This window comes from Panthera onca, chromosome B4 (genome assembly GCF_046562875.1).
Source record: "Panthera onca isolate mPanOnc1 chromosome B4, mPanOnc1 haplotype 2, whole genome shotgun sequence".
NCBI lineage: Eukaryota > Metazoa > Chordata > Mammalia > Carnivora > Felidae > Panthera > Panthera onca.
This window is the reverse complement of record NC_138345.1, coordinates 21,676,122-21,748,210: the sequence shown is the minus strand read 5'-3', so window position 1 is coordinate 21,748,210 and position 72,089 is coordinate 21,676,122. Positions and strand designations below refer to the sequence as shown.

At 42.4% G+C, this 72,089-nt stretch overlaps 1 long non-coding RNA gene across 1 annotated transcript; it reads right to left on the bottom strand.

The window, feature by feature from the left end:
* Nucleotides 1–15,736: 15,736 nt before the first annotated feature.
* On the bottom strand, nucleotides 15,737–69,458 carry LOC132695018 (uncharacterized). Its single transcript, XR_009617627.3, has 4 exons — nucleotides 69,210–69,458; nucleotides 52,811–52,922; nucleotides 51,095–51,183; nucleotides 15,737–18,646 (listed from the first exon to the last, which is right to left on the bottom strand). It is a non-coding gene; the product is annotated as an uncharacterized LOC132695018 (long non-coding RNA).
* Nucleotides 69,459–72,089: the final 2,631 nt, after the last annotated feature.

Below are 72,089 nucleotides of genomic sequence, written 5' to 3'. Positions count from 1 at the left end.
GGCAGCAAATCACAAATAATTTAAGTGAAAGTCCAGCCTGGTTGTGGGATTAGCTCCCCATCTGTTCTTGCTAGGTGAACACCTCGGCCAAGAACAATGCAGCCGGAATGGTGTCCTCCCTACCCCATCTCGTTGTCTCTCCCCGCTGGTGTATCTTCGACTCACATTCTTTAATCAAGTGCTCCTCACTGGGGAGTACTGGTCTGGTGGCTTTCTGACACTGCCATTGATATGTCATTGCAAAGAGTGCCGTCTCATTATCAGCAACTGCTCCAAGTTTGCTCTTAGAGCACCATGTTTTGTCTTGAGATTCTTGATATCACTAATGGCTGTTGCACAAACCTGGGCAATGTACCAATTGCAGAGGCTGTGGCTTTTCTTAGGACTTTCCGACAGAAGAGAAGTGCAGTGTCACACTTACGAGACTCTGGTCTCAGATAAATCATATAATCTCTCAGAGTCTCGGGAATGTGGGGTCTGTGACTGTGACTGGCACCCAATAAACACCCATGGAATCATAGCTGTTACTATTGTTTCAGCAGAAAGTCCTCTCATGGAGAAGTGGGAATAAGTTCATGGAAATCTAAGGGCTTAGTTAAAAAATAAATATTGCCCAGATAAATTCCTGCCTGCAGAATAAATATTTCCTATTACCCTAAACCCTTTTTCTTAATGGTTTTCTGAATCACCCTAAATATCTTCCTGTGCAAAGAAATGATTTGCCTTCAAGACTGGGGCTCCATGGGTTATATAAGAATATATGTTATTGGGGCACCTGGGTGGCTCAGTCGGTTGAGCGTCCGATTTCAGCTCAGGTCATGATCTCCCGGTTCGTGGGTTCGGGCCCCGTGTCGGACTCCGTGCTGACAGCTCAGAGCCCGGAGCACCTGCTTCGGATTCTGTGTCTCCCTCTCTCTGCCCCTCCCCCGCTCACACTCTGTCTCTCTCACTCTCACAAAAATAAGTAAACATTAAAAAAAAACACTTTTCTTAAGAATATATGTTATTTACTATCTGTTTACCATACGAACAGCAGGCATATGCAAATTCACACATAATTAATTAGCAATTATGTCTTCAGTAGCACTCATCACCTGGAAGGTTCTAGGTGGTTCTGTGTTGCCAGGCCACTGACAAATCACCTCAGTTCCTCCAAGTAGGCTGTATGAATCCACAGCACCTTACTGATGAAAGCCCAGCAGGCCAATCAAAGGGAGGTTGCCATTTGTGCCAGCTGGCAGCAGAGAGCAAGTTCAAGAGCACCCGGGGCCTTACTAAGAGACCTGTTTCAAAACACTGACAAATCTGCATTTGGTAGGGAAAGTGAAGAAAACTACCTGTCATTAACAACAACAACAACAAAAAGGGTTGTGTAAGCGCATTGGGGGAAATGGAGAATTAAGAATGCTGTGAAAGAAAGTGCCTTTTTCTGAAGCATAAAATTGGTACTAGACGCAAGGAGTGGCGAGGGAACCAGGGGAGCGTTTCAAATGAGCATGGGTCAAGGAGTCTTGAGTACATCACTCATTGGCAAGAAATCTCTTGTCAGTATACACGCAATAAAAGGCGCTCATCTGGAGGAAAGTTGATGGCAAACTTTATAAAGGAGATATTAAGTTCATACCACCTGGACACACTGCCCAGTCTCAGCATCACTAAAATAACACGTACATCCAGTTACTAGACACCCCTGATACGATGTGATGGAAGGACTCTGCACCACCTGAGAAGGAATCCCGTCCACAAAACGCAACCTGAGGAATCCGATCAATTTTCTAGACCTAGAGTTCGGCTGCAGGAAATGCAGAGGAGAGAAGAACGAGTTCGTTGACATGATGAGGAGGCAACTGGCCAAGTTCAGAATGTATGACGCTCTGAGAATAAATGACAGCTTCTCTAACAAACAAATGGCATAAATAAGGGGAGGGAGGGGAGGGGTGGTTGTAAGACTGAAAAGACCTACATATTAATGAAATGCTGTGTGTGGACCTTGTGTAGAGCCCGATTTAAAAAAATAAGAATAAGCCGACTGTAAGAAGACATTTTTGAGTTCGAATAGTGAATTCAGAAATTCACATACCGTCTGGGTTTAAATGCAGTTAAGGAAATTATTGTTAGTGTTATTATCTGTGATAATGACAAAGTAGTTATTTTTCTTTCTTAAAAACAGAAGGGGAAACATTGATAGTTAGAAATACATACTAAAGCGTTAGATATACAATAACACAATATCTGGGGTTCGCTTTAACCTACTGCAGCAAAAACAAAAAAAAGCGGGGTGGGGGGTGGTGGAAGGATTGAAGCTTAATTAGCAAAATATTGATAGTAGCCGAAGTTAGGTACAGGTTTGTTTATTATATTAAACTCTCCACCTTTGTCTGAAAATTTCTGTATAAAAACCGTAAAAACTGTTTACTTTCCCAATGATCTGCATATTATAAATGTACTTACAGCTTTTAAAATTCTGTTTATTTACAACAAACTAGGAATCATATTCAAGTGTCTCAGTCAGTTTGCACTGCTATCATAAAGGCGCTATAAACTGGGGGGCTTTGGAACAAACATTCAATTCTCACAGTTCTAGAGGGTAGGAAGTCCAAGATCACAGTGTTGGCAGATTTAGTATCTGGAGAGAGCCCGCTTCCTGGTTCACAGATGACACCTTTTCACTGTAACCTCACACAGTGGAAGGGATAAGCTGGCTCTCTTGGACCACCTTTATAAGTAACCTCATGACCTAAGCACCTCCCTCAGGCCCCGCCTCGTAATATCATCACCTTGGGGGTAGGTTTCAACATATGAGTGAAGGGGGGTAGACAAATATTCAGTACAGAGCAAGCTGAAGAGTAGAAATTTCCCCTCATTGTGGGATCCAATAGTCTAACTTTGGAGCTAGGAAAGTCATCAAGATCTGGTAAGTTTCTTGGGCATAACTGATATTCGAATAAATTTTCAGCATCTCATGAAAAGAATACACATAATCAGTCTCCCTTGAAATGTCAGAGTGAACCTTTATAATCTCCTTGTGATAAATGTACTCTTTGTGTCCTAGAGACTTTACTAGAAGATGGAGTGGCCCTGGCAAAAATTGACGGGTTTTGTTACCAACATGCTGATAAATTGGAAGCACTGATTTAATCAAATACCGAATGGGGCGGGGGGGGGGGGGGAATAAAAGCACTATACCTTTGAAAAGGAGATATTTCCAACACTCTCTGTCCCGCTATTATCCCTGACTACCAATGAAAATTCAGGCTCAGCTGTAGCCTTCAGCTTACTATGTTAAATGGTTCAAGGATCAGGAAGTCTAAGGACAACGAGCAGTCTCTACCAAAAGATAGGGATACCTGGGTCGACTGGGTAAGGCACAGGAAGAGAAAAAAAAGATTAGACATGTTTCTAAATGACCACTTTACAGTGAGGACATGAAGCAGTCGAGTCCGGGATTTTAAGAGGATGTTAGGAGGCATGTCTCTGACAAGGAGCATCACTTTATGAGGTCAACTAAAAAGCGTGTCCCAGCTTGACATATACAAATGGAGGCTATCTCAGACAAATGCAAGATGGCGTTGACATTTCCAAACAGAGTCAATGGACAAGGGATAAGAAATAAGCATTCATGCCCTCTAGCTGCTGTGAATACACACAGTGGTGTCGCTGTTAGGAGCAATGAATGTAAATGCTCCCAAGGTCATTTTTAGTAACCTTAGGTCTCCTGTTGCCTGACTCTCAGTCCAGTGGAAGAAGCCCTACCAAAGGGCTCCACTTAGGGACGGTACTAATGACCTCATTTCCGGCTTATCATAAGGCAATATGAAGACCTTCTATTAACTGGAAGCTCACAGTTGGTAGACCTTAAATTTCAGTACGAAGAAAGGAGAAGCCACCATCCACAGCCCAAGCCACATCAAGAAATCCAAGTTAGGGGGTGCCCGGGGGGCTCAGTCAGTGAAGCGTCCGACTTCAGCCAAGGTCATGATCTCCACTGTTCTTGAGTTCGAGCCCCGTGTCAGGCTCTGTGCTGACAGCTCAGAGCCTGGAGCCTGTTTCAGATTCTGTGTCTCCCTCTCTCTCTGCCCCTCCCCTGCTCATGCCCTGTCTCTTTCTCTCTCTCAAAAATAAACATTAGAAAAAAAATATTTTAAAGAGAAAGTCTTGCTTGCTCTTGATAGCAACCTGTCCTTACTTCTTATGGCATACGCCAGTCACCCCAGTTTTTGCCTTCTGTTGCCAAACGACCCCATAGAAAGCACTGGGCCACAGTCATCATCTCTTGTTATGAAGCATCTCCTGAGTATTTACTATATTCAAGCACGATCTTCAGTTTAGGGAGGTTTAGGACTCGAAGAAGGATACAGTAAATGCTGTGCCACGTGAGAAATCGTCAGTTCCTGTCCCCATAAATCTGCAAAGCATCATATCTTATCACATTGTAACAGTATACGCTTTGCATTTAAATAGTCACCCTACAATGATACATTCCAAAGCCACGTCTTCATTAAACTGATGTGGACAGTCACTGGTGACATCTGTCACTTGGAATTTTTCCCTTAATAAAATTGATTGTGCACAAGTAACAAAGGGTTATTGCTTCAGGACATCTGGCATATGGAATGGCCCCTTGCGAAGCCCTGAATGTTAAACTGTTTTCATTAAAATGAGACCCTACCTGAGCTAAATACAAGTTTTGCTAGAGTGAAAGACTTTTTCCGCCAGCTAAACAAAGTCGGCTATACACAGCTCATGTGGCACAAATGTTTCCTGGGAGAATGAACAAATTATGCCTCTGAAGAGTAGCTGAATATTTATTCTGACACAGCTTCCACGGGACAAGCAGCAGCCCCATTTGAAGTAAATTCCTTAGTCTGTTCCAATAAGAAAAATTGTGTTGGAACTCTGTTCCCCGCTCTAAAGAGGGCAAATCCATTTACAGCTGGAGAAAAGTCTCTGGGATGGATCTAATCTATTCGCTTTGTGGGTTTTGATGCTGCTGTGTAAGCCAATGATATTTCAAGTTGGTGCTGGCTTGGACACAGTCGAGAGAGTTCTTTGGAGTGTTTTTTCTTCAACAGCTCAATCATGACTGCAGAAACACGATCAGTATCAGCGATGCAGAGTAGCAACTCATCTTGACAGCAGTGAACTAATGAACATCCATCATTAGATTGTTCGAACATCTTTCGCAATTGAATATCCGACTTTAAAAGAAATTGTCGGACAGTCTTCGGCATCTCCATAGCATTCATCTGGAGCGATCTGTAGTGTTTATCTGTAGTTTGGATCATACGGCAGCTTAATGGACTCCAGGGATACCAACAAATTGTTCACTATTTCACTGGGCACTGAAGGGTAGCTGTCACTATTCTTTTTTCTTGTCATAACCGTTGCGGCCATTATGACAGCCCTGCACACGATTTATTTTGTGGCATAATTTTCTGTGCGGGAAAAATAATAATGCTTCACCACCTCCATCTCCTGTGCCACTGAAAATATGATGAGATTAAAGACAGACTCCTGCTTTTACATGAAAAATAATGATTACTGGCCTGTCAATTTGTAGAGCAAATCATGATTCAATTCCATATAACAGTGGACACCTACAAAGATGTATTGAAATGAAATCGTTGTGTGATCATTCATTCCATCCTTCCAAAATGAGCATTCAATCAACTTTAAAAACACACAACAGACCTATTCATCAGATGTTTAATGAATAAGTTTTAAATAACACGGGATCATAGAAAACATCTTTGAAATATTTGAATCCACGCTTTGTGTCTTTAAAAACAAACCCATTAGAGGGGGAAAAAAATGCACTTCATCATATCGTTTATAGACTACAGAGCTTTAACTTCCCAGTAATAATTTATAAGGCAGTGAAATGAAAATATGCAAATTTCCAAGAAGCATTCAACAGAGCAGGCTTTTCCTACTTAGAAAAGTTTACTTTCTTTCACCCTCCCAATTCAGGGCGTCAACGCTGAGCACCGCAGACATCCCGTGTTACGGAGCGCTCTGCGGGTTACAGCTCTGGATGCAGGCAAACGCACAAACTGGAAGGACAGATGGGGGAGCAGCATGCAAAGACCAGGAGAGCCCCCTCCTAAATGAGACCAGGCTAGAATCAGAGACGGGAAGATCATTCTTCCGCTGACCTATGGTTACCAAGCGCATCGTGACCATTACGTTGTGAAGGAGCCCAAAGGCCAAGTGGCAGACGGCAGGGAGTTGCTATACATTTTACAACCTGATCTGCTCCGCTTTCCACACATGAGAGTTTAGAGTTCTAAAGCTCCCTTTTCATGCGATGAGCACGAAAGGGCACTTCCCCAGACCTCCAGAAACCACTCATTCATTTCTTCACTTTTTTTTCCCCTTCAGCTCTTCCTAGCACTGCGTTAGGCACTTACGATGGATTAGGGAACAGACAAGGGTCCTGACGAGTCCCACCCCGGGCCAAAACCCTACGTGTGATCTTTCAGGCCTGACGATAGCTAATTATAAGACAGTAGCCCGGCAGTCGTCCCAGGGGAAAAGCTGCCCTCCCCACACCAGCGTTGGTCCACAGCCCATGTGAGGCTCTCTGGAGGAAGCTGCACTCCAGGACTCACCTCCCCAGCTGGTCACGCTCTTACACATGCCTCTGTGTTCTGGGCCTCGTGCCTCCAGTTGGAGACGCTGTCCAGGCACCTCTGCCGAGACCCCCTTATGGCGGGGAGGGTCCTGGAAGAGCTCTTCCTCCATTCTGACTCGTCCTCAGTACTTTTCGACTCCCGGCGCTTCTCCTTCTCCTACTCCCATTTCCCCTTCCACAAAATGGTGGGAGACCATGGCTCCATGCTGCCTCAACAGTGTGCTGATCCACCTGATCTAACCCAGCTCTATTTATGAATAAATGGAATAGTGGGGAGGCCAGCACCTGTTTGCTCTTTGTGGCATTTTCCTGACGGTATTGCAGTAAGTGACTAAAGGCTTAAGCGTTTGGCTTATTGTCTTCATTGGCCATTTTGACACTGGGCAGCCTTCTACCTAGTCCTTGCACTCATAAAGCTTACATTCTAGATTACTCTCTGATTTGGGTTAAAAACTCAATGGCTTTTGGGATGCCTGGCTGGCTCAGTCAGAGGAGCAGGTGACCCTTGATCTCTGGGTTGTGGGTTCGAGCCCCACGGTGGGTGTAGAGATTATGCAAATAAATAAATAAACAAACAAACAAACAAATAAACTTAAAAACTCAATGACTTTCAAAGGTAAATGTTGGAAGAAAGGCAGCACATTAATTCATTTTCAATAATTAGCAACTTAACTCAAATTTTTACTTTAAGACTAGTTGTTAGGGAAGGTACAAGACATAAAATGCTGCCCAAGGTTATAGGTTTGGGTAAGCATGACCTTGATAGCTGTCTTAGTTGCTTTGGTCCATTGTAACAAAATACCATGGGCTGGGTGGCTTAAACAACAGACATTTATTTCTCACAGCTCCGGAGGCTGGAAGTCCAAGGTCGAGGTGCCAACAGATTGAATTCCTGATAAGGACCTGCTTCCTGGATTGTAGATAGCCACCTTCTTTATGTGACTTCACATGACAGGGAGACAGAGCTCTGGTCTCTCTCTATCTCTTCTTATAAGGACATTACTGCCTTCATGAGAGTCCCACCTTCATGCCCTTATCTAAACCAAATTGGCTCCCAAAAGCCAGCCTCAAAATACCATCACACTGAAGTTTAGGGCTTCAACATATGGATTTGGGGGTAATACAAGCATTCAGTCCATTCAGTAACCATGGGACATTGTTATAGGTACCATATTTTGTTGTTATTACTTTAGAGAGAGAAAGAGTGCATGTGCCAGTGGGAGGGAGAGAGAGAGAGAGAGAGAGAGAGAGAGAGAGAGGGAGAGAGGATATCTCAAACAGGCTCCACATTCATCACAGAGCAGACGCGGGGCTCTGTTCCACAACTCTGGGATCATGACCTGAGCTGAAATCAAGAGTTGGACACTCAACCAACTAAGCCACCAAGGCTCCCCCGTACCATATTTTTGAGAGTGATGGGGCACATTAAAAATGGAGTTAGCTGGGCATTTGTTTTGTTTTGTTTTTTGTCTTATTCCCTTTGGTTTTATTTTGTTTACCCAACATTTTTCCTTTCATTTCTCCATTGTGGGTACCAGAGGTAGACAAATTCAAGGTTAAGGGCACAGGCATCTAGAATGCCAAGTCTACTCAAAACTTCTGACACCAACTGCAATGAGGATGCCAAACTTCAAAGTCTGAGGGAACAGTTCCCACAAAGAAGGGAAGACCACCCTCACTTCAGACCAGCTGGCTACAAATGTAGGGTCTCTCATGACCACCTTCAGTTTACTAGCAGTATGGTTTTATTATAGCAAAATGATACAAATTAGAACCAGAGATGCAGAAGGTGAAGTGTGGGAGGGTTCTAAATATGAAACTTCTATCATGTTCAGGGATGCATTACACTCCAGCATCAAAATGTTACAGCGGATAAAGAATATTGTCAACCAGGGAAACTCACCCTCGCTTTGGTCTCCAGGATTTACAATGGGATTTCATTACTTAGGCATGACTGATTGAATCATTGCTCACATGGTTGAATTCGATTTCCAACCCCCACACATCCCCTGATGTTAAGCTGATATCTCATGATTTAAAGCCACAACTTTCTCATCAAATGGTTGATCTTCCTGGCTTGGCCATGCCCTTGCCTTGAATCACCTCATTACTATAAACCATCGGATGTGGTCCAAGGAGCCCACCATGGGTAACAAAGACATTCCCATCACTTTGGAAATTCTAAGGGTTTAGAGATCACATCGCAAGGGCCACAACAAAGGCCAGATCTCTCTTTGGGTAAAATTAGCTCATTATTCTACAGTGGGATTGCCAACCACCCGACTCACATTGGTCAACTAGAACATCCCATCCTCTGACAACACTCAGTGATTGGTTCAGGGTGGAGCACAGCTCAGGCTGGATTTGTTAGAAATTGCGTATGGGTGTATGAGAGGTAGAGACAGACAGACAGAGACCTGACAATATCATTTGAGTCTCTGAATTTCGCCACATGGGAAATCTTCTAGACTTCAGTTACAAGAGCTGATAGATTTCTTCTTTTTATTTTATTTATTTATGTATGTATATATGTATGTATGTATTGGCTTAAGCTACTTCAAGTCAGGTTTCTGTCATTTACAGTCGAAAGAGTCTTGTCTAATTCCTGAAGGATTTTTGTGAGTGCTGAAATGGAGACAAAGAATGGATACAGACCACCTGTATCTCTTTTGTGAAGCAGCCCATGATCATTCTTACTGTCTAATTTTCTACAAGTACCACATGGCTTGTTTTCACTTGAAGTTAACCAAGGAATTCAAATTGATCTATACCCCACAAAAAAGTTATGACAATTGACTGATGGACAATTCAATTATTTTTAAAATAATACAAAGTACTATCTCTAACCACAAAGGAATAGTGTGATCAAGTTTAATCCCTCCCACTCCCTACAACCACTCACTATAATCAACAGGAATAATCCTATCACTAAGTTTTATTGATAAGAACATTTAAGAAGCTGAATGAAAGGCTATTCTCATTCAGAACCAGCTTTTAGAATTGTAGTTCTAAATCTTAGTGAGGCACCACCCCGTGTTATAAATGTGGGTGATGCATGAGGATATATATGGATATTAAAAACTTTAGTGGTGGGGCGCCTGGGCGGCTCAGTCGGTTAAACATCCGACTTCGGCTCAGGTCACGATCTCGCGGTCCGTGAGTTCAAGCCCCGCATCGGGCTCTGGGCTGATGGCTCGGAGCCTGGAGCCTGCTTCCGATTCTGTGTCTCCCTCTCTCTCTGCCCCTCCCCCGTTCATGCTCTGTCTCTCTCCGTCTCAAAAATAAATAAACTTAAAAAAAAAAATTAAAAAAAAAAAAAACTTTAGTGGTAAAGTACCCAAATTACAAAGTATTTAATTTTTAAATAAACTATTACCATTTCCTATTTTCTTTATCCTAACACACTCAGACTCACATGCATTCTGGTCAGATTTCTCAAGTGAGAGAGAAGTGCATGTTATCACAGGCGGGGAGCTGGGATTCAGTACAAGCCACAGTCGGTCTTAACCAACGCCTCAGCCCACGGGGTATTTTCTTTATATAAACATCTTCTGTCACAGGTAGTAACTCAGAACAAGAACCATCAGGAACCAGTTATGTAAGGAAAACAAATCTGAATATACTCATAGTCTTGACATGAAGTCTTCTTTGTAAATGCCAGAATGGCAGAAACTATCTCCTATTTGTTCTTACTGTGTTTCTGCAAAGATGGGATTTGAGACAAGCACACGAAGCGTGGAAGCAGAGGGAAAGATTTAAAATGTGTTCTTCAATAATCTGATGATCCTCATATTTTTCATTACTTCTGAGCCACACATGCATCATTATTGTCACTGAACCATACATGAAATTTCTCTACAGCTAAATCTTTCTATCTGGGACGGTTAGATTTCTTAAATGGAATGAATAAAATCTAACAAGTTTTATAATTGCCTAACATTCAATTATTCTTACCGAAAGCAGCACCGTGTATGCGCGAAACCCGCCGTGGTTTTGCATGAACATTATCATGCAAAAGGTTTCAGAGTTAATACGTCAAAGCTCTAAGCTTCCGTTGACAGGCTTCTGAAACGTTATGCTTCTTTGCCCAACAAAAAGAAACTTTCAAAGTCTTCTGACTCCGTGTTAAAACATTTTCCATTCAGACTTAAAGGTCCTATTGTGTGTAATTTTATCGAAATTTCCCAACAGATAGCTACAGTCTACGAGGCACCTCCCACGGCCCCAGATATACCACCTCCCAGCCCATTCTGCTACTGCGATGACCAACCAACCCTCATTCCACACATGCCAGGTCCGGGCAACGGCCGCTCCAAGTTTCTGGCTCCTCCTAGAACCCCTGCACTTGGACGAAGCTCCACACGCTGCAGAGGCCAGAGGATGCTCCCCAGAATTAATTTCCCACCACGTCCTGTGCTTTCAAGAACTGGCCCCAGAAAGAGGTTTGGAGGAGAAGTCAGTGACAGTCTGGTCTGAAAGCTATGGCCCATGATGGGCCACAGGGAGATTCTAGGGAGTTCCACCAAGTGAAAGAAAGGAAGATGTCATTTTGTAGGTGACACGTGTTGCTGGTTGGGTGACTTACCACAGCATCCGGGCCTGCGATTGTCCCTACTTTCTCAATTCGCCTTCAGTTTTTGTGAATCCTGGTCCGTGCGTATGTGTTGAGCTCGATGACAAAGAGCTTCACGAAGGTCAAAGGAAACAAGAACAGATGGAGGCTTCCGTCCATCCTCATGGGCTTTCAACCTGCTCACGATCGTCTCTTCCAGACCACCTGCCCCATGGACTTCAAGCTCCAGCATCAGATACGGAGATGGCTTTCTGGGACTGTCGAACCAGCCCCTACAATGGCATAAGCCAATTCCTGTGACAAATCCATATGTAAAGTCTCCTATGGGTTGTGCCTTCTCTGGTTAACTGTAACTGATATACCCGGGGTAACCCTCAGTAATGGAAAACAGGTGATGGGGGAAAAGCAGGCAAATGATTTCCTCCACTTTCCTCCACTTTTCCCGCAGAATACTCCAAGGCATAGTGCTTTGCTACAGCCCATCCAGGGAAGTCTGTGTGGACTTCCTAGGAAACGTAGCAAGCATGGATAGAGTCCAGTCTTCTCAGTAGGTCTAATAAGATCCTTCCTGATCTGGTCCCTGCTGAGCTCACCAGCCATTATCATCTTCATGTGATATTATGGCCCTAATGAAATTCTTTCAGTGACTTGAAGGTCTCTAGTATTCTCTACCCTGTGGGCCTTCACACAGGAAGTTTCGTTTACCAAGAGTACGTTCTCGTCTCTGCCCTTCCCAGCCCCATCCTTCAGTTCTCAAATTTGGCATCCCTTTCTCCCAGAAACCCTCTGGAGTCCCTTAGACTAGGGACGACGAGATCCATAACTCCCTGCTCTTTTCCTTCTGTAACACATGTCACACATGACTATAATTGCTTGTTTAGTTATTTCCCCCACCAGACTGTATAACTTGTTTGTCTTCGCTTACTGCCGTATGCCTAATGCAAAATACAAGGCCTGGCACATAGGAGACACTCCATAAACAATTGAGAGATGAATGACCATCATTTAAAAAAGACAGCATGGCTCCCAGGCAGGGTTAATTTCACCATGATATGATTAAATGTATCGATATGTCTAAATAAAGAATGTATAAATCATTAAAGGAGCGGGTCAGTTAGGAAACATAGAATAAGGTGAGTCACTGAGGTAAGTGCTAGAATGCCTATCCAAGCATATCCAGAGATGGAGGGGAGTAAGCTAATGGACTTCAGATATTGTGGTCCCATTAGTAAGAACATCCCTTTTATGAAATGGATACATTCAACTCTTTTAGCCGGATGCTATTAACTCCCCATTTTCTAGCTTCATACTCATGTAGCAATTTTGTAATTATCATTTGACTTCCCACGTCAGTCTGTCCACTAGGAGAAGGACATGTCGTTTCCGAGAATTTCAGATCTCCGTGACAGTGATTTCTCATCGTGAATTCATGAATTGCCTTCAGGTCATGGTGTGATCTGATTGTGAACGGAGTTAGACGGGGCCCCATCCCCTCTTTTCTCAGTGGACATTTCAACTCCCCTTTCTTCACTTCTCAGGATTTGGGGGCCAACACTTCTAGAAACGAGGTCCTGGAGGCCCGCAACACGAAGTAAAAGTAGTTACGATCGGGGCAGGGGTCATGCCCTGTAACTGTCAATTCTTTCCAGCCCTCAGGGGACTCCTGGCTAGTTCAAGATTTCTTTGTCAAGGAACCACGGCAAATCAACAGGCAGTTTTTGTAACATTTTGTTTTCTGGCACATGGAGAGAGCTGTCATAAAATTTACTCACCAACCTGAGTGATTTCTAAGTTGCACAGACCAAAAGAACACAAAAGTGAAAGATTTTTTAAAAACAATTTTTTTTAAAGTGACCATGTGAAGGTCACTGGAAATATAGGTTTTTGGATCTGCTACTCCAGAACAATGTTTTAGATTCATTTGAAATCACAGAAAATGAGACTTCATATCAAAATAAAATAGATGGTCTTCCTTGTTGCTGAAATAAAAAAAAGAAGCAGAAAATTCTACGAACCCTGATTCCCATAATCACTATGCATAATAAAAGATAGTTTGACAAGCAAAATACAGTTTATTAGGTTTCTGTATATTTGAGGGAAAGCCCAATGGTTTAAATTTCAATTTTTGTAAAATAAATGAAATTAGCAGCATCAGTTTAGTAAAAGGACGAATGCAAGTAACCCATGTAAAAAGTGTACAATTCACACAGAAACCTCATAGAAATGTATGCATTACACCTCACATACACTCTTCAGCAGCATGTAAAAATGTCAGCAATTAATGCTCTGTTTCACCCAGAAAGGTACAACTCCTCATTTAGATCTTTGTCCTTTAAAACCAAAAAGGACATGAGATAATTGGAAACCGTCTTGGAACCATGCTACTTATGAATCTGTCTGTGAGTGGCTGTTGGTCTATGGCCTTGTTTCTGTTCTTATATCAGAGAAGGGGGTCCAGTTAAATTAATGCAAAGTACAAGCATGTTTAGCATCAGACTATACTTTTCATTTCTCCAATGACTTGAGCAAAAACATGAGTTTCCTTTAATTAAAGCGTGCACAGGGAATGCTAATGAAAATTCTGCTAAGGTTCCAACACCTTTTGAAAACAAACCTAATCACACACCGAAGAGAACACAGGAAAGAGAGAGAGAAGAAAGAAAAAAAGAAGAAAAAAAATTAAAACTCATCAAAAAGAAAAGCTAAACTAACTTTCATCAATCCCTTGACATTTGGCACCCTGAAAATTATAGCTTAGCATTTCAAGAGGAGGAGAAAATGGGATGAAGATATTTTACTTGCTAATGAAAACATATTCCTGCATTACAGGAATCTGAAAAGGCAAATAAAATGTATCAGCAGTTAATCATTATGTGACGTAGAAGCTCATTCTTTAATGTAAGAGGTGGAAAACACAAGATTGCCAACTCTTACCGTTCGTGTTCCACATTTATTAAGTTGTTGTTGTGTTTTTTTAACCTCCTGATTCTCGGGCTTCCTTAGGTGAAACCCGAGACCACAGCTCCTTTTGTTAGCGGGCTGGAACCGTTCTCTGACAAATACATCTGCACCCACCTGCCAACTTTGTTGGCCTGAATGTAGAATGAGTGACCTGGCCCACGGAAGTCTTGGAGGATGTTAATGTTAGAAGGGGCTATATTATAAAAAAAATAGACCAGAGAGAGCACTCAGAGGGTGCCCATTGGCCTCCAGCTGGGGTGAAATTTCAGATCCAGTGTTTCCTCCATTCTTCATGATGGATCACAGAAATGATACTAGGTCAAGGTCAAGATCCCTGGATTTTAGGTCGGCCTTTGCTCTTCACCACATGTGTGATTTGAGGCAAATCTAGGTGGCTTTGGTGGGCCAATTTCCAAACCTTTAAAACGGGATAAACGTGAGGTCTCTAGGTTCACTTCCACGTCTATATTAATCTTACCCTGTAGTAATTCTCCAGCTGAAAACAATCATCTATTCCCTCTTTTGGTTATCTCTCTTTTAATGAAAGTAAAATAGGATATGTATAATAAAAGAAGCTTATGGTTTTATTGTTCTTCATCAATGACTCATTCTCTTTGGATGGCCCTTGCCACACCTTGAAGAAGATTTCATTTTCAGACTATACATCTGAATCTGATTAGACCTTGGGACACCACCCTCGGGAAGTCCTCCCTAGGAGGTCTACTTAGAATGCTTAGTTCTGGGCTGAGGTAGGGACCCTGGACTCAAGCCTCAAGTTCATACTTGAAGTTCACTTAGACTTGAAATGCCAGGGAAACCCTTGAATGTCACCATTCTCTACAGGTGATTTAGGACTTCTTATCTAAGGTCACCTTTCCCTAAACTGAAATCTCCACACATGCCTGTGCTGTGGCCAGTGAACAAGCTTTCAAAGAAAGGTACATGGGGCTGCCTGGGTGGCTCAGTCAGTTAAGCATCCGACTTCAGCTCAGGTCATGATCTCACAGTTCATGGGTTTGAGGTCCACGTCGGGCTCTGTGCTGACAGCTCAGAGCTTGGAGCCTGCTTCGTATTCAGTGTCTCTCTCTCTCTCTCTGCCCTTCCCCCAATGCATGCTCTCTCTCTCTCAAAAATAAATAAACATTAAAAAATTTTTTCAAAGAGAAGTACATGTTCTTAGTCTTCCTGAATGGGGTCTCCAAAGGGACTAAAAATGCCCCATTGAAGTCATATGATTTTTGTCTTTCTCTGACTCACTAATTTCATTTAGCATAATACCCTCCAGTTCCATCCACATAGTTGCAAATGGCAAGATTTCATTCTTTTTGATTGCCGAGTAATACTCCATTGTGTATGTATATACATGTGTATATATACATATATATATATATATATATATATGTATATATACACACACCATGCCTGAGGACTTTAAGAGACAAAACAGACGAACAAAAAGGAAGGGAAACAAAAATAATATAAAAACAGGGAGGGGGACAAAGCATAAGAGACTCCTAAACAAGGAGAACAAACAGAGGGTTACTGGAGGGGGTGTGGGAGGGGGGATGGGCTAAATGGGTAAGGGGCATTAAGGAATCTACTCCTGAAATCATTGTTGCACTATATGCTAACTAATTTGGATGTAAATTTAAAACAATAAAATTAAAAAAAAAAAAGAATTAAAGATCTGGGAAAAACTTTAAAAAAAATGCCCCATGTATATGAAGAGACACATGGTGTCTTTATCATATAGCTCAAAAGAGTAATTGTCAAACAAGAAATATTATCAAATGGTTTCTATTATGAGCTGAATTGTCTCCCGCAACCAGGTTCATATGTTGAAATGCTAACCACAAGTACCACAGAATATGACCGTCTTTGGAGATAAGATCTTTAAAGAGGTAATTAAGTTAAATGAGGTCACTAGAGCAGATCCTAATCCAATCTGACTGGTGTCCTTATAAGAAGAGGAAGTTTGGATCCAATTACAGAGGGAAGGACCAGGTGAAGACACAGGGAGAAGATGGCCACCCGCAAGCCCAGGAAAGAGATCTCAGGTTAAAACCCACCCTGCTAACACCTTGATCTCAGACTTTAAGACTGCAGGACTGCAAGAAAAGTAACTTCTGGGGCACCTGGGTGGCTTCGTCAGTTGAGTGTCTGACTTCAGCTCAGGTCATGATCTCAGGGTTCACAGGTTCAAGCCCCACGTCGGGCTCCGTGCTGACAACTCAGAGTCTGGAGCCTACTTCGGACTCTGTGTCTCCCTCTCCCTCTCTGCCCCTCCCCCACTCATGCTCATTCTATTTCTCTCAAAAATAAATAAACATTAAAAAACTTTTTAAATTAATTTCTGTGTCTAAGCCACCTAAGCTATGGCAACCCTAACAAACAAATATAGTTTCCCCTTTTGTCTTATTATTAGTCCTCTTTGTTATAAAAGTGACACATATCCAGTGGACCAGAAGTTCCGCGAGGGCGCACCGTGTCTGCTTTATTCACTGCCGAATCCATGGTGCCCACCATAGTGCCCAATATGCTGCAGATGCCCAAAAAGTATTTGTTGACTGATTACAGACAAATTTAAAATGGCAAGCAAGTATTAATAAAAAATACAAATAATAGGGAATCCATTAATTGAAAACCATTATTTTCACAGCGTATCATTTCTCTCCACCATCAAGTATTTGCTCTGTATCTCTTGGAGATACCGACTGAAACTTAATTTTTAACTACTTCTTAATTACTCCTTTCTAACTACTACTCATTGTTAACGACCGTTGGGTATTTAAATTGCTTCCATTTTTGTCATAAATACCATGAAGGATATCCTCGTAAACATAGGATTGTGTCCTGTTTCCTCAAAATAGATTTCTAGAAGTGAAGTGCTTAAGTCAGGCGTATACACCCCATTAAGGTTTTAACATAGATGTCAAGTTTTTATTACTTAGGGCTTTACCAGTTTATACTCCGCTATCAGTCTGTTGGGTTTCTAGCTTCCAATAATGATTATAATTTGAATATTAACTGAGCATTTACTATGTGTCAGATGATGCACTAAGCACTTTATAAGCGTGATTTTACATAAATCTCCCAAACCCCCTTGGAGGTGGTTACTAATATTATCTGCATCTTACAGATGAGGACAAGAGTCTTAGAGAACATAAATGACATGCCCAAGTTCCCTTTGCTAGTAAGAGGAAGAGCCTAGAAGCATAAACCAGTCTGTCTGATTCTAGTAACTCCCCGGTACCCTTTGCCAACACAGGGTATTGTTGTTTGTTTTCTCTTTGCAAACCTGATAGATAAACATAGAGGGCTGTCATTTGAATTTCAGGCTTATGAATTCGTTTGAGCCCATTTTTCCATGTTTCTTGGCCATTTTCTTAACATTGCCATGTTCTTCCCGAGTGAATTGTCGTCTCCGTTCCTCGCTTGCTCTGCTACTGAGAGCGACACCATGATTATTAAGCCTGGGAGCTGCCATGAACTCACTGGTACTCATGCAGATCCCCCGAAACCTCATCTGGCACAGATCTGGAACAGGTACTTCAGCTTATAGGCATTGCGGCCAAATTTTCGGGATGGTCTCCTCATCCCGGGAGCCACACGCGTTTGGAGACAACCCACCCGGCCGCTGCTTTTATGAAGCCCTTTTCCTTTGCAACGTTGTCAGGTATTGCAACGGAATGGTGTCCTGATTCTTTTCGTACTAAATCCACCTGCATCGCTCTTGACCGGTCCCGACGCCTTTCCCTCCAATTGTGGAAAGAAAGAAAAAAGGAGGGAGAAAAGGCACAACCACCACTTCCTCGGGCTCACCTGTAGCTTCGTGTGATCGCCGCAGCAGGCAGCCCAGCCCTGAGCCCAGGGCACCCAGCAAGGACTCATCCGTGGGGCTGGCGGTGGTGACAGGGAGGAGACAGAGGAGGACTGTTTTTATCCTGTGAACCAGTGTTCCCCGAGCAGAAACATTTACCTGGGAGATAGGTTCAGTGTGTGGGATGGATAATTATATGTCGAGGAGCTTAATTTAGGACAAGAGAAGGCACTAACGCAGAGTAGTCGCGCAAAGCTCCCCTGGGGCCCTGGGCTGTTGGGTCCCAGCGCTCCTTGCCCATGGGGCCGAGTCAAGGTTCAGTTCGTTAAACGGAGATCACGTCTGCAAACCCACTCCTCGATGACACGGCAGCTTGAGTCTGGAGAGGAAGAGGTGCCAGTATTCTCGGTTCCAAATTTAGAGTTAGGAGAGAGGGGCAACCCTTTAGCTCCCCCACCCCCACCCCGGACAACTGCTTCGTGTGTTTGTTTTTGCCAATTTAAAGAGGAGAAGACTTCTCTCCCGGAGCCCCCGGTTCTCTGGCCTCCCCGGTGGATGCGTGCATTAAGACGTGTTGATCCTTTAATAATTAAGAGCAGTCTCCGGATTGTTGACCTCCTGCCTTACGCAGCTTATCAGCAGTCGCAGTCAGCATCGTCTGTGGGAAAACCAAGCCGAAGGGAGGGAAACTGTTTAGGCAGCAGCATTTTGCTGACGGTGACGAGTCCCCCGGGCATGGCTCCTTCACCTGCTGAGGAGCTGCCATTCACGACAGCCAGGTGGCCGATAAAGCCCATGCCTGGGAGTTATTCTGTGCCCACGTCCCCCCACCCCACCCCCCACCCCCCACCCCCCACCCCTGCCCCAGGGGTGGCCGGAGGAGTTGTGTCCTGCTTAGGACCTCAGTTTAGATCATTCTGTTGCCACTATCAAATCATTCAAGTATCAGAGGTGACGCTGCTTTAAAGTCAGACTCCAAAGACGGTGTTATTAACATGCAGCTGGGAGCCAAAGAATGCGTCGTTAGTCTCTTTGAAAGGCCTTATAACACAGCCAATGGAGCCAATTAGGGTGACCTTAAAGTAGTCAGAGAAAGCGGTTCCCACTCATCATTAGTGCCTCCAAGAGCAAACTTGCAAAAGAACCCGGCTGGCAGAAAGGCAGCGACTTCTCTTCGTCCCTTCGGCCCCAGCAAGACGCCCTGATGCTTCTGCACCTCTCAGCCAGGGCTCCGGGAGCCACACAGCTGCCCACGCGCGCAAAGAAGGATCAGCTAAAGCCCTGCTCAGCCCCGCTCTTCTGTTGACCTGAATAAAGACAGATAACCATTTCATCTTCCCTGCCATCCCTAAGGGGATAAAGGGGGGCTGCTCAGTCACCAGCTGAAGGCCGTGGTCCCTATGCATCTTTTATTGGGGTCTGCGACACAGGTGGACGGGGACACTATCCTCTTTTTTTTCTCTCCAGACGCCAGATATGGCATAATTAGGATTCTAAAAAAAGATTAATCTAATAAATGGATCCCAAAGGTCGACTCACTCACATGCCTCCCCAAAGAAAGGGTTACTAGAGCCTAGACTGATACAAGTTTGATCCAGCAAACAGTTTGTTGCAAAACATTACTTTTGATCTTTTAAAAAATGTCTGTTTCTTTTAAGTGAGAAAGAGAGAGCATGAGCGGGGGAGGGGCAGAGAGAGGAGAGAGAGAATTCTAAGCAGGCTCCTCACTGCCAGTGCAGGGCCTACGAAGAGGCCTGATTTCATGAAGCATGAGATCGTGACCTGAGCCCAAATCAAGCATCAGACCCTCAACCCACTGAGCCACCCAGGCGCCCCAACATTACTTTTAAAACCACAGCCAGGGGCGCCTGGGTGGCTCAGTCAGTTAAGCGTCTGACTTCGGCTCAGGTCATGATCTCGCGGTCCGTGAGTTCGAGCCCCGCGTCGGGCTCTGTGCTGACAGCTCAGAGCCTGGAGCCTGTTTCAGATTCTGTGTCTCCCTCTCTCTCTGCCCCTCCCCTGTTCATGCTCTGTCTCTCTCTGTCTCAAAAATAAATAAACGTTAAAAAAAAATTTTTAAAATAAATAAATAAAAATAAAAAAATAAAACCACAGCCAGTGTTGTAGGTCATTTCATAAGCAAAAAAAATACTTGATATTTTAAAACAAAATAAAACAGTTCTTCCATCAGAAGAGAGAGGTACTACGGGTTCGGATACATTGTTCTATAATGACCTGGAAATTATAAATCTAGTTGAGCTTAACGAGGATACTCTTTATCCAGAATTACATCAAGTATGAATACTGCGACTAAATTCTAATTACCAGGAAAAGCTAATGACACGCCAAACAAATAAAGCTCATCGAAATCATTAGTAAAACTTGCTAATCAATCACTCAAATCCTATTTGGCCATCCAGAAACCCAAGAGTGTGAAGAGGCGGGGGTGGGGGATGGGACATGAAACAAAAGGGTACTTCTGAGAATCCCAAAGAGTGACAGAAGGATGACAACGTCCATGGATATCTGCAAAAGTGAAATTAGAGATAGTGCCATCGGCCGCTAACATGCTAGTTTCTAAAACACCATGAACAAGGCCGGCCACTTCCTGATGGTTCTTCAAGGTGTTTCTAGCAAAGTTTATCTATTTATAGCTTCTGATTGCCACTACCCCCATTCAAGTGGCTAAGACAGGGAAATATGACCTCAGATAGTTTTGCACTATTTCCTTTCCTCGGAGGAAATGGGTTTCAGTCTTCAAAATCAGCTCCTCGGCTAGTGTTTCCTATTGACCCTTCCACAGTCAACTTGAGATGCCCCCCTGCCCCCAGAGGGAGGTGTCTCCAGGCAGGATGCACTGACTTGCACTTCTCAGCACTTGAACTTAACCCCCTCTTTGGTGGTTGTTTATTTTAAAAGTGAAACGCTCTGAAAAGAGCACCTATGATACAGACATTCAAAAGGAGTAAACACTGAGAAGCAAGGCACAAAGGAGGAGCAAGAGAAGCAGAAAACGCTGGGATAAAGATAGGAGAAAACAGTAGCTATATATGAAAATTCACCGTGAGTGAAGAAAGCATCTGGACAGCTGCCAGACCCGAACAGGTAAAGAGACTTACTGAAAAAAAAAAAAAATTAATCAGCAGGGAGATGACAGAAATGGAAAGCTTAGAAGTTCATTAAGGAAACTTACTTTTATTTTTTTTCTAGAGATAACGAATATATATTTTTAAACATACGAATATACCCCACTGGGGTGGGCATCAGAGGCCTCGTGGACAGTCAGAAATATCACCGTGGCCCAAGGGTACTGAAGCCAGCCCCACTGCAGTATCCGTGCAGTCCACACGGGGGAGCCAGAGCTCCCATCCCTGTACAGGTATAACAAGGAGCCTCCCTGTTCTGGAGAGGCCCAACAGGAATCCGAGCTGTTACCTCCAGCTTAGTAGTAATATGGTAGTGCTCCCTTTCTCCTTCCAGAGAACGGTCAGAACTGCCAATTAAAACCAGATTTAAGATCCAGAGACTCTTTACACAAATGAAAGTGTCCACATTTCAATAAAAAAAAAAAATCACCCATCATACCAAGAACCAAGATCGCAAACCAAGTGCAAAGAGACAATCAAAGATAGCCACCACCAAGTGACAGAGACGTTGGAATTATTTAACACATATTTTGAAGCAACCATGATAAAAATGCTTCAAAAAGCAACAATGAAAACACCGAAATGAAAAAACAGAAAACTCCAATGAGAAAAATAGAAAGTCTCAGAAAAGAATTAGAAGATAATAAAGAAGAGCCAAATGGAAATTTTAGAACTGAAATTTATACAATAATTAAATAGCAAGCCCAGTGGATGGACTCAACAACAGAACAGAGAAGACAGAGGAAAGAATTAGTGAACTGAAAGATGGAACAGTAGAAATTATCCAATCTGAACAACAGAGAAAAAAAATGAAGAGAGACTCAGACCTGTAGGGCTATAAGAAATATCCAAGATTTGGGGCGCCTGGGTGGCTCAGTTGGTTAAGCATCTGACTTCGGCTCGGGTCATGATCTCATGGTCCGTGAGTTCAAGCCCCACATCGGGCTGTGTGTTGACAGCTCAGAGCCTGGAGCCTGCTTCGGATTCTGTGTTTCCCTCTCTCTCTGACCCTCCCCCATTCATGCTCTGTCTCTCTCTGCCTCAAAACTAAATAAACATTTAAAAAATTTTTAAAGAAATATCCAAGATTCATATCATTGAATCTCAGAAGGAAATGAGAAAGTTTGGGCTAAAAATGTCCTTGCAGAAATAATGGCTGAAAACTTCCCAAATCTGCCAGGAAACATAAAGCTACAAATTCAAGAAGCTGAGTCAACCTCAAAAGAGATAAACTTAAAGAAATTCATGCCAAGACATTTCATAATTACACTTCCAAAAACTAAGGCAAAGAAAAATCTTGCAAAGAGCCAAAGAAAAATAGCATATTCTTTGCCTATAAAGAAAAAAACCTATTTGAACGACAGCAAGTTTCTTATCAGACCCCATGGAACTCTGAAGGAAGTGACACAATTTTCAAGTAGTGGGAGAAGAGACTGACAACGTCAAATCTAACACCCAGCAAAAATATCCCTGAAGCATGAAGAGGAAATCAAGACATTCTCAGATTAAAGAAAACAAAAAGAATTTGTCACTAGCTGAACTACCCTCAAAGGATGGAGAGAAAAAAATTCTCTAAATAAGAAAGAAATGATAAAAGAAGGAAATCTGGAACACAAGTAAAGAAAAAAGGAACAAAGTAAGCAAACATATAACGTAATGCAATGTTTTTCTTATCTCCTTGAGTTTCCAAATTGTTTTATGATTTTAGCAAAAATCATAACACTGTCTGATATGGTTCTAAATGTTTGTAGAAAAACATTTAAGACATTTATAGTCTATCATCATTGTTTACAGATTCTATATTTGCCAATTCATTAGCTCATTAAAATGTATTTGTAACACTCAAATTAATACTCGTGCCATTTTTACAAGTGCAGACTGGCAAAAAATTTGAGTCACTGACATACATGTTCTAAGATGAGGTCAAATAAGGTGACATTCTGTCCTCTTAATTCTCATACTGTAAGCAAATGCTCTTTGTCTACCTAGTGTGACATATTTTTTTGTGCTTTTTATCAATTTGCTGTTTAAAATGGCCTCCAAGTGTAATGCTGAAGTTTTGTCTCATGTTCTAAAGTGCAAGAAGGTTGTGATGTGCTTTATGGAGAAAATACATGTGTTGGATAAGCTTCATTTAGGCATAAATTATAGTGCTGTCGGCCATGAGTTCAATGTTGCTGAATCAACAATATATATTAAATAAGGTATCTTTAAACAGAAACATGCATAAAACAGGTTATGTATTGATGAAAATGAAACCTGAGGCTCAAAGGAATTTAACTCTGTATTTCCCTTGCGAGCAGTGATTTAGTATTTGCTAATTCAGTGTTCACAGAGACCTTATAGAATGTAACTACCGTGAATAATGAAAATGAACCGTACATTTTAAGCAAGGGAAGGTGAAGGAATGTAAAGAAAGGTGAAGTTTCTGTACTTCACTTGGACTGGTGAGACAATGACACCTCATTATTAAATGCAATACTTAAAGAAACAAGCAAACAAATGACCTAAGAGGATATACTCAAAAACACTAAACAGAAAAATCAAAATGAAAAAATTTTCAAGTAACCCACATAGGGAAAAATTGAGAAATCAAAAACAGAGAGCAAATGAAAAACAAAAAAATAAAATAGTGGTAATAATCCCCAACATAGAAATAGTTATATTAAATGTAAATGATCTTTTAAAAGCAATTAAAAGACAGAGATTGGCAGAGTGAATTAACATTTGCTGGCTATATGAAACTCACTTCAAATATAACAGTATAGGTAAGTTGAAAGTAAAAGGATGGAAAAAATATGTCACATACACATTAATATCAAAGTAGATTTAACAACAAAAAAAATTACCAAAGACAGAGAGGAACATTATATAATGATAAAAGGGTCGTTCCACCAAAAGGACACAGTGATCCTAAATATGCATGCATCAAACAACAAAGCTGCAAAATGTGAAGCAAAAACGGACAAATCTGAAAAGAGAAAGATAAATTCAATTTATAGTCAGAAATGTCAGCATCTCACTCTCAACAATCATTAGAACAACTACACAGAAAATCAGCAAGGATATTGGAGAACTTAACACCATCAACCAACAGGATCTAATAGACATTTATAGAACATTCCATTCAACACAGCCAAATGTACATTCTTTTCAAGCGCCTATGAAAGATATGAAAATAGACCAAATTCTGGGTCATAAAACAAGCCTCAAAAAAACTTAAAAGAATTGAAGTTTTGTAGTGTTTTCTCCAACCACAATGAAGTTAAACTGAAAATCAATAGCAGAAAGATAATAGGAAAATCTCTAACACTTCAAAACTGAGCAATGCATTTGTAAGTAATCTATGGGTCAAAAAGAAAGTTTCAAGGTACATTTAAAAATACATTGCACTAAATAAAAATGAAAATGCAATGTATCAAAATTTGTAGGACATAGCTAAAGCAATGTGAAGGGGAAAACTTAGGGGTGCCTGGGTGGCTCAGTCAGTTAAGTGGACGGCTCTTGTTTTCGGCTCAGGTCAACATCTCATGGTTTGTGTGTTCGAGCCCCAGGTTGGGCTATGCACTGACAGTGCAGAGCCTGCTTGGGATTCTCTCTCTGCCCCTCCCTTGTTCTCTCTCTCTCTCTCTCTCTCTCTTTCTCTCTCTGAAAATATAAATAAACTTTAAAAATGTGAAGGAAGAAATCTATAGTACTAAACACAGACATCAGAAAAAAAGAAGTCTCAAATTAATGATCTAGGCTTCTAACTCAAAAACATAGACAAAGAAAAGCAAAAATAAATCCAAAACAAGCAGAAGGAAAAGAATATAAGGATAGCAGAAATCAATGAATTGAAAACGGAGAGAGAAAGAGAGAGGGGAGTAAAACAAAAACGCATTGAAAAAAATCGACAAACTTGTAGCAAAACTGAAAAAAAACACACAAAATACCAATATATGTAGGAATGGAACATGGAATATCACTAGAGAGCCTGCGGACAGCCAAGTAGCAGCAGGTGGATGCCATCAACTCTACACACATACATCTGACAGCTTAGATGACCTGAATCCCTTCCTTGAAAAACACAAACTATCAGAACCCATCCAACGAGATATAGATCATTTGGACAGCCCTCTAACAATGAAAGAAATTGAATTCGCAATTTTAAATCTCCAAAAAGGAAATTCCCAGGCCTAGGCACCTCCCTGAAGTATTCTACCAAACTTTTAAAGAAGAATTAACACCAATTATACACAATCTCTTTCAGATAATAGAAAAGGGGAGAACACTTCCCAATTTATTTATGAAGGTAGTAGTACCTTACTGCCATAATCAGACAAAGACAGTACGAATAAAGATACAGAATACAGTACATTAATATAGATGCAAAATATTAGTAAATAGTAATATATAAAAAGAATTAGACACCAGAAACAAGTGGGGCTTATTCTAGAAAGGTAGGGCTGGTTCAACATTTCTATTAGCAGGCTAAAGAAAAAGTTACATGATTATATCAACTGGTAAAAAAGACATTGATAAAATTTAAGACACGTTCATAGTAAAAGCCCTCAGAAAACTAAGAATAGAGAGAAACTTCTTCTACTTGATAAAGTGCACCTAAAAATAATCCAGAGCCAGCCTGTACTTCATGGTAAAAGACTGACTGTTTTCCTAAAATTGGGAAAAAAGGAAGGATATTCAGTCTCACCAGTCTTACTCAACATAGTGCTAGAAGTTCTAACCAGGGTATTCAGACAAGAAAAATGAAGAAAAAAAAAAAAAAGATTACAGACAAGAAAGGAAGAAACAAAACTGTCCATATTTGCAGACGACATGATTTCTACATATAAATGTCAAAAAAAATCTACAAGAGACTCTCAGAGCTAATCAGGATACAAGATAAACACACAGAAATTCATTTTAAAAAACCAACAAATCTAATTTATAGAAAAAGAGATCAGACTTACGGTTTAGCAGAGGCAGCAAGTGGCAAGAGGGGAAATCAGAGGAAGGTGATGAAAAGTACAAACTGCCAGTTATAAGATGAGTAAGCAGTAAGTATGTAAGTACAACATGAAGACTACAGCTAACACTGCTGTATGATATATAAGAACGTTATCAAGAAGGTATATCATATGAGTTCTCATCCCAAGAAGAAATGTTTTCCTTTTTTCTTTCTTTCTTTTTTTTAATTGCACCTATAGGAGAAGATGGACATTAGCAGAGCCTATTATGCAGTCATTTCACAACGTATGTAAATTGAACCATCATGCCACACACCTTAACCTTAAAACAGTGATGTATCTCAATTATTTCTCAATAGAGGTGGGAAAACATCAGGTGTATTTGTACATACCAGCAATGAACACATAGATACCCAATACAAAAATGCGATATCGTTTACAACCTCTCAAAAAATTCAACATTGAGTGTAAACCGAACGAAACATGTGTGGGACTTGTATGATAACAACTGCATAACCCTGATGAAAGAAATCAGAGAAGATCTACATAAAGGAAGAGATATACAGTGTTCATGAATTGAAAGGCTCAACAGAGTAAAGGTGCCAGTTCTCCCCAAATTGATGTAATATAATTTCTATCCAAATCCCAGCAAGATTTTTTTGCAAACATGACACAAGATTATACAAAAAGCTATCTGTAAAGGCAAAGGAACTAGAATAGCTAACATCATTTTGAAAAAGAAGAAGAAAGTAAGAGGGATCCATCTACCTGATTTTAGGACATACTGTACAGATACTGTATTCAAAACAGGATGGTGCTGGTGAAGGAATATATACATAGATCAATGTAACGGAGTAGCGAACCCAGAAATAGACCCACACAAATATGCCCAACTGATTTCTGACAAAGGTGCAAAAGCGATTCAATGGAGAAAAGATAGCCTTTTAAACCAATGGTGCTGGGGCAATTGGACATCCACAGGCAAAAAAATAAACTTCAATCTGTCTCACACTTTACCGAAAAATTAACTAAAAGCGTACCACAAAATTAAAAGTAAAATGTACTACTGTAAAATTTTTAGAAAAAAAAGTAGGAAAAAATCTTCAGGATCTAAGCAAAGATTTCTTAGATGTGACACCAAAAGCATAATCCATAAGGTAAAAATTGATAAATGAGCCTTCATAAAATTTAAAAACTTCTGCTCAATGAAAGACTCTGCTAAGAAAATAAAAAGACAAGCTACAGACCAGGAAAAAAAAATATTTGCGAATAACATGTGACAAGGGACTAATATCTAGACTATATTAAGTACTCTCAAAACTCAACAGTTAAAAAAAAAATTAAAAATCCAATTAAATCATGAGCGAAAGACATAAAGAGACACTTCACCAAAGAAGATATAAAAATGGCAAATAAGCATATGAAAAGATGTTCAACATCATTAGCCATTAGGGACATGCAAATTGAAACCATAATGAGATAGCCCTACACACATATCAGAATGGCCAAAATAAAAAATAATGACAACACCAAATGCTGCCACAAAAGCTAAGAAATTGGATCATTCACACATTGTTAGTGGGAACGTAATATGGCCCAGCCATTTTGGACAATGGTTTGGTACTTTCTTTAAAACAAAACAAAACAAAACAAAACAAAACAAAACAAAACAATCCTAAACGTGTAACTACCATACCGGCCAGCAATCAATATTCCTGGTTATTTGTCCCAGAGAAATAAAGACGTAGGTTCACAGCAAAACCTACACAGAAATATTTACAGTTGATTTATGTCTAGTAGCCCGAAATTAGAAATGGATGGATGGTGAAACAAATCGCAATACGTCCACACCAGAGCACTAAAAAGGAATGAGCTACACAGCAACCTGGATGAATCTCTGGAGACTTATGTCGAGTGAAAAAAGCCAATCCCCAAAGGTGACAGACTATATGATTCCGTGTATATAACCATCTTGAAATGGACAAAATTACAGAACCGGAGAGCAGATTAGTTGTTGCCAGGGATTAAAAGGGGGGGTGGGGCGCCTGGGTGGCTCAGTCAGTTTAGCGACCCATTTCGGCTCAGGTCGTGATCTCACAGCTTGTGAGTTCTAGCCTTTCTAGCCCTTCGTTCGGGCTCTGCCTGACAGCTCAGAGCCTGGAGCCTGCTTCCGATTCTGTGTCTCCCTCTCTCTCTCTGCCCCTCCACTGCTCATGCTCTGTCTCTGTCTCTCAAAAATAAATAAATCATTAAAAAAAAATTTTTTTTAAGAGGGTGAACTGGGGAGAAACTGGGGGTGGCTATAAAAGAACAATATGAAGGACCTTGTTGGGGATGGAAATGTTCTGCATCTTGACTGTATCAATGTCAATACCCTGTTGTGATACTGTAGTGTAGTTTTAATTTTTTTAATGTTTTTATTTTTTTTTAAGAATGGGGAAGGGGCAGAGAGAGAGAGAGAGAGAGAGAGAGACAGACAGACTCCGAAGCAGGCTTCAGGCTCTGAGCTGTCAGCCCAGAGCCTGACACGGGGCTCGAACCGTGAACGGTGGGATCATGACCTGAGCCGAAGTCAGATGCTCAATGGACTGAGCCACCCAGGTGCCCCTGCATTGTGGTTTTACAAAAATGTTACCACTGGGGGAAACTGCATAAAGAGTACACGGGTCTCTCTGTATCATTTGTTAAAAACTGCATGCGAATATACCATTACCTCAAGACAAAAGTTTCAATTACAAAAAATATCTGAATACAGCGTCCTCCATTGGAAGAAAAGGGGGAAAGAACCCACACAATGCATCTCAACAAAAGAAACACTGAAATGAATTTTTCTGTAATAGAAAACCATTCCAGTATTCCGGGACAAATTTTAGAAATTGTTCAGGGCAACAAAATTTTCATTCGCCCAAAAGCTTTCAGTGGGCCCCTGCAGCACATATCTTGTATAACTCCATTTCCAGTCTTGCCATATAGTGGGCGTGTTCAACATTTGTTTGCCTCTATTAGCGACGTGATTTTCCCGCTGTAATCTGAACTTAAGACTAGAGCCCCTCGTAAGCATGAGGATCCCCGATTCTTTCTTGCTCAGGTGATACTAGTCAGATGGCAGATTTCTTCTTGGTCACTCTGAACACCATCAGAGTGGATGCCAGGATTTCAATAAAAACAGAGAAGCAGAGACAGCCGTAGAGTTCACATGCGAGGTGAGCCTGCTCAGACATACTGGAGGTGGTGTGCAGGAAGATGGAAAGGAAGGGGTGGAGAGACCCAAATCTGGGCAGAAAACAGAAAAGACTTCACAGGAGGGTAGTTTACCTGAAGCAACAAATGAACACAGAATTACGAAATCCAGACCTAGGTTAAAAACAACAACAACAACAGCAAAACACCAGATACTGTTCAATGCCTCCTCGTTTCACTTTGAATATCCCCTTTACCTCCACTGACTTACTTATTCATTCAACAGGCATTTATTGAATGCCTCCTAGACACGAGGAAGGCACTCGGAGGGAAAGTGAGAGATATGAAAGGGAAGCTCCTCTCCCTTGAAGATTTTATAGCCTAGTGGGGATGACAGAAATATGAAAACAGTAATGTCAGAACGAGGCATAATTGACCCAAATACCAGCTGAAACTCAGTGTTCTGGAAGCTTGGGGTAATAAATAACCCCTCACCAGCACTTGCTGAGCCCCTGTACCCCACCCACTTTTTCCCAAGGGTTCTGCCTCTCCTACTCTGACTTGTTCTTCCCCCGAACTACTTACCCCAGGACTGTACTTTCTGCCAGGGTTAATCAGATGAATCACTGCCGATTAAGGTATTAATGCCTGAGTCTGGCTTCATCTGTGATTCTTGCAGATGACTTAAGTCATGGAAAAGAGGTAGGTGAAAGCTTCAATCACCTCATTGCATCCCAAGGGGAAAGAAACAGAGCAGGGTGTTTGAGAATTGGAGGGCTTCTCGCCAGCCCTGAAACTGCACCCTCGAGGGCTCTGTCCCCAAAGTGGCCAGTCAGATGATAAGAATGACCTCACCTCTGAGAGGAAAGCTCTGGGTAAAGGCCAATTTGCTAGAACAGACTTTGAATATAATGCTGTTATTGCACAAATATTATTAAATCAACTCTAGCTAAAAACCAGAACATTTTCATTTGTCATTAGCTTGAGCTGATTCTATAATGTGACTCATTAATCTTTTTCACTGAACTAATCTTAGGTTGCAAAATAATTCCATCTCCTGGAGTCCAATCTTCAGGCTGTAACTCGATTTCTAAAGACTTCCTTAATTGTAATGAACTCTTTCCTTGCTGACGTCACCTGCTACACAAGCAACAGAATCAATGCAAATTAATTACTTGGACATAGGGCATATCTGAAAATAACACACAGGTCGAGGGCATTCGTTGAACGCATAACGCACCCCAGTCACGGTCACATCTGTCCTTTCATCTAACTTACGTAACTACCCGCTGCGCTCGGCATTCGATCTCCACTTTGAGCTACGAAGAGCGGGATCCAGAGAGGTTAAATGACTTGCCCTAGGTCACACAGCTGGTAAGTGGTGAAGCCAGGATTCAAACTCAGGTCTATCTGACATCAGAGCTTATACCCTTTCCTTTACACATCATTCCACGTGCAATTTGGGACTGGGAGGACTCAACGACTGTTTGTCATTTTTACTACAGACGGAACAGCAATAAATGACTTAGGTTTAAAACGTTGGAAAACTTCTTCTAAATAAGATGCCTGTGAGGCATGGGGATATGCGACCACAGGACCTCTTTGAGACATGCATGAGATTGGAATGAACAGCCAACTGGAAGGCCTAGCTAAAGAGCAGAGGTTGAATTAGAGCAGCATGCTTCTCAAGCTTATGTCTGAGACTCATCTTTCCAGCTCCTTCTACTATTGTGTGACTTTAAAATTGTTGTTAATGTTTATTCATTTTTGAGAGAGAGACACACAGAGAGAACGGGGGAGGGGCAGAGAAAGAGGGAGACACAGAAACCAAAGCAGGCTCCAGGCTCTGAGCTGTCAGCCAGAGCCCGGTGTGGGGCTTGAACCCACAAACCGTGAGATCATGACCCGAGCGGAGGTCGATACTGTGCGACTCCCAATCATTAAGGTGGTACTCTCTAAAATTACATCTTACATTCTCAGTGGCTCAGATCAATCCAAACCAGAGAAGTCATAATGAGTGTCATCTACCATAAGCCCTAAGGGGTTGGGCAACTGAAGGCAACAAACCTCTTCATCTTTTTGAAGTCAAGAGAAAGGCAAATACAGGGGAGGTTGGGGTGCTTGGGTGGCTCAGTTGATGAAGCGTCTGACTCTTGGTTTTGGCTCAGGTCATGATCTTGCGGATCGTGAGATCAAGCCCCATGCTGGGCTCTGCACTGACAGCACAGAGCCTGCTTGGGATTCTCTCTCTCTCTCTCTCTCTCTCTCTCTCTCTCTCTCTGCTCCTCCCTCCCCCAAAATAAATAAGTAAGCTTTTTTTTAAAAATACAGGGGAGGTAGTTACCAAAAGGCTCACTACTGGCTGAGAGGAGGAATGACCATCCAAGCATCCTCTCCAACAACTTCCTGCCACTCCTGAAAAAAAAAAAAAAAAAAAAAAGCCAAGAAATAATCTGGTCCGTGGCCACAATTTTCCCCCGTGCCTTCACACTTATTCCATTAGTTTGAACATCAAGTTATCAATATACCTTCTATAACGTTTCATTGTACATTTAGTCACATGCGATAATGATTCCTTAGTTTTAAACAATGTGTCATTTCCACCATTAAGAGAAGACAATAAGGTTTAGTAGCAAAAGCCATATGCCAAAACCACAATTTGTCTCTTTCCTTGCAAGTATGAGCAGATGGCCACAGGCCGACTGGGATGATTCAAACTTAATGCATGATCCTGAATCATTTCCTTAGTTGAGCAGAAGGGCTTCCAGCTTGAACCTAAACCATAGTCATCCTAGGATTCAGACCTCCTGGTGGTATTTGGAAGGCCCCGGTGGTGGGACACCAGAGTTCTGTGTAGGCGTGGGACCAAGGCTGAAGACACTGATAGCAAGCTTGGCTCAAGGTCAAGGCCCCACGCACGGTTGGACAACTGGAGAGGAAGGAGATGTTGGACACAGTGCGGTCACTTGGGACGTCCAGCTACTCAACCCCACGCAGACAGGTGTTTGCTGAGAGCCCCGGACGGCCCTCCTCTGACCAGGTGTCGACGTTACATGATGGTAGAGAAAGAGGAAGAGTCTCCCCACTTTGGTAGAGAATCCAGCAGGGCATTTGTGCTCCTGCTGCAGCATCTTTTTTTTTTTTTTTTAATTTTTTCAATGTTTATTTTTGAGAGAAAGAGATAGACGGGGCCAGCAGGGGAAGGGCAGAGAGAGAGAGAGGGAGACACAGATCCGAAGCAGGCTCCAGGCTCTGAGCTGTCAGCACGGAGCCCCACGCAGGGCTCGAACCCATGAACCCGTGAGATCATGACCTGAGGTGCAGTCGACGCTCAACCGACTGAGCCACCCAGGTGCCCCATGCTGCAGCATCTTTGACTCAGCACGTTGAAAGTCAGTGTGGCTCAACTGAAAGGCAGCGTGACCCTGTCCTGCTCACAAAATGGGAAGTGGCCATGAGTCACCAAAGATCTCCAGTGGGCATCGGAGAACACCGCATCAGATCAGCATGGCAGAGACTCAGCAGGAGAGGGAGAGATGTCAGGCTCTGCGATGCCGTCCTTGGAAATACACCACGATGCCCCTGGGGGTTTCCTGAAGTATTGGGGGACCTCATACTGAGAACATAGGTGTTTTATAAGAGTTCGTGTGTACAGAGAGAGTGGCCCCTGTTATCCTCCCTTCACTTTAACCACTTAGGCTGCCTAGGAAATTCAGGTTACCACAGGCCGTGCTGAAACCTGAGACAATGGGAGGATACAATTGCAATCAGACCTTGGAGAAAGGAAGGCTCTAGAGAGCATGGCCAGCCATGACTTCAAGAATTATTTATCCCGGGAGCCTCTCAACACGAGCGAAGCCAAATGAAACAGTTAATTGTGCTTTGTTTCCCCTTTATTAAAAACGAAATTTGTGGGGCACCTGGGTGGCTCAGTCGGTTAAGCATCTGACTTCAGCTCAGGTCATGATCTCACGGTCCGTGAGTTCGAGCCCCACATCGGGCTCTGTGCAACAGCTGGGAGCCTGGGGCCTGCTTCAGATTCTGTGTCTCCCTCTCTCTCTGCCCCTCCCCTGTGCATGCTCTGTCTCTCTCTGTCTCAAAAATAAATAAAAACATTTAAAAATTTTTTGAAAACAAATTGCCACTATAGGTTAGAAGCTCTGCCCTTTTCAAGTCTAATCGTTTCAGACATTTTTGGTCCAAACACCATATTCTCCTTCAGAAGACATCATGTATCACCTGCCTTCCTATTGCCTTTCTTAAAAAGTCACCAAAACGAATGGCGCAACATTCGGCATGTGTGTCATTTCTCACCAACATTTCCAGGCAGAATGCATCGAAGCAGATCTCATTACCTTTTCATCAAACCCTATGCCTCCCTCTGCAGCTCCTACCACAGCAAGTGACCTTCCTATACATCAGTTTAAAATGCTGATTCCAGGTGGAACATCTACAGTCCATCTAGCGAATAAAAAAAATATGGCTGTGAACTGGATAAAAATATAGGAAAACCCAGTCTTATAAAGATGAAATTTCTTCAAAAATTGGTCTACTATCTCAATGAAATTCTAATCACAGTTTCAGCAGTATTTTGATGAAATGCAACAGGCTGATACCAAAATTTCAAGGGAAGGGAAAGTGCGGAAGAATAGCCAAGAAAATTTTAGGAAAAGGAAAATGAGGGAAGACTTCCTTACAAGGTAGCAAAACTATACTGTAAAGCTACAGTCCTTAACGCCTTCAAGTCCTTAAAACAGAGTTCAGAAATTGGTCCATACTTATGGATGGGGAGACTTATTTTATTTTATTTTATTTTATTTGAGAAAGTGTGAGTGGGGGAGGAGCAGAGAGAGAAAGAGAATCTTAAGCCAGTTCTGTGCTCAGCACAGAGCCCCACACAAGGCTTGATCCAATGACCCTGGGATCATGACCTGAGCCAAAATCAAGGGTCAGACACTTGATCAGCTGAGCCACCCAGGCATCCCAAGGCATTTTAATTAGTAAGACGCTCTAATTGGTGAGAAAAGGATGGAAGGTGCCTGCGTGGCTCAGTCGGTTAAACATCCGACTTGAGCTCAGGTCGTGATCTCACGGTTTGTGGGTTCGAGCCCTGCATAGGGCTCTCTGCTGACACCTCACGGCCTGGAGCCTGCTTCAGGTGCTCTGTGTTTCCCTCTTTCCCTGCTCCTCCCCTGCTTGCCCTCTGTCTCTTTCTGTCTCTCAAAAATAATAAATGAATACTTAAAAAAGTTTTTTAAAAAGAAGAAGAAAAGGATGGACCAAATCTTAAATAATATTATTACAACTGGCTATGATTTTTAAAAAGATTAATAACTTATATATGATTATTTACCCAATTTATACAAATCAATACATTCCAGATGGGTTTAAGATCTACTTCTAAAAACATAAAGTTACAACGTGGAGAGAACTTGAGAACATTATGTTAAATGAAAGAAGCAAGTCACGAAAGACCACATATAACATGACTGCATTTATATATGCTCAGAATAGGTAACGCTACAGAAACAAAAAACAAACTAGGGCTTACTTAGGGTGGGGGGAAAATGGCGTGTTGAAGGAAAATGAAGAGTGACTACAAATGGCTACAGTGTTTCTTTTTGGGCTGATGAAAATGTTCTAAAACTGGTTATGGTAATGGATACACCATTCTGCGAGTATACTGAGAACCAGTGAATGGTATACTGTATATAGGAGAATTGCATGATATGTGATTTACATCTCAATAAAGCTAAAAAATTCAAGGAAAATGTGCTTATTATCTTGCACTAAACAATGCATTCATACACACACACACACACACACACACACACACACTCACTCACACATTTTTAAATTGTACTACATAAAACTTTTGAAACCACACAAGAGGAGACCACATAAACAAAGTTAAAAATCACACAATAAACTAGGAAAAAAAAAATTGCAACATATAGAAAAGAATAGGAATTGCTTATATGGATGCACTCATCTTCATACCCATACAAAAATATGTGTAAAATAAGCTACAGTCTATAAGGACCCCAATAGAAAATTAGTAATAGCTATGGATGGGATGTTGAAGTTAGAAAATCATTCAATTTCATTATTAATTTAAAATATGATTTAGGGGCACTTGGGTGGCTCAGTCTGTTAAGCATCTGACTTTAGCTCAGGTCATGATCTCACAGTTCATGGGTTTGAGCTCTGCGTTGGGCTCTGTGCCGTGCAAAGCCTGCTTGGGATTCTCTGTCTCCCTCTCTCTCTCTCTCTGCTCCTCCCTGACTCATGCTTTCTCTCTCAAAAATAAATAAACTTAAAAAAATGTTTTAAATATATATGATTTAAAATGGCATTTTTCACCCATCAAATTGGCAAAAATTATTTTAGGCTGATACCAATATTAGCAAAGGTGTGAGGAGATGACTATTTTCATATATTATTGTAGGAGTAGGGATTTGTAAAACTCCTTGGAAGGTTACTGTGCAGCATTTTATTATAGCTTTACTTGTGCATACGATTTGGCCCTGCAACTCCACTCTTGTTACCTGTTTTAGAGAAAAAGTCATACATGTACATAACAAACATGTATAAGGATTTAACTGGCATCTTACTTGCAAAGTGAAAAATTTTAAAGTGTTTTGTATGTCCATAATTTGAAAGATGGTTAAATTGTGGTAGGTCTATATCCGGTAGTTTCATTTACTGTTGTAAAAACCAGTGGAGCTTGTTTGTTTTTAAGGGGACTGGTGTTGTCAGTAGTTTTGCTGTATCTGTATAGATTTTTACAAAAAAACTATGTATTACTTATATAATTAAAAATAAATGAAAACAAGAATGTGTGATACGTTAGGGAGAAACATTTTGAGACAATTGTCAAAACTACAATTTGTATTGGTCTCGAGTATAGATGACCAATTTTTTCAAAGTAGACCAATTTAATTAAAATAAGAGTGTTTTAAGGATCCTGGTCATCTCACTTTTTCATTTTACCTTGCATAGAAAAATGAATATATATATATATATATATATATATATATATATATATATATAGCACCCTCCTGAGGATATCCATTCCAGAATTTTTAATTTTAAAAATGGACACAGGGGCACCTGAGTGGCTCAGTCAATTAAGAGTCCAACTCTCAATTTTGGCTCAGGTCATGATCTCACAGTTCGTGAGGCTGGGGGGGACAGAGAGAAAGGGAGATACAGAATCTGAAGCAGACTCATAGCCCCTAGCTGTCAGCATAGTGCCTGACACAGGGCTTGAACCCACGAACTGTGAGATCATGACCTGACCTGAAGTCAAACACTTAACCAACTGAGCTACCCAGGTGCCCCAAGATTCACAGTGTCTTAGTTAAGAACAAAAGTTATTCAAAGGCACAGCATTATAATAAGATACTGCAGTGCAAGCTGCTATGTAGAGCTAGAAATTTCAGCAGAAAAATCATTATGACTAGCAACATAGTACATAAGAAAAGGAGAAAACTTTTAAAATGAGAGCTCCCCTACAAATGACCCAAGAGAAGATGATCCCACAGTGGTGCTCAAAGTTGACAAGCCCCAAACACATTTGCAGAGATTCCAATCAGAGTTTTAGTTCCCGCATCTTGATCACAAGCACATAAACAAGGGCAGACATATGAGAAAACCCTCGAATGTGGAAGATAAAGATCAGAGCAAACAGAAAAGAGCAACTGAAACCATCCAAGAACCAAAAGTGCAACTCGTATCCTCAGAAGCACAAGAAAAGATGATGAGTTCCTGAAGCAAGAACAGAATCCTGTGGAAAGGGGTATTGGGAGAACAACAAGCATTCTTGAGAACTAAAAACATAAAAACAGAAAGAAAAAAAAGCTAAACGAGTTAGAAAACAGGGGGAAAGATAAAAAGGAGGACACCTAGAGACACAAGACAATTAGAAAACAATTCCAGGAACTCCAACATCAGAACAATCAGATGAACAAAAAGAACAGAGAAAACAGAGGAGAGGACATTAGAAGCAAAATTTTCTAGAACTAAAGACATCAGTTTCCAGACTGAGGGGCCCACTAAGTACCCAGCATAGGGGCAGAAACAGACTGCAAGGCATATCGGTTCAGAACACTGTGGACTAAGAAAAGCCACTGCATGACTCTGTTCTTCCCAATACCAACATCAAATTCCAGAAGATCATGGAGCAAGGCCTTCAAACTTCTGAAGGAAAATAACTTCCAACTTAGAATTCCATACTCATACATAAATTATAGATGAGGTAAAATTAGAACAGTTTTAGAAATCTAAGATTTCAAAAAATTTGAAATACACACTTGCTCAGGAAACAATTGAAGATGCCCTCACCTGTGTGAAGGAGTACACAGAGGAAGAATATATATGATAGGAGAAAGAGTCAATTCAAAACAGGAGAGGGCATCTGGGTGGCTCAGTCGGTGAAGCATCTAACTTTGGCTCAGGTCATGATCTCACAGTTCATGAGTCCAAGTCCCAAATCAGGTGAGCTCTAGCCCTGCTTCAGGTGAGCCTTGCTTTCTCTCTCTCTCTCTCTCTCTCTCTCTTCCTCTCTTTCTCTGCCTCTCACTCACTTGTGCCCTCTCTCTCAAAAACAAAAACAAAACAGGAGAAAGAAAAAGGACAAATTTCAAGATGATGGTAGAGAGATTTCTTTTCTCTTTTCTCCTTTCTTTTCTTTTCTCTACTTTTCTTTTCTTTTCTTTTCTTTTCTTTTCTTTTCTCTTCTTTTCTTTTTTCTTTTTTTAATGTTTCTTTACTTTTGAGAAGGCCATAGAGACAGGGAGACAGAATCCCAAGCAGGTTCCTCAACGTCAGCATGGAGCTCGACACAGGGCTCGAACTCCCGAACCATGAGATCATGGCCTGAGCCGAAACCAAGAGTCGGACGCTTAACCAAATAAGCCGCCCAGGTGCCCCGATGGTAGAGAGATTTCTAATGATAACTGGGCACAAGTGTAAAGTATGAATGAAGCAGAGAGAGGCAGAGACTGGCATGGCCAAGACTGCTATCCTGATTCCCTTTGCTACTATAACATCTACTAGATGAAACTCCTGGAGAATGTTCTTTAATAAAAAAGGAAAGGGAGGGGAGGAAGAGCAAGATATGAGATCAGAAAGGCCACCCAGGCCTGGAATGGGAGTAAAAGTAATCCAAAGGTGACCACAGTCCAGCCAGATTGCAGGAGCGAAGGAGCAGTGTCTCAGAAAATACATACAGGAACTGAGAGGTTAGCTGTTGTGATTGACCTTAGTGGAGAGTTTTACTAAAAGGCCATTAGAAGAAATGGAAATAATTTAAAACATACAAAGAAAACTCAGTGAATGAAAAGACCAGCATTTTTAACTCTTATGAAAAATATAAACAAAGGAAGGAAGAATAATCATGGTATGTGATAATGCTCAGTTATAAAGAATATTAGGATAATCCTAATACTAATTTAACCCAAATTGTAATAGGATTATACTGCGAAGGTGAGAAAGGAAGCAAAATGACATCCAAATAAAGAGTTAGCTCCATCTTCCATGCTAAAATTGACAATTAAAGAGATAGCAATATATGCATCGTTCTTAGAACTTGGGAAAGTTGTAAAGGTCAGGAGGAGCTTTTAAAAGGGTTGAAAGCTGTTGCCTTTGAGGAAGGGGACAAGGGAAGTGAGAAGGGGAAAGTCAGGAAACTAAATTTCGTAATGGCTCTTTTATTACTATTCAACTTTGGGGTTTGTTTTGTTTTGTTTTGTTGCTTTTTTGTTTTTTATTTTATTTTATTTTAATCTTAATTTTATTTTTAATGTAATTTGTTGTCAATTTGGCTAACATACAGTGTATACAGTGTGCTCTTGGTTTGGGGGGTAGATTCCCGTGACTCATCGTTTACATGCAACACCCAGTGCTCATCCTAACAAGTGCCTTCCTCAACGTCCATCACCTATTTTCCCCTCTCCCCCGCCCCCGTCATGATCCCTCAGTTTGTTCTGTGTATTTAAGAGTCTCAAAAAAAAAAAAAGTTACAAACAGAGAGGGAGGGAAGCAAACCATAAAACTATTCAACTGTTTAAACTATATGCCTATAAATTACTGATTTTTAATTCAAAAATAAAAATAAAAATAAAAATAAATTCTGGATTTCTAACATAAACAGGTAGACTTTCAGGCGACTAATTTTGAATATTAAAAAGAAGCTAAGGGGTGCCTGGGTGGCTCAGTCGGTTGAGTGTCCGACTTCAGCTCAGGTCATGATCTAGCGGTTCGTGAGTTCCAGCCCCACGTCAGGTCTCTCTGCTGTCAGCACAGAGCCCACTTCGGATCCTCTGTCTCCCTTTTTCTCTGTCCCTCTCCCCACCTCAAAAATAAATAAAACATTAAAAGATGTATGTAAAAAAAGAAAGAAAAAGAAATACTATATATTATATTATATTATATTATATTATATTATATTATATTATATTATATTATATATTATAATATTACAATATTATTTGAATATCTCTCCTGGCTGGAGAGAGGTATAATATAGATTACATCCAGAATAGCTCATCTGTTTTCACCTTAATATTTTCATGTGACTTCGGAAGCACTTTTATCCTTTTTAATTGTTTCAGTAGTCAGGGATCAGATCTTCTCCAGAAAGGTCAGCCACAGGCATAACAGGATCTACTACATGCTCACATAATTTCTCTAAAACACGATGGTACAGGCAATGGTTACCCTTTCTTGGGGAATAAGAAGATACTCCTCACTGCCTTGAATAATCAAAGTCCCTCAGAATTGTGTAGTACTCTGGACTTTTCAAACCGCTTTCTCATGTCTGTATTCAGCCCTGCCACAGTCCTGAAAGGTAGGAAGGACAGAAGCTCAGAGAGTTTGAGTGACTTCCCTAAGGTCACTCAGCTGGCAACAGCAGAGCCATGAGTAGAACCATCAACTCGTGACTCTCTCCACCTACCACGCTGTGCAGCAGTCTTGTTTTCAAATTTCATAAAGTCTCCATTTGTTTAATAGCTCCAGTCGCTGGCAGCCAAAAGACCAGATGGTGGGAAAAAGAAAGAGGGTGTATGTGAATTTCCTTCTCTAAAGCCCAGCCACTCTGCTGAGAGCCAGCCTTAGAACAATCTGCCCTCTGCCCAGAAGATTAACCCCAGATCCTGGCTTGCAAACAACACAAATTTGGGGTCTTGGGATTCTTCCACATTCGAGGGTCTCTTTTAAAATTGGAAATGCCCCGGAGAAGTAGAGCAATCCTCAGACAGGGGTGGTTGGCAACCAGCTAAAAATAAGCCTGAGATACTGTAAGGCAGTTAAGGGAGGAAGAAAGAGGCACCAATTTATCCTAATTCCAAATTGTTCCCAGGACTAACCTTGCCCATCCGAGCCAGAATTATTAGAAAAGATTCCTTGAGCAGAAACGCCATGAGGTGCCCACCCTCCTTTTGTCTACCGGTGAATATATAGTGATTGGAAAGCCAACGACCGAAACACAAAAATCTCCACTAAACCCAGTTCACTAAGAAAGATTTAAGCTAAACTGGCATTTAGAAACCTAACAGTTATTTGTGCGTCGATTCTAAAGCAGTTGGACGTTTCATCTTGTTTGTCAGGGACAAGATTTTCTCTCTATTTTTAGCAAACGTTGCAAGCTGGGCACGTGCAGCCTTTGCTAAACAGAATGCGAAACGGGGTTTCTTCTGGGTCCTCAATGTGCGGGAGTCTGACAAGGCCCAGAGCAGGGCAGAATCAAACACAGGCTGCGACTATCACTTGGAGATAAGATAACCAAACAACGGGTCAAACTCAACTCTGGCATCCGAGGTGGACTCTACTTTTTTTATAGCATGAATGACCACAACACATCCATTTAGATTTGCATGCAGCCTATTAGAATCCATTTGTGCGAGCTCTGTGTGCAATGGGTAGCAAACTCTATGCAGATTTAAATATAGAGCAAAGGATAATTGTAAGATATCTCAATCAGGGTTTCTGCTAGACTTCACATATTTTAAAGGCATAACACACAGAGGTTACATAACTGCCTTTACGGAAAACCCTGCATTCAGAGTTGTTTTTGAAGCCTGTTTGCAGCTGAGTGTTTACTAAATCAAGCACTAAAAACTAGATTTACACTGGTTTTTGGAAGCTGAATGCCAGCTGCAGCTGCCATTAGAGCAATTCAATTTCTTTTTTATAAAGCACAAGTAAGGCTCAATTTACTAAAGTTTTATTTCCTTTTTATGCATCCCATATGCTAGGGGAAAAAATTAAGTTTATGAGATTAAAAATGAGTTTTATGCTAAATGTTTACAAAGTTTCAGCTGGTTGCATTTGCGAGCCCTCAAACCCACCAAGTTCAGCTTCTGGGTTTTTTCTAGCAAAAGAAGGTCTTTGTGTTTACCAAAGGAAATGGCCCAGACCTCCTCCTCTGTTCCCATCTAGCTCTGGCTTCCCTTTCACATCGCGTGATTTTATAAGAGGTGAGGTAGACAGAGAAGTTCCTCAGGATGTCAAAATCTTCAGAAGGAATGTCCTGTATGGACACAATTGCTTTTTTAAATGATTCTCCACCCCACCCCTTCCCTCTGTCTTGATTTAGCTAGTCTGGTGATGTTTTTCATTTCTGTGATCATCTCTAAAAAAGCAATATAGCTTTTACTTGATAGAAAGAAACATCTAGATAGCTAACAGCTGCTGAATCTGGAGAAGACTGCTTTTCATCACCTAATTACAAACCACAGTAGATTAGAAAAGTTGCATTTCTTTGCTCCAAAAGTAATGGGCACAACGAATTTTTTTTTTCTTCTTTTTTTTTTTTTAATTTTTTTTCAACGTTTTTTATTTATTTTTGGGACAGAGAAAGACAGAGCATGAACGGGGGAGGGGCAGAGAGAGAGGGAGACACAGAATCGGAAACAGGCTCCAGGCTCCGAGCCATCAGCCCAGAGCCTGACGCGGGGCTCGAACTCACAGACCGCGAGATCGTGACCTGGCTGAAGTCGGACGCTTAACCGACTGCGCCACCCAGGCGCCCCGAATTTTTTTTTTTAACTGTACATATGTCACTTGGAAGAACCCAATATATCCTTTGTGAAAATATTTCACTACACAAATTCTTCCTCCCTCTGAAATACTTTGGCTTTTCTTAGGATTGTTTTTTTAAATTACTCTAGTTCTGATTAAGCTATCAAAGAACCTATCATCTTGGGGATTCATTCATTGAAAGAGGATAGAAAAAAAATTTAAGATAAAACCTTCTAGAGATAAGGTCAGAGAATCCATCCAAATGACCAATGGAAGAAGTCCATTTATATTCACTAACTTATGCTGTTTCTACTTAACTATTAAAAGGTCGAGTTTTAAGCTTTCCTAGAAGTGGTAAAGGAAATCCTAGAGCCTTACAGTATGAGATTGGAAAAGCAAAGAGAAAAAAATCAATATTGTAGATATCACAGTAGATGACAGATGGATGTTAGGGTCCTTTGAGAATAAATTGTTAATGGTCATTAAGGGAACTCATGTCCTAGCATGTCACAGTGTTCCAAGGAGGGCTCTTGTCTGAGAAGAGCTCACAGAAAACTCCAGCACTGAGATTTCCTGAGCAAAGAACAGAAGTGAAGATCATCTTCCAGGCATTGACCTACATGATGGAAAAGTTGATATGGACCAATTTTGGTCAGAAATACTAGCTAGGGGTCAGTATATTGGAGTTCTCTCAGTGTATGAACCAAATAAATAATCCTATCCCAACAGGCAACTGCTGGCAAACAGGATGGTTTATACCAAAAAGGATAAAGAAGAATGACAACCGTGTGAAATGAACGGTCTCCAGAAGGAAAGCTGAAGGATGCATACAGAGCACGGATCGATTTTATTGGTCTGTAGGCCTGCAGCCTCCAAAAGCAAAGAGTGGACACAGCAGAGATACCCCCGGGCACTTAATCTCAAGTGCTTCTAGCAGCAAAGGGGATCACTGGGGACCCTGCCGGGAGAGGGAGGGACTTAAAAGCCGGGGTCACCCTGATTGTACAGCAAGGGGCTTAGAGCATAAATTACTTTTTGTTGGCATGTTAACCATCCCCACACTGTTTTAACTGTACCCCTTCAAACTATTATAGCGTAGAAAATAAGAGTCACACTGATGAACCATTGGCCATATTCTTGATTTGGGGATCTTTACCCATCAGTTAGGAGAGACAAGGCACATGTTTACAAAACATCTAGAAAAGACTTAACTGGTAAGGTGTTTTCCACAATTCAGCGGAAACTTGGAAAGATAGAAGGACCCATGTATATAGGAGCGGTCTGAGAAATGTTTACAGAGAGATGAGTCTTGAAGGATATATAGCATTTGGATAGAAGACCGAGGAAGGCATTTCAGGCCTAAGGAAGGATATGAGCCACAGCACGGGATGCAGGTATAAGAGGGGTGTGTTTATAGAAAGGGGGGCAGCAATGAGGAAGCCAATTGGAGTAAAGATTCTCAGAACTGCCTAGGGTGAACCTTGGCTTCTCCACTTGGTAGCTGCGCCATGTCAACTGGGGGCACAATGCTTTGCATCCCTGGGCTGAGCTCCTTCATCTTGTGAAATAAAGAGGATAATTGGAATGGTTCCAGGCTTACTGTACATGCTGCATAAGTGTGTTCTATTTACTGTTCTCAGGAGAACTCACGTGGGAAATATTGATTATGAACCAAATCTTGTTCACTTTGAGCCAAATGGTGGCGGTAGAATGCTTAGGTGGAAATTTCCCGGAAGCGCTTGGAAGTAAGTACATTTGGGCAAGAGGAAATTACTAAGACAAAGATAGATACAGAGTAACCTGTGTGAAAGGGAAAGGGGAAACTTTGAAAATGGATGACCTTTTCAAAGGGAAGGATGCATCAAAAGAGTAGCAATGTTCTCAGAAATACATCCTGGACAAGCCCACAGTGAGTGGGTAGGAGGAAGATGAGAGGCGAAAAAAAGAAAAAGAGAAGCGGAAGAGCTGGATCTCGCGGTAACACAGAAGCTAAAAGAGCCAGAAGCAATGAAAATGACAGATGCCTTTGAACTTCAAAAAGAGGTTACCTGGAGCTTGGGGAGACAAATCTTGAGGCAGTGGAATTTGAAGGAAGAAATAAGTCTTTCTAAAAAGCTATTGGAGGGGGGCCTGGGTGGCTCAGTCGGTTGAGCCACCAACTCTTGATTTGGGCTCAGGTCATAATCCCAAGGTTATGGGGTCAAACCCCTAGTCTGCTCCATGCTGAGCATGGAGCCTGCTTGGGATTCTCTCTCTCCCTTCTTCTACTCTTCTCCCCCACTCACATGCTGTCTCTCCCTCTCTCTCTCTCTCTCGGAAATAAAAAATAAAATTTTTTTTTTAAATAAAATAAAAACCTTGAGGAAGCAGGTGCAGCCAAAGGTAGTTCACTCTGATTTTCCCCCATGATGCAGTAGTCATGGGCATACCCAAATTTTGGAAAGAAGAAAAAATGAAGAGAGAAAAACTGAAATTTTTAAGGAAAGAAAAAACAAGTAAAGTTGCAAAATGCTTCTGTGAAGACAGAAGAGGCTAGGTTGGAAAATCAAATCGGGGGACACCTGGGTGGCTCAGTCCTCAGATCATGATCTTGCGGTTGACGAGTTTGAGCCCCGCATTGGGCTCTGTGCTGATGGCTCGGAGCCTGGAGCCTGGTTCGGATTCTGTGTGTCTGTGTGTGTGTGTGTGTGTGTGTGTGTGTCTCTTGCTCTCTGCCCCTCCCCCGCTCATGCTCTGTCTCTCTCTGTCTCAAAAATAAAATAAATATTTAAAAATCAAATTGGAATTTTTTTGGAAATGAGAAATCAAACTTCCAAGTGTCTGCAGGGTTTTCCTACCCCAATGGCACTCTTCTCATTTATAACAAAGCTAGCTACTCAGATTTTAGTTATTACCGTCCAGCTTTGAAGTTGGGTTAAGCTGTGAATCTGAGCTAGTTTTACAGCAACCCCCTCCCCATCACCAAACAAAAGACAACCTATACTTCTTCACTTCAAAATAACATTGTGGTTAAAAACATGGCATCCAGAGTAAAACTGGCTGAGTTTCCGCCTCCAACTTTGCCACTGAGTAGCTACGTGCTCTTGGGCAAATTACTTTACCTTTCTATACCCAAATCTCCACATCCTAAAGTGGAGATAATAATAGGGCAGTCTTCCCTGGGCCACTGTGAGGAATAAATGAGATAACACAAATAAATAATTGAAAACGACGCCTGGCATATAGTAAAGAATCAATGATCCTTGGGTATTATTATCCTCATACATCCACCTTATACAATAATTATATATTAATTCTTTCTCCTCAGGGCAGTACTCTGATTTCTTTCAACTCAAAGAGAACATTATTATAGAAAATTCCCTTGATAATCATGCCCCAGGATAATGTAAATTCAGATATAATGCAATTGAAAATTGGCAAGTGTCTTCATCTGTGCCCAATCTCAGGTCTCAAACAGAGCAAAACAAGCAAAGCTCTCATTTTCTGAGAGGAAAACACATGAGATGAGGAGGTAAGACTGGTTGGAGAGACTGTAAAACCCTGTTTCAGGAAATAGGGATGTGACGGGAGGGTGTCCATATCCCCAGTAATCTCTCAGCCCAGTTTCCCCACACTGGGCTGAAGAAAGGGGCATTCAGTGACCCAGAGATTTCTGGAATCCCCACTGCTGCCCTGAAAGCCCAGCCATGCCCACAACCCAGAATCATCCCTACTGATGTTTAACCACAGAGCAGACACAATGACCACCAAGTGATATCAAATGGCACCTGGGACCAGGAAGGATTAACGGTGTCGGCAAAACCAGAACTCCTGGTCAATCAGTTGCACAGACTGGTCTCCAGAAAACTGTTTTGGGTTGATTAATAGTGTCTTTTTATTTTTAATTTTTTTCTTAGTTTTTTTTTTTTTTTTTTTTTTTTTTTTTTTTTTTTTTTAAGTAGGCTCCATACCCAACATGGAGCTTGAACTCACAACTCGGAGATCAGAGTCGCATGCTCTCTGGATTGAGCCAGCCAGGCACTCCTGATTTAATAGTCTCTTAAACCTGTTAGTTTTTCTGTCTCTCCCGGCTGGACTCCAATTTCCTTCAGGGCAGGGTTCATTTTAATCAAGTGGTTTGCTTTGTTTGTTGTTCTAATTTCCCACAATGTCCAGCACGATTTAGTGAGAGAACCATTACCATAGTAACACAAACAGGGGGCTCTGGAGGGATTTAGCTTGACCCTACCAATCCATAATCTCCATGTCTCCTTCAATCCCTTTCCACTCCCCTTTACTAACAAATTGTGCCCCCAATCCCCTTTCTTATGGAGATTCTGAAGCAACTTCTGAGTTGGTATTAAACAAATGTTCCTGGAATTTTCTGTTTGATGGTAGGATAGATCCCTTGTTTTATGTCCCTCAAACGTGTCTCTAGCTCCCCTTTGTGGAGGGTAAAGACCATGGGATCTCCGACAGGTAGTGCAGCTGGCTTGGGGTCCCAGGAGAAAAGGAGCAAAAATCCCACAACCACTTTAGTTGACCTACAAAGAAAGGCAAATGCTCTTTTGCGAAATGTTACCAAGACAGAAAAATCCTCAACAGAGCCAACAAGAGGAAACAGACTGAAAACAACTACCTGGCCAACTCCTTTGAGTTGGACGCTGGTATCTACGCTTCTGTTTGAGCCTTCATAGGATCCCACATAGCTCCTCTTCTCTCTTGCTTCTAGAAAGGCCTTTTCCAGTCTCTTGTTGGGCAATCAAAAGCTCTCAAGGTTATTCATTCAGATACCTGCCAATGTTCATTAGAGCCGTTTAAAAAGCTAACAGTGGAGGGGCACCTGGGTGGCCCAGGACATGATCTCATGGTTCATGGGTTTGAGCCCCGTGTCAGGCTCTGTGCTGACAGCATGGAGCCCGGAGCCTGCTTCAGATTCTTCTCTCTCTCTCTCTCTACCCCTCCCCCACTTACCCTCTGTCTCTGTCTCTCCCAAAAACATATAAACATTAAAAAAAAAATTTTTTTAAAGTTAACAGTGGAGCAGAGTCTCTATGTAGGTTTTCCTCTATCAGAATGAAATGACTGCCTTCCTCCCACCCTCACTTATGCCAGTTCAAGTTACCATATTTCATATTCTCACCCACCAATCTGTTCTGCTAGAAGTGGGCAGATAATGGCAGGAGGCTCCTCCTTTGCAGGCTTTTAACAATACTAACATACCACTGCCACCTTCATTTTTCTTATTTATTGCTGCAGAAGTGATGCCGCCCAGAGTGTAAACTCCGAGCAGAGTAATTGGTAAATGGTTCATGGCTGTGTTCACCTTTGAATTCATCGGTTGGATAAAAGACTCTATTTGTTTACTCATTAGATATCCAGGTGCTTGTTTTAGCTTCAAGGAGTTTCACAGCACATTTGGGAAGACAGGGGAGTAAGCAGATGATAGCAAGAGGCTGTGATAAGTGTTGTAGCAGAACTATCCACAGAGTAGAAAGGTTAAGAAAGCCTTTCTGAAGAGGGGAGTGGCTGGGCTGAACGGGGAAGCCATGCGGAGGAAGCTGTGCAATCAGTCTCTACAGAAGGAGCAGTCTACTCACTGAGACAAGCAAGGGCACAGCCCATTCGGGGAGAAACGCACATGGCTGGGAAGTACAATCGCAGGAAGGGACTGGCTAAAGATCATGTTGGAGGAAGAGGAAAAACCATATGGAAGAACTTACAGATCTTTGGCTGGCATGGGGTGGGGGGGAGTGGTGGGGGGGGAGGGATGTCATGAAAGATTTTTTTAAATGACGCTACGAGATCTTCAGTTGAGAAAGTTAACTCCAGAAAGAAGAATGATATCAAGTGGTGAATAACTCAAGGCTGGGACAAAAGGGAAGAGGCTATTAAAATAAGCCACACAAGCAATACTAAGGCTCTTGACTAAGGACCTAATGGTGAAGGTGGAGAGAAAGAGATGCATTTGAGGAATAATAATGAGATTTGTGGAAAAATCATACTGACCGATAAGATGTAGGGGTCAAAAATGAAGGAGTCACCAATGATTCATTCATATGTTTCCAGCTTAAGCACCCAGGTAGATAGTGATACCACTCTCTGTCCCAAGGAATACGAAGAATTCAGGAAGAGGTTATTTGTTAGATGCACTGACTTGGAGGTTTCCATAGAACTAAGAGGAAATGTCCAATACACAATTAGATAGACAGCTCTTGAGTTCAAGAACGAATTCAAGAATAGAGTTACAAATTCAGGAGCCATTCACTGAGGAGGGCACCTGTTGGGATGAGCACTGGATGTTGTATGGAAACCAACTTGACAATAAATTATATTTAATATAAAAAAATTCAGGAGCCATTAGCAAGCACATGGGTGAGAGCTAAAATCATGAGAGAAAAGAAGTTCATTCAAGGAGCCAATGAAGAATGAGAACAGGGCGGGGAATCAAGACCAGACTGAACAGCAGCAGACCGTAGCTTTAGCTAATGTCCACCCTTCTACATGAAAAATGCAGAACAAAGGAAAGTCTTATTCCTCCATATTCTCTGGATGGCTTTATTTACTGTTCTAAAGTTCATTTTGGGACTTGTGTTATTTCACGAACACTACATCTTCCAATCTGAATTGGTCTAAGGAGCTAAGAAAGAGTGGGGGTCAAATTAATTGATGCAAAAGGAGAAGTGCATTCCAAGAAGCTTGGTTCAGACTCTCTCCCTGTCCTGTATGTCTGCATCTTGGCTTCTATCTCTCCTCTCTGAGGCTGATTTTCTCCACAGAGCAGCAAGCAGTACCACACAACTCCCGAGTCTCACTCCAGAGAACAAGTCAGACTCATTCTCACTGGTCCCAAGTTCAAAATGCCTGAGGAAATTCTCTGGCTGGCCCAGCCTAGGCAACATGTCTACTCCCCAAGCACACATTCTGCCCAGAAAGATGGTATCCCCTGAAGGGAAGGCAAAAGAATAGGCCTTCACCCCCTCGCTTAGAGCACAATCCTCCCTTTGTTACCTCGTTCCCCCCACCAGATCTGCCTGGATGCCTTATACATCAGGGAAGCTTCTCCTCTTTTAGAGCCTATTTCATGTTCATTCTGCTCACTCATCCCTTAAAGATCTTATCGGCTCTCAGGCTGACACTCTTCACTCCTCTACCCTTCCATAGACACCTTTGCTTCCAGGACCCCTCGTGAAATCAACCTGTCTTCTGCTCACCTAATGCAAACCAGATGAGATGGGGGGAGGTCAGAGTTTACGTAACACTGGATCAGCCAAAAGAGAGAACATTTGCCCTGCTGGTTTCACACTATGGCTTTGCAATCCTACCAAGCAGGAAGCTTGGTGAATTCGAAGAAAACAAATTTATCACTCCTTGGTGCTAATTCTGATTTTTAAAAACACATAAACACATACAAATGTCTTTAGAGACATATGGCAATTTAAGACAGCAGGAAACCAAAGAACCTGACATTCTTGGAACAACAAATAAAAAGCTCCTTAAAAGTTAACAAGGCAAAGACGAATGTGGATTCTAACATGTGAAGTTAGTAAGTATTTTGTGATTTGGCTCTGCTGGAGGTTATTACACCAGAACAGAGCCAACATGGAAACTTAGTTTGAGCTACAATTCCCAGTGAAAGAAATCTCAAATTAGTCACCTTGTAATCTGGGTGTGGAGTATTTCTAATGGACCGCTAAGCAGATTGGTAATTAATTTTTGTTCTTTGAATGTAAGAAGAAATGAGACTGATGATGTGTCGGAAGACAGATTTGGAAAATATGGCTCTACCCAGGACCATTTATTAAAGGTTCCATGTGAATACAACAAGTTCTAAAATGTATTAGTCATTTTTAGTTCACTAAATATTTGATAGCTATTTCTTTGTTATACATATTGAAAATTTCCCTTCCATCAGTTACTATTTCCTATAATTTTTATTTTCTTGGCTATGTGGACTTTACGAGAGGAAACAAGATAAGCAAAGAGTTATGTTTTTATACTTTATTTTTATTTATAAATTAATAATAAATGAATTCATGAATAAATATTAATGTTAAATTGGTAGAAGATCGAATATTATAAAACAAATTATAAAAACATAATGCTTTGCTTACTTTGTTAATTAATTGTAATTTATTTATTAATAAACACTAATTTGGAAATCTGAATGTGTACAATGGTTACAACTCATTTTCCTTACTTCAGTCCTGTTAAGTTGGAAACAGCTAAAAGGTTTTTTTTTCAGTCCATACGACCACTTTTATTTCTTTTTTTAATTAATTTTTTAAAATTCAAGTTAGTTAACATACAGTGTAGTATTGGTTAAAGGAGTAGAATCTGGTGATTCATTACTTACATATAACACCCAGTGCTCATCCCAACAAGTTAAAAGCTTTTATATTCCTTTTCAGTATAAGAAACCATATTTCACAGATATTACCACTAGGTGGCTCAAGTGGCTAAAATAACAGATGTGCAGGGGAAAGAAACCCAAATATTTAAAGATTTATATCTCTTTCTGCGGTTATATGCTTTATAGTTTAATTTTCTACCAATTTTCATACTATTTGTAGATGATCTCTGTAACACTGCACACAGTGGGCAATAACTTTAACATAGGTCATTATCATGTATGCCATTTTTATGAAGGAGAGAGAGGATTAGCAGACAAAATGAATGAGTTACGTTACATTTTGTCACAAAAAATGTAATAAAATAAATTAAAATCTTATCAGCTGACTGAGAGCACAGCATTCAATGGGGATGAAGGGCTGACGTCTTGGGCTATCTTTCATTTTAATTTATCAAGGCATTTCTAGAGATTACCTTATTTTCTGGCAGTTGTGGTTCTCATTTATGTCTCTTCAAGGCAAACGATTTGCAGCCAGGGCTTGAGCTCTCTCCAGTCCAGGGACCTTGAAAATCAAACCATTTTTCCTTAATAATTAGTTATTAAAATACAGGGCTCCAAATACTGCATCCATTATAATCAGATACCTTGGGACCCCCTGCTCTTTCTGATACACAAAAAAGAGCAGAAAACGGTTACTTTTTCCCCAACTTTAATAAACATCTTATAATTCTGTTTGTTCAAGATACAGTGCCAGGAGGTCAAGAAAGAGGAGGTGGTCTACCAAGCTGGAAAAGAAAGTATTAAGCCTGTAGATTCTGCCAAAGAAGGGAAAACAGAACAGGGACCTTAGAATAGGAGGCCCTTATAAATTTCTTAACCAAGAAGAACCGGTATTTATTCTTAAAGATAGTTCTCTAGGCTAGCTTAGTACCAACAGAAGCCCTTCCCTTCTAGTTTAAAATTTAGAACCACTGAGAGGTGCCTGGGTGGCTCAGTCAGTTAAGTGTCTGACTTCAGCTCAGGTCATGATCTCGCGGTTCGTGAGGTCAAGCCTCACATCAGGCTCCGTGCTGACAGCTCAGAGCCTGGAGCCTGCTTCAGATTCTGTGTCTCCCTCTCTCTCTGCCCTTACCCCACTCATGGTCTGCCTCTCTCTCTCTCTCTCTCTCTCTCTCTCTCTCTCTCTCACACACACACACAAATAAATAAATATTAAAAAATATTTTAAAATTTAGAACCACTGAAATGTTAAAGAAACGTTCTTTCATGATACTGGTTTTATCTTTAGATTATTTGTCTTTTTCCTTGAATTACTCGTCCTTATATTCACCAACAACCAAAACTTCCATTCCAGAAGTTATTTAGTGGACTCTACTTTAGGGGAGAAGTAAAATCCTCTGTATGAGAGGAGTTGAGGGAGGATTTTCCTAATTCTCATAAGATGCAAGTAGCATTTTTTCATAATTTTTAACCTCTGTAGAGGTATTTTTAAAAAATATTTTCCTTGGCCATTTATTACTTGTCATTGGGAAGTACATGTGGGAATCTGAGCTTGGCTTAAAAGAGAAGTATTGATTTTCCCTAAGGGAGATAATTTAGGTTCAGCTGCAGTAACAGCAGGTTCTGATATTTTTATATTTGTACTCAGGCACCTGACATTTAGGTTTTATTCGAATATAGAGTTGTAAATATAACATGAACTAGTTATCACACAGCTCTTAAATACTGAGATCTAATTACTTCTTTCCAAGTTTAACAACTCTACTTGGTCAAGGTTCTAACCAGTTAGCTTCTCGAGAAAGGCACGAAATCTTACCTTCCCAAATTATGGCCATGAATAGTTTCCACTGAGTGATTAAAAAAAAAATTTGTGTTTGGATGCCTGGGTGGCTCACTCAGTGGAGCATCGGACCCTTGACTTCGGCTCAGGTCACGATCTCACGGTTCGTGGGTTCGAGCCCCACATCTGGCTCCATGCTGTCAGCTTGGGATTCTTTCTCTCTCCCTCTCTCTCTGCCACCCCCCCATGCTTGCTCTCTCTCTCTCTTTCTCTCTCTCTGTCAAAAAAAACCAAAAACAAGCAAACAAAAAACTCAAAGTAGGTGAAACAGTAAGAGACTGAATGGCTAACATGACTGACTGCTTAGAGGTAGGGTTGGCTTCAAGGGTGGTTTGACTCAGTTACTCACCAATGTCATCCAAACCCAGGTTTCCTTCTGCACCTGTCTGCCCTTGTCAATGCCAGCTTTACTTCCAGTGGCCCTGCTTTGGCCATCCACAGCTGCCTGCTCCCATTCATATCTAAGGAAAGAGAAAGAAAATGGTCATCCAAAATTCTTCCAGAAGACAGAGGACACTTCCCTCCCAGAAATGCCTCAGCAGACATGGTCTGCAGGCTTACTGCCCATCCCTGATGCAGTAAGTCAGGCCACAGAAGGGGACCCCAATTGTCACTTTAGGCCCAAGCTACATGCCCCATCTCAGTAACCGGAAGTGAAATCAACTGCCCCCTAGTAAACGAGCTGCATGCAGGAGGTATGGACACCCGTGTAAAACCCAGGGCTCTTGAAGGAAAGGAAGACAGTATCAGCTGCAGCAGGAGGGCAGAAGGGATATACACTATTTCATATACCTGACTGTATATGGGGAACTCTGGAACCAAATTGCTTAAGTTTGAATCCAGGCCCTCCTTCTTGTTAGCTTCATGACCGTGGGCAAGTCACTTGTCCTCTCTTGTCAGGTAACAAATGGGTCAGTGATGTGATTCATTGCTCATATCGGTGTTTTTCTAAAATCCACGACATTAGGGAGCCCGGGTGGCTCAGTCGATAAGCATCTGACTTCGGCTCAAGTTATGATCTCACAGTGGTGAGTTCAAGTCCCACATCGGGTGAGCACCAGCCCAGCTTTGGGTAAAAACACGAGCCCTGGGTGAGCCCCGCTTCTCTCTCTCTCTGTTTTTCTCTCTCCCTCTCCCTCTCCCTCCCCCTCTCTCTCTGCCCCTCACTCACTTGTGCCCTCTCTCTCTCTCTTTAAAAGAAGTAAATAAATAATAAAATCCACGACATTTCACCAAGATTCATCATATTCTTCCTTTGTGATAGGCATTTAGAATTAGAAAGAACACAAAAGTGAACCAAATGATGTTCTACTTCAAAGAGCTAACAACTCAGGAGAGGAAATAAGAGGTTAGAAATGGTAGTAAAAGAAGGGATAAATTACACTAAAAAGATGTGTTTCCTAAAATGCATTCTTCTCTTCTTTTTTAATTTTTTTAAAGTTTATTTATTTGCTTTGAGAGAGAGAGAGCACAAGCAGGAGAGGAACAGAGAGAGAGAGAGAGAGAGAGAGAGAGAGAATCCTAAGCAGGCTCCATACTGTCAGCACAGAGCCAGATTCAGGGCTTGAACCCACAAATCCCTAAGATCACGACCTGAGCCGAAATCAAGAGTCAGAGGCTTAACCAAATGAGCCACCCAGGCACCCCATAATGCATTGTTTTTTCTAATTAAATAGTCTTTAAGAACAAGCATGTTTTTTAGTGTTTTACAAATCCTATACGAAACTGATATAATTTTTTTCTGGATAGCCATTCATTAATGAGAAATGTCAACAATAATTAATAATCAGACAATAAACCTACGAAAAATCAACAAGGAGTAACCAAATTTCAGCTATAAAGAGTATAAAATGTAATGTTCTCCATTCCCTAATATTAAAGAAAGTGGAGAGGAGCAGAGGTGAGGACCGTTCAAAACTCACTGGACTTTTTCCTTGGAAATATAATCGTGCTTACAGGAAGTATGTGACAATTGGAGACTCTGTGACTGTGACGTCACAAAACGACCCTCACCGTGGAAACTTAGGAAGTTGCCATTTCCGGGCCCCGAGTCTGGCCCAGCTCTTGCCGAGAGTGAGAATGGACAGATTCCCTTGGTCCTAAAGAGTTTATTCTCTTGGAGCAAAATTGGGAGCTAAGTGTTTGCTTTTTAAACACCCTTAATGGGCAAACAGTATGTCAGCAAAGCAACTCAGTAGCATCACCCTTAGGGGGAGCTACTGCGCCTCTCGCTCGCGGGGGTGACCTCCCTCCCTCACGACCGGGCGGGCCCCAGGGCTCCACACAGCTCGCAGCCACTGCTTTCCTTTCGACCCCAAGTCCTCAGAATTGTAAACACTGTCCTCTCTCCTGAATGTTTTCCCTTTGCTAAAAACTAGAGTCATAGTAAGGTGACAGTCCTGCGGAGCGGAATAGTCCAGCTAAATTAACACCAGGTGGAAGGTGCATATTGTCTTTGCTCCAAAAAAGCAGAGAAAAACGTTCACCGCCATTTGCATTCACTGATACTTCCGGTAACTTCTTGATAGCCTTTTGGCAATTCATGAATAAAAGTTGCAGGGCGGGGGAGACAGGTAATGTTCGTGAGCACCTAAGATCTTTAAAATGGAACCCACAGCACAGAAGCTAACTGGCATTATTTCTGCCAAGCTGTGAGAGCCCGGGGGGGACAGAGCTTTTCCTGTTCTGGGTCCCCGGTGCGTGGCTCGGATTAATACCTCAATAAGCGTATGCCGAGTGGAGTTCAATTTTGCCAGAAGGTTTGCAAACCAACCCAGAGTAGATGTGACCGAGAAAACAATGACGTGAGAGATACAAACGGTAGGACTGAAGTGGAGCCTGGAGAAGATTTACAACTGAAACGTTATCTCGAGAAGGGAGTGTCTAGGCAGAGCTCCCTCAGAGCCAACAACCACGACCGGTGTGGGGGGAAAAGAAAAAGTCCACAGCATTCCAGAAGTGAGAACTGCAAAAGACCATCCCGGTCCTCTTGAGTCAACCCTTGATCTTACAGGTGAGAAGAGAGAACGAGGTCCCCAGAGGGAAGCCACTTGCCAGAGTCTCTTAGCTGACTACAGGCAAAGGCGAGACCATGAACGATTTCATCCCGGGGTGAATTCCAACTCCATGTAACAGAGGCCACCTCACCCATCCAGGGCATGGAGGACAGGCCTGGCTTGTCAGCAGAGAGGCTTCTTGAAAAACCAAGCGCCAGCTCAGAGTTCACGTCGGAGTTTCACTGATCATTTCCGGGGCTAGGGCAAATGGCTCAGCGTCCAGTTAGAAATGCAACAAAATTGGGGCCCCTGGGTGGCTCCGTCGGTTGACCGTCCAACTGCATTCAGCTCAGGGTGTGATCTCAGGGTTCGTGCGCTCGAGCCCCGAATCGGGCTCACTGCTGTCAGCATGCACCCCGATTTGGATCCTCTGTCCCACTCTCTCTCTCCATTTCCCCCACTCATGCACTCTCAATCTCCCCCTCTCTCTCTCAAAAGTAAACATTTAAAAAAAAAAAAAAGGGGGCGCCTGGGTGGCGCAGTCGGTTAAGCGTCCGACTTCAGCCAGGTCACGATCTCGCGGTCCGTGAGTTCGAGCTCCGCGTCAGGCTCTGGGCTGATGGCTCGGAGCCTGGAGCTTGTTTCCGATTCTGTGTCTCCCTCTCTCTCTGCCCCTCCCCCGTTCATGCTCTGTCTCTCTCTGTCCCAAAAATAAATAAAAAAAAAAAAAAAAAAAAAAAAAGAAATACGATACAATAAAAAAAAAAATAACACTTTATCCGTTAGAAATAAGGAAACAGTGAGTCTCCCCCCATTCCCCTTGTGCCCTGACTCACCAAAGTCCATTGCAGGAGACCATGGCCAGAGCCCCCTACAGAGAAAGAAAAGGCCAAGAGAGAGCCTAGTTTCTCAAAACTCTTCCTTTAGGTCTTTTGAGGATTCTGGGCTCCAGAGTTTCTAAAAGACCTAGATTATTAGAAATGCTTTGATGGGGTAACGCAAGTTGAAATCAGAAGGCGTGTGAACGAGCAAGGAAGATATTGCCAGGTTCATCAAATCCCAGAGTGAGATTCATCAAAATCCCAGAGTGAAAAAGGGATGCCATTTAGCAAAAGCCAACCACCCTCTCAGCCTCGTCATGTGATTCCTCACATTCTCGTTCCAATGTATACTTTTTTGTAAATGCTTATTTATTTATTTATTGAGAGAGAGAGAGAGAATAGGAGCAGGGGAGGGGCAGAGAGAGAGAGAGAGAGAGAGAGAGAGAGAGAGAATCTCAAGCAGGCTCCATGCTGTCAGCACAGAGCCTGACGTGGGGCTTGAACTCACAAACTGTGAGACCATGACCTGAGCCACAATCCAGAGTTGGACACTCAACCGACTGAGCCACCCAGGTGCCCCCCGATGTATACTTTAAATATCTACAACAAACTCCTAAGCTGTACGATGAACAACAACCTGTCAGATGGTCATTTTTTAACAGACACTGAAGCAAATAAATGCATGGCTCCTGCTTCCATTCATACACTCAATCTATCATTCAATCCTGAATTGATGAGCCATTTATCAAGTGGTCAGTGTATCAGGCACTGCGATTCTAAGCTTTTAAGATAACAAACAATCCTTCCCTCCCGGACTTCCAATTCCAGACAGGGTGATAGAGAAGAAACCAAATTACGACTTTGCGATGAGAAAGTGCTTTAACAGCAGGATGATGGCAAGGTCAAGGGAGGACAGAGGAGTGAGGGAATCCTCTCTGATAATACGTGGGGATGTTCACTCAATTAGATTTCTGGGGCCGAAGACTCCCTGTTGACTCATTTCATAAACTAACAGTCATGCAATTTTCTCTCTAATGGTAAAACCTCCAACAACGTTAATTCCAAATTCGCCGGGTTGGTACTTAATAAACACTCGTAGAATTGAATTTTGTCTCTCCCTCCCTCCCTGACCTTCTACCTCTTTCAACCTAACAAGACCCTTGTTTAACTTGCTAGCTATAAGAAAATGCCCTTGCAAATTAGCAAGATCATACATTACAACCTGAAGTAAATAGATTTCCTTATATGGTCGGAAAGCTGGAAATACAGGTCAGCTGTTCTCCAGTTAACAGAAGAGTCTTCCAAGATGGTTACATACATTTTTAACGTTTTTTTTTTTTTTTTTTTTTTTTATTTATTTTGGGACAGAGAGAGACAGAGCATGAACGGGGGAGGGGCAGAGAGAGAGGGAGACACAGAATCGGAAACAGGCTCCAGGCTCCGAGCCATCAGCCCAGAGCCCGACGCGGGGCTCGAACTCACGGACCGCGAGATCGTGACCTGGCTGAAGTCGGACGCTTAACCGACTGCGCCACCCAGGCGCCCCAATTACATACATTTTTAAAATCTGTTGTTGAATCCTAGAACAGGGGGAATTTGGAGATGACATAGACCGACTTTCCTATTTTTGCACAAGTATACTGAGACCTATACTGATTGAATGAAATAGCCAAGCTCATAAAATTAGCATTAGAAGGTACCTGGCAACCTTTCATTATTGTTGTCACAGAACTCACAGTCACTGCCTTCCATTTACTCAGGTTTTAGAGCCGTCAACAAGAGCATTCTTGGGGATTCTTGGGGATTCTTGGGGATACTCCATATGGAAGTTACATTTAACTCGTCAGCCTACCAAGCTTTGACTCGTCACCAGCAAGGATCTGGTTCCAGCTCACCTCGGCCACAACCCTCTCCGTGCTCGGCCCCTAGTCCCAATCACTACCAACAAGGGCATCTCATCTAAAACCCCACTTTCAGACACCCCACCTACCTCCCACCGGCTCGCTCTCCCACACCCCAACTCCAGCAGTGTTTGACGATATTGGTACATCATTTCCATTGTTCGTTCCCCCTCTCACAGCCTCACTTTTCTTCACACTCGGCTCAAATTCCGTGATCGACATGGTAAGCGCCCCTTGCCAAACACCCCCAACACCATATTCATTACTCCTTCACTCATGACTACCTGAAAAACTCCATCCTTGACCACATCTGACTCTCTCTCTCTCCACTCCTCACCTGCACCTGTGCAACTAAGGAAGACACAGTCATGCCGACTGCTCTTTCTGCAAAATCACGACCACAAGCGACAGGCTGACCCTCAACACTGCCTGCCAGTTGTGCACTTTTAGCAAGCGTGCTGTCCTAAACAAATATTCCACACCTTCTGTCTTCTCAAACCTCCCAAACCCCTTACCCTCTGCAAGATCAGCTGAGTGCTTCTTATTTCAATGAGACAAAATACGATCCCTGTCCACAAATCTACTAACTTTTTGTAGCTGTAGCCATATTCCTTGTCTTCGCTTTTGAAACAATGAACTTGGTCCTTGTGCATTAGATCTCACCCCCTCTTTCCTACTCAACAATTTCAGTTCTGCAAATATCTCCTTTCTCCAGCGTTGTCAACTTTTCTTTCTCTACAGAATCTTCTCCATCAGCATTTACACATGCTTCCATCTTAAAATGTCTCTGTGGTCCCCACATTTCTGTCTAGGTACTATACCACTTCTCTGCTTTCATCAAAGTCACCCATGACCTCTAAATGATCAAATCCAGTCATCAGTTTTTATTCTTTCTTTTCATTATCAGCAGGATTTGACACATATAACCTCATTTCCTCCTTGAAATATTTCTTCTCTCGGTTTCTGGACAACACACCCTTGCTCTCCTTCTTCATCCTCGGCCCCTTAGTCTCAGCCTCTTTGAGGGATCCTCTTCTTGGCAACTTACAAATGCTACAATGTCCTAGGGCTTTCTTCTTGAACCTCTTCTCTACCTACCACTTTTTTTTAATGTTTATTTATTCTTGAGAGAGAGAGAGAGAGAGAGCAAAGAGAGAGAAAGGGAGGGGCAGAGAGAGGAGACACATAATCTGAAGCAGGGTTCAGGCTCTGAGCCATCAGCACAGAACCTGATGCGGGACTCAAACCCATGAGCCGTGAGATCATGACCTGAGCCGAAGTTGGATGCCCAAATGACTGAGCCACCCAGGTGTCCCACCCCTTTTTCTTTTTTTAATGTTTATTTATTTATTTTGAGAGAAAGAGAGCATGGGCAGGGGAGGGGCAGAGAGAGAGGGAGAGAGAAAATCCCAAGCAGGCTTCATGCTGTCAGCACAGAGCCCAACACAGGGCTCCGTCTCACAAATGGTGAGATCATGACCTGAGCTGAAATTAAGAGTCTCACGTTTAGCTGACTGACCCACCCAGATACCCCTCTACCTATCACTCCTGCGATGATCTCAGCCTGCTGGCTCTAAATACCATCTAAATGTTCATGGCTCATCGATTTATACATCTAGTCAAACTCTGAACCCAAGACATACCTATCTAACCTATATTTCCCTTTGGAAATTAACTTAAGCTTTCCAAACAGAACATTAGCCCTCCCCCCCCAAACAAGCCACGAATCCTCCTTCTCCTCCCCATCTTAGTAAATACCAACTTGGCTCATTTCGTTGTTTGGGCCAAGCCTTACAAATCGTTCTCAGTGTATTTTTTTCTGTCATTGCAGCTCACATCCAATCTATAAGTAGATCTTGGTGACTGTAGTTTCAATCCATTTCTAGAATTCTATCAGTCTCTATCACCCCCAGTTTATCCCCTGGACTATATAAAAGCAATCTCTTCACTGCTCTTTTTCTTCCACTCTTGCCTCCCTACAGTTTTTTTTTTTTTTTTTTTTTTTTTCTCCACAGAACAACCAGACTGAGACATTTCAAATGTAAGTCTAATAACTTATGTCATCCCAATGGTTAGATAAGTCCTTTCAATGACTTCTCAAAGTAAGTCTCAAAGTAAAGTGGAAACTTTCTTAGGTTTGTTTGTTTTTTTGTTTGTTTGTTTGTTTGAAGTAGGCCTCATGCCCAGCATGGAGCCCAACATGGGGCTTGAACTCACAACCTTGAGAGCAAGACCTGAGTTGAGATCAAGAGTCAGATGCCTGACCGACTAAGCCACCCAGGTGCCCCAAATTGGAAGTTGTTATGATTATTTCTAAACCCCAACATTATCTGGCCCCACCTCTCTGCCTTCATCACCGACATTGCCCTGGCTCTCTTCCTTCGATTCATCACCACCCACCTTGCTATACTTCCAATTCGCCAAGCATGCTCCTAATTCGGGGCCTCTCAATTATTTCTTTTCTGTTGCCTGGACACCCCTTCCCTCACATGGCCAACCCCCTGGTGGAATGTTATCTTTTCAGAGTATCTGCCCCTGACTTCCCATCATCTGCTGTGGGAACTGTCCCCAGATTGGTGATTTACACACATTACTATTATCCCTTATAATTCTGGAGATGAAATGAGCATGAAGGAGGGTGATAGACCATGCAACCCTGTGGTAGCCAGCCTCTGTGATGGCTGTCCATGAGCCTCGCCTCCTAGTACTAATACCCTTGTGTGGTCCCCTCCCACACTGAACCTGACTGACCTGTGTGACCAACAGAATATTGTGGAAACTACAGTGCATGATTTGGACACCAGCTTATAAAAAACATTGAGCTGATGCTTTGATGTGTTTGGGATCATCTCCAAGGGAAGCAAACTGCCATGCACTGAGGCCATGAAGCACCCGATGGAAAGGTCCGCACGGCAAGGAACTGAGGCCTCCTGCCAAAGGCCAGAACCAGCTTACCAGCCTGTGATGGAACCAACTCCGGACCTACTCACACTTTCAGATGGCTGAAGCCTCAGCCGACATCTTGACTGCCCACTTATAAGAGGCTCTGAGCCAGAACCACCAGGCTAAGGTGCTCTGAAATTCCTTACCCACAGAAACCATGTGAGCAAAGAGTATATTACTGTTTCAAGTCTAGGAGAGGTTTGTTGCATGGAAATAGCAATAATTTACTAATACACAGTGCTGTCTGAAAGAGCCTCCCCTACCAAACCCGAGCACTCTTAATCTCTCTCCTCTACCTTATTTTTTTCCATTGCATTTATCACCCTCTGACACAGTATGTATGTTTATTCCTCTATTTGTCTCCTTCCCCTTTCACCCTCTAGATTGTAAACTTCAAAAGAAAAAGAATTTTGTCTGTATTTTTCCCTGTTATAGTCTCAGTGCCTATAACTGTGCCTGGTACATAGTAGACACTAAAATAAACCGTATTACTCATTCTCTTTATCATCAACATATACTTATTATTGCTGACTCCTTAAGACAGCATATTATTACCCTGGTGATTTACTGTAATATTTATTTATTTAACAAATATTTACTGAATACCTATTCCATGCAATTATAATAATAGGTAAAAATCCAAATGCAGTATATGTATTGTTTCACTTGATTTTCAAAACAGCCACATGCCAGCTATTATCAAGAGTCTGATGTCGGAGGTACTAAGTTTGAGCTGCCTGTGAGACATCCAAATGGAAACCTCAAGTGGACAACTGGATTATAACTCTGGAAAACAAGGCAGAGGTCCAGGGTGTGGACATAATTGGGGCATTTAAACTCATGGGACTGAATAGTCTCCCTCAGGAAGAAGCATAGTTAGTTAGAGAAGAGAAAATGAATGATGGAGAATCGCGGAAGTACTGTAATAGCAACCCAGAGGAAGGGGAGGGACAAGCGAAGGAGACTGAGAAGCACCAGCCAGCAAGGTAGAAAGAAAACAAGGAACCTACAGTGTCTTGGAAGGTGAAATTATATACTTTAAGGAGAAAGAGATCGGCTTATCACATGCTGCTGGGAGGTAAAGTCAGATGAAGACACACAACAGGCCATTGGAATACAATGTGAAAGCCTTGCTAGTGAGTTGGTGGGGGAGAGGCATGGAAGCCAAATTGCAGAGGGGTGAAGGACAGGAAAAGGAGGGAATGACTAGAGACAACTCTTCTGAGAGGTGCAGAGGAATGTGGCAGTACCCGGAGGGATACGTGGGGTCAAGAGAGGCACTTTAAGATGGGAAAAACGACAGCATGTTTGTTTGCCGATAGTATTAATATATTAAACAAGAATCCAGACAGATATTGGAAGAGAGCCCTTGATTAGGTAGGAAGGAAAGGATCTACTACACCAGAGGGGGGCGTGAGATATGACTTGAGATAGAAACAACGTCAGTTCTTCCCCAGGACCAAGAGGACTACAAGGGATCAGATGGAAGGGGGAACGTGTGGAAAGAATCTTCTCTTTGCTTCCATTTCCTCAGTAAACTGCTATGTCATCCAGCTGAGAGGGAGAAGATGTTGAGAGTTTGAAGGGAAAGGAGGAAGTGTGGAAGATTTATCTAGAACAGCTGGAAAGGAAACAGACTACATAATTATGGTAGTCATGACCTATAGCTCTAGGACCTCACTTAAGATTCATGCCATGTATAAATGTCCCCAAAATTCATAGGTTGAAATCCCAGTGTCTGATGTGATAGTATTAGGATGTGGGGCTTTGGAGAAGTGCTTAGGAAATGGGGGTGGAGCCCTCACGGGCTTAGCAGTCTTATAAAAGAGACCCCAGAGAGCTCCTGGTCTCCTTCTACCATGTGAGGATACAGCCAGAAGGCACCAGGTAGGAGCCAGGGAGAGGGCTCTCACCAGAATGACCATGTTGGTGCCTTGATCTCAGACCCTCCAGCCTCTAGAACTGTAAAAAATAAATTTCTGTTGTTTATATGCCACCCCATCTGTGGTATTTTGTTTTAGCAGCTAGAATGGATTAAAACAGTCCATGAATTTAACAAGCATGTTTTTCTCAAGCCCTGTCCAGCTGCAATGGGTGAAGAGTTGAACTTTTCACCAGGGGGAACAATGCAATGGATGTTGTGTGCATGATGGCCCACGGATCCTCAGCCGGGCAGAGTGGGACAGAGCAAAAGTGGTATTGGAGGTCCCAACGGGGTTCAACCATTATTGGAGTTAGAATCCCAAAACATTGGGGTGCCTGGGTGGCTCATTCAGTTAAGCGTCTGACTTCAGCTCAGGTCATCACCTTGCGGTTTGTGGGTTCAAGAGTCCCACGTCAGGCTCTGGACTGACAGCTCAGGACTGGAGCCCTACTTTGGATTCTCTCTCTCTCTCTGCCCCTCCCCTGCTCACGTTCTGTCTCTCAAAAATAAACATTAAAAAAAAAAAAGAATCCCAGAGGAAATGAGTTAGACAGATACAAGATGATGGTTAGAGTGTGGGGCTGCTTACAATGGGAACTTTGGAATGTTATCACTGGTAACAAGAAGATCAAGACAATGAACAAGGGGAACGTGATGAGGAAGGGTAGGACCCAAGGCCATTCCATGAGGGGAGGTAACAAACTGGGAGATCAAGGAGTTAAAAGCACAGATATTTATGTCACAAGAATGATGACAGGACTGTCCTTAAAGGAGTTAGTGTGTCAGGAGCTAATGTCCTCAAGGAATGAGCAGGAATGACCCATGGTCTGCAACAAGGAGCGGCAGTAGGTGGCAATGTCTGTCTTTTTTTTTTTTTGATAATTTTTTTTTAAGTTTGTTTATTTTTGGGAGACAGAGAGAGAGAGAGAGAGAGAGTGAGGGAAGGGCAGAGAGAGGGGGATAGAGGATCTGAAGCCGGCTCTGTGCTGACAGTACAGAGCCCTGTGTGGGGCTCAAACTCAACAACTGCGAGATCATGACCCAAGCCGAAGTCAGATGGTTAACCAACAGACCCACCCAACCCCCCTGGCAATGTCTCTTGATAGGAGATTCGGGGCTGAAAGTATTAAGGCGGAGGGGAGGAGAAAGGCCTGGAAGTAGCAGTGTGGGGAAAAGGAGGATATCCTTCCACCCACTGTGTCCAAGGGGAGCCAGGGTGTAAGCAAGAAAAGCACGTCCTTTGAAAGATCTGCTGAGACAGCAGTGGCCTCAGGGAAGAGCTAGGTTTCATTCAGAGCAAGAAGATGAACGGGATGGTTTAGAGAAGAATTTGCAGAGATAGAGAAGTGAACAGAGTGCATTTTGAAGAGCACAGCTAGAGTGTCAGGGATTGGGGAGAGGTAGGTGATTGTGAAATCATGCCCCACAGGGTTGATGAGGTTAAAGCTGTCCACCAGCAAGACCATCACTGACCTGCCTTCTTCACGGGAATGTTAACCTTAACTTTTAAAAAAATTTTTTTTATGTTTACTTATTTTTGAGGGAGAGTGAGCGAGCGAGTGGGGGAGGGGCAGAGAGCAAGGGAGATGGAGAATTCCAAGCAGGCCTGCAAGGACAGTAGAGAGCCCCATGTGGGGCTTGAACTCACAACCTACAAGATCGTGACCTGAGCCCAAGTTGGACGCTTAACCGACTGAGCCACCCGGGTACCCTGAACCTTATCTTTTAGATGTGAACAGGAAGAGCTCTGGAGTTGCTACACCAGGTTGAGCTCAACCACTGACTCATACCTGCCACATGGACCACAGGTTGTCGGACAGCGACCTCTACCTCATTATAGTGTTACAATCTCTGCCCACGCAGGAGCACAAGCTTCTCTGACATAACATATGATATGAGTAGAGGCATGTTTTTTAAGTACACCTGTGCAACCTTATGCCCGCCTTCGTATGTGATGTCAAAACTCTCCTTTCTGAATATTCCTCCTAACCCAAAATGAAAGAAACCCAGTCACACCCACTCTAGGAGTCATGGCTTTGGAAGTTATTCCCCGTGACCTCCTTATCTTCTACAGATAAAGTTTCCTTTGTGTGACAACCCCACCTGGTGCAGTCTCTGTCTGTAACTCACCAGGGAGTGAACTCATGTTTAGTTCCGTTAGAGCTGGGACAAAAGAGGGCATGTTCAGAACTGAATGGAGATGAGAATCCAGGGGTCGAGGAAAGCCTGGACACCCTGAGTCATGTCCCTTTTGAGGGTGCTTGAAGTAGGAGCGCCTGGGTGGCTCAGTCGGTTAAGCCTCCAACTCTCGATTTCAGCTCAGGTCACGATCTCATGAGTTCATGAGTTCCAGCCCCGAGTCTGGCTCTGCGCAGACAGCATGGAGCCTGTTTGGGATTCTCTCTCTCCCTCTCTCTCTGTCCCTTCCCTGCTTGTGCATTTGGGCCTTAATGTACGTCCTCCTTGTAAAAAAAAGGCCAAGGAGTTAATGATTTCTTTGGAGTCTTCCAGCAGGATAGATAACATCTAGGTAGTGATTATGCAGGGTCTCCATAAACGTTCTCCAAGACCACTGACCGCAAACACCTTGACATCAAAACCTCCCCCCGGCTTCAGGTGTTGAGTGAGCTCTGAAGGACACCTGGCCCCTGTCCATGTTCGGATCAGTTCTTGGATGCCTGAGTGGACAGGCGCACCAGACCACAGTCACCAATAAAAACCCGAGACCCCAAGCAAAGATGAGATTCATGCTCCTTTTCCTTTCTGAGTCTCCTGGATGGTCCATCTGAATCTGTGATCTCTATACATCCTCAATAAACTCTGCTCTCACCTCCCGCTGGCTCACATTTGATCTCTATCCTGTGTAGAGCCAAGGACCTTCTTGGTGGGTCCCATAGGATCCTCTCTGGGTCCTCAGACCCAGGCTACGGCATCAGTTTTAGGAGCTATCATGATTCCACACCTTCTTTCTGTTCCCTTTTTCCTAAGTCAAGACTATTCCATACGGGAGCTGCTCCTTCAGCCCAAATCCTGGAGTGAAACATCAAAGCTCACCTTCAAAGATTGCATCATGTGAGTAAAAACTAGCCCTTTGTTGTAAACCACTGAAATCTGTTTTTTTTTTTTTAAGTTTTTTTCAATGTTTATTTTACTTGAGAGAGAGAGAGAGAGAGAAAGAGAATGAGGGAGGGGCAGAGAGGGAGACACAGAATCCGAAGCAGGCTCCAGGCTTTGAGCTGTCAGCACAGAGCCGGATGTGGGACTCGAACTCACAGACTTCGAGATCATGATCTGAGCCGAAATCGGAGGCTTAACCAGCTGAACCACCCAGGTGCCCCTGTAAGCCATAGAGGTTTCCAACCATCTGCCACTGCTGCATAATTTAGCCTCAGTGAATTAATACAGACACCTAGAGCAGGGTCTACAAACTGTAAAAACCAGAAAGTACATATTTTAGGTTCTGCAGGACCTACAGTCCGTCAGGGCCACTAAACTTTGCTGTTGCCGTGCAAAAGCGTTCATAGATTCTAGGTAAACAAATGAGCATGGCAATGTTCCAATAAAACTTTCTTTACAAAAACAAGTAGCAAAATAGGTTTCACCCTCAGGGACACGTGGATGCATACTCCTGAGAACGCGCTTTAAGTAATTTAACCAATGGCTAGAAGTTCTATAGGCAATTGCTTAAAATCACATTTGTTAATTTTACACAGCCAGTATTAGTTTTGTAAGTTTTGTATTAAAGACGATACAGAACATACTTTATTGCAATAGGTCTGTTGAAAAACAAAATTCAACTGCGTAAATCTGAAGACCTAATTGGTTCCATTAAATAATTCATGAATAGGGCAGCATCCCTTATATCAAATCAGAGGGGAGCCCCGAGAAGCTGTACAACATGGAAGGTTTGGGTGGCTCATCAGTTAAGTGACCGACTCTTGATTTCAGCTCAGGTCATGATCTCACAGTTCGTGAGTTCAAGCCCCATATTGGGTTCCATGCTGACAGTGCAGAGCCTGCTTGGGATTCTCTCTCTCTCCCTCTCTCTCTTCCCCTTAAACACACATGCTTGTGCTCTCTCTCTCTCTGCTCTCAAAACTAAATAAATAAACTTTTAAAAAAATGGAAGGTTTTTATAGGAAAGAGGGTCAGGCAAGAGAGTTATTAGCTAAAGACAAGAAAGAATTGTTTCCGGCAAGATCACTTCCCTTAGGAGGAAGGGCAGAGGGTCTTAGTATGCAAATAATCTCCTCTTCCTCTGGGGGACAGAGAAGGCCTACAGACAGAAACCTCTCTGGTGAGTATCAGAAAATTCCTGCCTGACCCGTTAAGACTTACATTTCTGGGATGGGTTGAAACTGCAATTAGGTTAAGCCTTAAGCCCTGGGTTACTGACTTAAGCCTTAACCTGAGTGATGCCATTTGGGGCCCTTTGTTTTTGCTTTTTAACACTCCCTAGAGCCCATTTATTTCGTAAGATTTAAAATGGATAAAAAAAAAGGCAAAGGATGGCAAATGTAATATTTCGGGATGGATAGGGGAAAAAAAAACCCAACTAGAAATTATCTCTCTGCTTGCACAAAGCCTTCAGAAGCAATTGGGAAGGCTCAAAAAGGAAATGAGAAGGAGAGAGAAACAGATGAATTAGGGATAAAAGGGGGAGAAATGAAAACATGAAGAAAAATAGCACAAAGGTGAGAGAAAATTGGATGAAGCTGGGATTCCTGTATTGGTTTTTCTTCCAGCACCAGAACCAGAAAGCATGCTTGTTCCTCTACTGCCCCCTTCAGTTCTTCCAGGGTCCTCGCTTGATTTTTTGCAATTGGCCACTAATGGGTTACGCCGTGGGGCGCCTGGGTGGCTCAGTGGGTTGAGCATCCGACTTTGGCTCAGGTCATGATCTCACAGCTTGTGAGTTCCAGCCCCGCGTCGGGCTCTGTGCTGACGGCTTGGAGCCTGGAGCCTGCTTTGGATTCTGTGCCTCCCCCTCTCTCTGCCCCTAACCCACTCGCATTCTGTCTCTGTCTCTCTCAAAAATAAATAAACATCCAAAAAAAAAAAAAAGAATTTAATGGGTTACACCCCCCCAGGATGCAACTCTTATGAGTGATTTTCCATTTTTTTTTTTATTTTAGCTCCATCTTGCTGAAGTCCACAGGGGTTCAAAAATGGCAGGATATATGTAAGTCATTTGAGTAAATGAGATTTTGGATGGGCAGGGTGTGGTAGGGGATGAGGACAAGACCAAAGACTGAGGATAAATAGGGGCCAAGGTTAACATGGGGAGGGGGAGAGATACTGAGCAGGAGTGAGGGTTCAGGGACGGAGGTAGTTTAGAGACTGAGCCTGATTCTACAAATTAAAGAACTGGGGTTGCATGTAGCTGGGCAATTCCACAAACGTGGCAAGGTAAATTGATAAAATATTAATTACGACTGGGATCTGGGGGTAGGAAATGCAAGGAAAATGATGGCATGACAGATAGTTCCAGGTAGATCTGGGATGGAAAATCAGAGCCTGCACTTTATCAGTCTGGTCGGGGAATCAGTGGGAATAAGATCATGGGCATATAATCTTGTCATAAATTAGCCACATCCATGCTATCATCGCATCATGGTCAACTGTCTAAGAGTCTGTCTACATTGCGAGCAACCTGAGGTAGAAACAAGTCTTTTTCCACCATTGTAAACCCACCACTCATGCAGTAGCTGTCCACAAGCTAGCACCCAATGAATTTGTGTTGAATTACATTATTTCCTTTCGATAATAAAGAATTTCCGGGGCACCTGGACGGCCCGGTCGGTAAAGCGACCGATTCTTGATTTCAGCTCAGGTCGTGATCTCACCATTGGTGCGACTGAGCCCCGTGTGGGGCTCTGCAATGAGAGCACGGAGCCTGCTTGGGATTCTCTCTCCCTCCCTCTCTGCCCCTCCCCTGCTCACCTGTGCGTGCACGCTCTCTCTTTCTCTCCAAATAAATAAAAAATCAACAAACGTTTTAAAAATTTCCTAATTTTTTTTATAGGAAATTGTCAGTTCATTGGAATGGGGAGGGAGAACGCTTTGTCCTGGGAATCTCTGAGAGTTTGCCACCATTTTCCATGTCTTCACCCTAAAGCTACCCTCCTCCCTGTCAATCGACTGTCGGCCGTCTACTATTTACCAGCGCGGGAGTCCAAAACAAATGGTAAAAGCTTCGCTCTCATCACCGCAGCCGTAATATACATTTGGTTTCATGCTGACTCCACGCTGGATTTCAGGGCTATGGCCACTCCGAGTCTCCCAGCTGATGTGCTTCCTGAGCACAGGAAGTGTCCATTGTCCCCCTGTGAGAAGTAAGGGAGATGATTCTTTTTCAGAAATACCAAATAAAAGCTGTGCTATCTAATTAATAGGTTTACAACCTATTGAAAATATGTGAGAACCCCCTTCCCCCCCACCACCACCACAATGAAGTCCCAAACCCTTAGACACTTCGCTTCCTATTTCTTCTTCCCCTCTCCGATTTGTGGCCTTATTTTTGCAGGCTTTGCAATAAGCAGGCACCAAAGAAGACAGAACACTGCAAGTCTCTGCCTCACCTCCGGAAATGTACACTTGTTCCAATCAGACTACTTTTTGCCTTACATGGGCGCAGGCGACATCCAGGTAAGGCTGTATGTAACCTCTGTAGCGTTCAGCCAATGAGGGACCAGGGGAGGGACTTACCTCTGTAGTGCCCAGCCAATGAGGGACCAGGGGAGGGACTTGCCCACTAGGAGATAAATGGTCTGCTGTAACTGCCCCCAGTGTGCCTGTCCATCAGACACCCACTCTTGCAAGAACATTGATTAAAGCCTCGCCTCGCTGTGCTCCAAGTCTCTGCATTCTTCCTTTGATTGGGTCAGTGGGCTTATTTCTCATAACCCCCCCCCCCCCATGGCATCTCTTCCTGGCAAGTCAGGCCCAGTCCAGGAGTGGATGACGGAGCAAGCACTTACTAGGTGCACATTATGACCTACAACATCTAAGCTATTCACATGGTGAGATGCTTTTGCTTCTAAAAACAACACTGTACACGGGGCACCTGGGTGGCTTGGTCGGTTAAGCGTCCGACTTCGGCTCAGGTCATGATCTCACGGTCCGTGAGTTCGAGCCCCGCGTCGGGCTCTGTGCTGACAGCTCAGAGCCTGGAGCCTGCTTCCGATTCTGTGTCTCCCTCTCTCTCTGACCCTCCCCCATTCATGCTCTGTCTCTCTCTGTCTCAAAAATAAATAAACGTTAAAAAAATAAAAAAAATAAAAAAAAAAAAAAACAACACTGTACATAATAGTAGAGGCTATGTTGTCAAGGTAAGAAAAATTGAACAGGGGCACCTGGTTGGCTCAGTCCATGGAGGGTGAGACTCTTGATCTTGGGGTTGTGGGTTCGTGCCCCACACTGAGTGTAGACACTACTGGAAAAATAAAATCTTAACAAAAATTAAACAAAACCTAGGATAATCAAATGGAACAGTTCACTACAAAAAACAGCCATGCCTGCTGTATTCCTAAGTTTTGCTTTTCTCTGATGATTGAGAATACTTCACTTGACTAACACATGGGCAATTCCCTTCTTTTTTTAATTGAGATGAAAATGACATGTAACATCATGTCGGTTTAAGGTATACAATGTGTTGATGTGATACACTTAAATATTGCAACATCATTACCATCGTAGCCTTAGCTGCACATTGCAATTCCCTTTTGATTCAAGTCAGAGGTCCCTCACCCAAGGTCTCTCCCTGAGCCTCTCCTCCACGTTCCCACAACTGGACCTGTGCCCCTGCTTCATTCACATGATAGCCATCTATTGCATTGACCTCCTGCACCACCCTGTGAATTCCTTCCGGGCAAGAACGCGTTCTTAACTGACTCTGTCGCTTCCACCCAAACACCTGGTAGACTCTCACTAAGTGTGTTTTAAATCACTCATTCATTCATTGATGATTTATGGAGTCAAAGAAATCGCAAATTCAATTTTAGGCAGCCTTGGAGTCCTGCTAGTCACATCAACTCTGAGAGAAACAAAGTAGCCCCGCAGACTTTTCTATCACCCTTAGCTGTTGGGATCCCGGGGATTGGGATCCCGTGGACCTGTCAGGCATCGATGAGAGAAATGTCAAAGAAGTCATAACGATGCAGTAATGGATATTGTTTCCTTCTGGCTTCGTACTCAAGTGATGTCATCTGTGGTTTCTGAGCTTAGGGTCATGGAAAGAGCAATGTGGAGATTGCTTGTGCTCCGGCTTGCTTTAAGGTCACAGTGACCTTGGAACAGACTTCCTAGGATCTCTTTTGCCCTAGAAGTAGTTATTGTTACTTGATCCTTATACCCTCGGCCGTGGCAAGGCGGAGAAACTTTCTGGAGTAGCCGTAAGATAAAATAATAATTTAAAAATTTTTCTTAATAAGGTAATAAAAATAGTAAAATTAGTTTTTAATTTTGATTCTTTTCTTCTCAAAAGAACACTTTGTTTCAAGATCCCCTGCAGCAACCTTTCAGGAGAGGCATACGTAAATGAACCGCATGACCGTACTCTTTACGTGTCCACCAAATCGGTAGAGGTACGTGGGTGCTTTTATGCATTCTCTTGCCAACTAAACCAAGCTTGCCCAACTGGAAAAGTTCATTTTTGAGAAAATTGGTACAAATTACAGGATACTGTTTCTCAGGGAAAAATATGGACATACACATACGTATACTTGTAGATACATCTATTGAGTCTTCCCTTGAGTCATAATTACTCGTAAAAAGAGATCAAATCAGATTCAGACCATGAACCCTTGGAGCCCCATTAATCGGCATGTCCAGTTAATAAAGAACAATGAGCTAATTGCTTTTAATTGGCAGCGGTTCATGACAACATTGTCAAAATTCCAGCACCACTTAATCTCGCTTCTGTTTTGTTCTAAGGAGACCTTTTATTTTTTTTTTAATTTTTTTTTCAACGTTTTTTATTTATTTTTGGGACAGAGAGAGACAGAGCATGAACGGGGGAGGGGCAGAGAGAGAGGGAGACACA